The 70,459-nt window shown below is 52.8% G+C and overlaps 2 protein-coding genes across 2 annotated transcripts; both read right to left on the minus strand.

The window, feature by feature from the left end:
- Positions 1–7,281: 7,281 nt before the first annotated feature.
- Positions 7,282–12,752, minus strand: LOC135326353 (olfactory receptor 14A16-like; the record flags this gene model as incomplete). The annotated part of the gene is made up of 2 exons (XM_064504236.1): positions 7,282–7,425; positions 12,291–12,752. Coding segments are annotated over 2 exons (606 nt in total), but the record flags the coding sequence as incomplete, so codon positions are not given.
- Positions 12,753–25,522: 12,770 nt separating this feature from the next.
- LOC135326354 (olfactory receptor 6B2-like) lies at positions 25,523–42,746 on the minus strand. Its single transcript, XM_064504237.1, has 5 exons — positions 42,734–42,746; positions 37,292–38,207; positions 35,450–35,468; positions 25,738–25,817; positions 25,523–25,577 (listed from the first exon to the last, which is right to left on the minus strand). The coding sequence occupies exons 1-5, from the start codon at positions 42,744–42,746 to the stop codon at positions 25,523–25,525; spliced, it is 1,083 nt and encodes a 360-aa protein (XP_064360307.1).
- Positions 42,747–70,459: the final 27,713 nt, after the last annotated feature.

The following is a 70,459-nucleotide window of genomic DNA, read 5'->3' on the forward strand; positions in this document are numbered from 1 at the left end:
GGCTGTGAAGGTTTCTTCCACAGTGAGCTCTCCTCTGTCCTCCCACTCCACACTGCCTTGCACTTCTCTCTGCCTTCTCTCAGCTCATGTCAGCAGCAGCAGGCAGTGCTGAAGCCCTGCTGCTCTTGGCAGAGGAGCTGCTCCTGCACACAGCTGTGTCTGGGCAGTGCTGCCAGGCTGCCATGAGCTCCTCCTGTTTCATTAGCCTGGCCCCACTTGGGAACAGTAGCCCAGCTGAAGGTGTGATTTTGTTTGTCCTTTGTACTCCTCCTCCTGGGAAATGCTCACTAAAGTAGACTAAAATAATCACTGACGGTCCCTCTCTAAACACTGAAGAGACACTGATTCCAGGACTGTACTTTGTCTCATCAGAGGAGGGTTATCTACAAGAGGTTTAAATGTCCCCCTCTGGAAGGCCCTGTTCCAGTCTCTTAACTAGGCAGGACACGTAGACAGGGACAAGAAGGGAGGTCATTTACCCAGGGTTCAGGTATTGATTCAAATGAGTCAATCTGGGCATTTCATGCCAGGTGAAAAACCCCTGGTCTGGAGTGGGATTCAGCAAACTCCCATGAACTCCACAAACACACACGAGGTGGGACTCCCCTTGCCCAAGCTGAAGTGCGCACAACACAGATGTCTGCACACAAGATCCTACAATTATAATCACTGGAGATGGAGGGTGGCAGGCAGTTGCTCACACGCGAACCCTTGGTGACATTTGAAGAGACAGAGGTGGTCCAGGGCACGTGCCAGTGTCTGCTTGCTCTGGAGGAGGAACCTGCATCCTTCTAGAGCATCAGGTGGGGGCTAGGGGAGGAATTTCCTTGGCCATCTCCAATGACACTAGAGGCCTACTACTACAACTAAAGCGCCACTCACTCTGATGCTGAGACACAAGCAGATCCGTACAGTGCAAACAGCTAATGTAATTCAGTGCAGACACTGGATTCAGTGACATAAAGATAGGCTATACGTAGGGCCATGTCCGATGCCTGGGGTGTCCATCACAACCACATGTCTCTAGCAGATACAGCAGGGGACCTACAGGAAAACCATGCTCTTTTGGAGTGGTAAGGGCTCCAGGGCATCTTGGGTTCCCTACCTGTGCTCAAACATCTGAATCCCACAGCTGCCTTGAGGCAAAGTCTATCCCATCTACATCCAAGCATGATGCATGAATGAGAGGCACATCACACTAAGGTCTCCACTCTAGTCTCTGCACTCTCAAACCCTTCTAGCTTTCCTCCTCCTGAACTTCTTCTCACCCCCAGATGATATGAGCAGGGACTGTGCTAATGAGGTGGCTGGATCCACGGTGACTGGATCACAGGCTGTCCAGGCCCAGGAACACCTTCCCTGGCACCTTGTCCTTCCTGGAGATCATTTCAACCCCGCCACAGGGCCCAAGGTGCTGCAAAGTCAGTTCAGGCAGCAAATCCCTCTCCTGCCATTTCTGCACGGCCCAGCTGTTTCTGCCTGGCCTTGGGCATTGCAGGGTTTGCTCTCTTAGTGGGAACCTCCTTTCACCATTGCATTGCCACTTGCTATTTGCTCTGTATGACCAGGAGCACAACCAGGAGGTTGAGGGGCATGATGATCCCCTCTTGAGTCAGTATTCATTAGACCATGTATACTGCATCTATCTTTGGGTCCCCAGAAACAGAAAGGGGTTGATAACTGGGAACGAGTTTGATGGAGGATCCTCCAGATAATCAGGGAGCTGGAGCACTTCCTCTGTGAGGAAATGGGGCTTGTTGAACCTGGAGAAGAGATGGCTTTGGAGAGACCTCATAACAGCCTTCCAGTGGCTACAAGGAGGTCATCAAGATGATGGAGCCAGGGTCTTCAGCAGGGTGCATGGCGGCAGGACAAGAGGCAATGGGCATAAGTTGAAAGAAGAGATGTTCAAGCAGTGGACAAGGAAAAGCTTCTCCACTAAGAGGACGGTCAAGCATTGGAGAGCATTGCTCAGAGAGGCTGTGCAGTCTCCTCCCTTGGAGGTTTCCAAGGCCAGGCTGAATCAAGGCCAGAGCAACCTCATCTGACCCCAGAGCTGACCTTGCTGTGAGCAAGGAGATTGGGCTAGAGACCTCCTGAGGTCCCTTCCACCCTGAAGGAGTTCTGTGATTTTTCCCCCTCTAGGTCTTCGCTCTTTGATGTCGAGGAAAACACAAAGGTTTCCTGTGACAGTGGAAGTAGATCAGCTTTATTGTCCTCCTCCAGTCAGATGTGTTCCGATACAAGGCTTTTTGGCAGGAATCCCCAAATAGCCCTCATCAAGCCTTTGTTTCACTTTTAATTTCCTTCCCACCCCCTCCAAGTTTGTGTCTTTTACCATCCTGATCTCCTGCTATACAACCAGCCCACCCCTGCTTAACCTTTCCCCAGTGGCACTGTTTTGTTTTGTTTCATTTTGTTTGGTTCTGTTTTTGACAGAGAGGAGCTTCAGTCCAGAAGGGTCTTGAGAAACTTGGGGGATTCAGACAACAGACACCTCATGGAGGTTTGCATGGAGGCATCAAGTCCTGCGCCTAGAGGGGAATAACCGCATCCGTAAGGATAGGTTGAGGGCCTTAGGCTTCTTCATCCTGCTGGAGTGGAGGTGAAGGGCAGTAGAGTAGGAGCCTGTGCCTGCTTGAAGGGTGGTTTCAGAGATGATGGAGCTTTTCTTGGTAGTGGGAAACAGCACGATAAGGGGAAAGAGCCACAAACTGCAGCTTGTAGGGTTCAGATGTAACATTAGGAAAAGGAAATTGTCACTTGAAGAGTAGTGCTGCGGTGCTACAGGTGCCACAGAGAGGGTCGGTGATCAGCCCCTGGCTTTGTGTTTTGAGAAGAAGCGAGAGAGAGCAGAGAGACACCAGTAAAGGTGGGTAGATCGCAAGGTGAGAGCGAGGTGAGGAAGCAGGTTATGTGTCTACAGGCTGTTGGGAAAGAGATGCAGGTACAGCACAGCACAAGACAGTCTAACTAGGGAAAATGTGGGCCCACTGCTGAATGGGGTGGGTGCCCTGGTGACGCAGGATACAGAGAGCTCAGTCCAGTCTTGTTCAACTTCTTCATCGGTGACCTGGATGAAGGGACAGAGTGCACTCTCAGCATGTTTGCTGATGAGACAAACCTGGAAGGAATGGCTGATACACCAGAAGGCTGTGCTGCCATTCAGAGGGTCCTTGACAGGCTGGAGAGATGGGCAGAGAGGAACCTCATGAACTTCAGCAAAGGGAAGTGCAGGGTCCTGCACCTGCGGAGGAATAACCCCACACACCAGGACAGGTTGGGGGCTGACCTGCTGGAAAGCCGCTCTGTGCAGAAGGACCTGGGAGTCCTGGTGGACAAGTTAACCCTGAGCCAGCAAGGTGCCCTTGTGGCCAAGAAGGCCAATGGTATCCTGGGCTGCATTAGGCAGAGTGTTGCCAGCAGGGTGAGGGAGGTGATCCTCCCCCTCTCCTCAGCCTTGGTGAGGCCACAGCTGGAGTACTGTGCCCAGTTCTGGGCTGCCCAGTACAGAGAGACATGGAACTACCGGAGCGAGTCCAGCGTAGGGCTACAAAGATGATTAGGGGACTGGAGCATCTCTCCTATGAGGAAAGGCTGAAAGAGCTGGGCCTCTTTAGCCTGGAGGGGAGAATACTCAGAAGACTGAGAGGGGATCTTATCAATGTCTACAAATATCTGAAGGGAGGGTGGCAAGAGGGTGGGGCCAGACTCTTCTCAGTGGTGCCCAGTGAAAGGACAAGAGGTAACGGGCACAAACTGAAACACAGGAAGTTCCATCTGAATATGAGGAAAACTTTCTTTGCTGTGAGGGTGACTCAGCACTGCAACAGGCTGCCCAGAGAGACTGTGGAGTCCCCTCACCAACAGGCAGAGGAGCAGGGGCATATCAGAGAGTTTTGTGTAACGAGATGGGAAGAGCGTCCTTCCTCCTTGTCTGGAGAGGTGAGCCAAGGGCAAGGGGACAAGCAAGATGGAGGACTGATGGACCACCATCAGCCCAGACCACAGTTCCTTGCTCCCAGCGCTCCTGCAGCACTCCACTGAGGGTAAGGGCTTTGGGAGCTCCTTCCTGAGGGGTCACACAGAGACTGTTAACTGCGAAAAGAGCTGTGGATCCCAGGCTGTGGGGGTGGCTGCACAGACAGCCCTGCTGTAGGGTCCCGATGGGACTGAAGGAGTGAGAGGATGCTGCCCTGCCCTGCCCAGGGACAGCAGGATGCTGCCCCCAGGCTCCGTTGCCCCAGCCATGCCCAGGGCCCCCGCACGGGTGCCAGGGCCGGCACCAGCAGCAGCCCTGGGGCTGCTCCCCCGTCCCCAGCACGGTCCCAGGGCGCAGGACAGCCAGGAGCCCCACGGGGCCCCTGCAGCAGAGCCCAGCCCCTGCGGGGCAGCAGCCGGGCCCTGGGGCCTTGCACTGCTGAGGCACATGGCGCCAGGCTGCCCCCAGGACCCGCTGCGCCCCGCCACGCCCCACGCTGCTGCCCACAACATGGCGCCCAACCGCGAGGGGGAGGGGGGAAGGGAGGGGAGGGGCAGAGCTGGTGACCAGGGCAGCAGACTGCAACGTTTCCCTAGCAACACCCCAGTGCTGCCTCCTATTGGCTGGTGTGAGGAGGAGGGAGGGCTGAACTTGACTGATGTTTCTGTCAGCCAGTCAGAGTGGAGCATGCAGAAAAGCCCAGCCCTGGAAGCAGGGTGGGAGCAAAGTGGGAGTGAGGCGGGGGATGACAGCGGGTGTGAGTGGGGCTGCTGGGGCTGCGGAGGAGTCCTGATGGCAGCGGGTGCCCTCCCGCCGGGGCGGGGGCAGCGGTGCTGCCCCGGGGCTGCTTTCCTCCCGGAGCTGCAGCAGGGGCTGGTGGGGCCGGGAGTGCGGGACAAAGCGCCCTGGCCCCGGGGCAGCTGCCCTGCGAGCCAGACGTGCTGGCTGCCCCCGAGCAGCTGGGCCAGGGTGGCTGGAGGGGGTTGGGGGCAGGAAACTTTGCCCCTGCCCTGGGTCGCAGACCCCTTGTCCAGCCTTTCCCGGAGCTGCTGCTTTGGGGGCAGTAACTGCTTCATAGCGGGTGTTTCGCTGCCCAGTGAGCATTGTGAGGTCCTGGGGTGAGTCCGGGCAGCTGCTCAGGAGCTGGCTGAGCCTTGGGGGAGGCAGGGGCAGCTGCAGGCAGCAATAGCCGCGTGGCCGGGCTGTGGGCAGGGAGGTCACGGCTGTCTGCGAGAGCTGGGCCAGGAGATCCCCAGTGTCAGATCAGCCTCATCAGAGGTGAATTGTGTCTTGGAAATTCCTAAGCCACTAGGAGGACCCTGGCTGTGAAGATGACAGTGATGTCACTTCCATCTCTGAAGATGATGGTCCGGCAGCAGGCAGCGGGGTGTGGAAGTGCCCGTGAGGTCACCTCTGTCTGTGCAGCTTAGAGGCCAGCAGCAAGTGTCCAACTTGGATGTTCATTGTGCGGTCACTTATAATGGAGCAGCTGATAGGCCAGTACCAAGTACATGGCAGTGGAGGTGACTGGTGACTGTGAGGTCACTGCAGTGTCAGCTCTTGATAGGCCAGCAGGAGGCACATGGCTTGGATGTTGATTGTGAAGTCACCTCTGCCGTAGTACCTGACTGGACAGCAGCAGGCAAATAGCTGGGTCATGTCCATCAGGGAAGCAGAAGGGCCTGCAGCAGGCACCTGGGCTGGACAGATGATTGTGAGGTGACTTCTTTCTGAGCAGCTGACAGTTCAGCCTTTGGCTCATGCTGAAGGTAATTGTTTGTGAGGTCACTTGTGCTGGAGAATGTGATAGGCAAGCAGCAGGCTCACAGCAGGAGGTTGTGCTTCTGAGGTCACTTGTGCCTGAGGACCTGATTAGACAGCAGTCACAGAGCCTGCTGACGCAGAGCCTGCAGGCACAGAGCCCTCACCCTGCTGGCAACACTCCTCCCAGTGCAGCCCAGGAAACCATTGGCTTTTTTTTGACATGAGGACATGTTGCTGCCTCATGCTGCTTCATGTTGTCTACCAGCACCCCCAGGTCCTTCTCTGCAAAGCTGCTTTCCAGGCAGTCAGCACCCAGCATGTCCTGGTTCATAGGTTAATCTTTCTCATATGCAAGACGTTGCATTTCCCTTTGTGGAGCTTCATGAGGTTCCTCTGTGCCCATTTCTCCAGCCTGCCAAGGTCCCTCTGCATGGCAGGGCAAACAGCTGTTGTATCATGGCTGTATTGTGGGAGAAGATTGTGTCTCAGAAGCTTGTAGGCCCTTAGGAGGCACATGACCATGCAGGTGACTGTGAGGTGACTTCTGTGTCTGCAGGTGATGGGCCAGGAGCAAGCACAGGAGTTGGAAACTGTCTGTGAGGTCACTTGTGCCTGAGTGCCTGATAGGCCAGCAGCAGGCACATGGGTTGCATTGTGATTGTGAGGTCATTTCTGCACAAAGCCTGCTGGCCAGCACATCTGCTGAGGGCCAATCAGGCTGCTGCAGTGGAGATGACCTCACAATCAACACTGCAACCACGTCCCCTTTGCCTGCCTCTCCCCATCCTCTGCAGATGCAGAAGAAAGGACAGAGAGGCAGAAGGAGAGGTAGGAAATACATCTATTTGAATACAGTTCCTCAGAACAAAGTTTCTCCATGCAGAGTGCTGGGAGGAAATGTATCGGGAATGAATGAATTTATATAAATATAAAATAAATGTATACTATAAATATATACAATACAAAAAGAAAAAAAAATCCATTCCAATTGATAAAAAAATTTGAAATTGTGGAAATGAGGATTTTTTTCAGCTCTTGCATAGAGTTATCTTTCAAATAGAGAAATGGCCAGAAGTTGGTGTTCAGGCTTTTATTCATTTGCCCACATATAGAGGCTGTTGCTGCCTGAGATGCCCTGGGGTGGCTGTGTTACCATATGGAGCTGGGAAATGTGACCCAGGACCTATGGGAACCTTTCTGCAGCATTAGGTGGTCACCAGGAGAAGTCTCGCAAGACCTCTCAGTGAGACAACTTATTTCTCTCCCTTGACTAGAAAGGGAAGTCCAGACACTTGCGTTAGACATAGACATGTGCACTAAAGTGGCCTGGCATGGGTTGAGATCAGCCTCCTCCCTGTTATCACCTCAATGGAGTAGCACTTCATTTACTGTGCAGGGAAGGAAACGGGAGTGTGGCTAGATGGTTAGGGACTCCTTTCAGACATGACTCTAACACAGCTGTGTTGAGGTTTGTGCAGATTTGGCCATCCAAAGATACAGCATTTCACTGAAGCTGGTCACCCTGCTTGCCTCTATCAGTTGAGAGAGCCTGACACCTCAGAGTGTGACTTGCTCTGCGCAAAGAGTGAGGAGTGGCCTGGACAGTCGTGGGCTGGGGGTGGTTTTGGTGCACTGGACTCTGTGCGAGACACAAATATATCTGTGTTAATGGTGCAGGCCTGATTATAACAGAAGAGTCTAGAAAAAGTCAATACAAAATGAAATGCAGAAGAAATGAAGGAAATGACCCAAAGCAATGGAATGTTTGGTTACAGTTTCCAGGTTTTAAGCTTCTTTCTGTTTCTATGCTCCTTCTTTGCTTTGTTTTCTTTTCTTTAATATAGTGGTCTTTTATGGGGATTTTGTGGTTTTTCTCTGTTTTGTTTTTTTGGTTTTCAGAAGGAAAGTCATATTCAGAGCTGGGCTGGGATGCAATCACAGCATCACAGACATCTGGCGCCGTTGTAGGTGCCCTGGTCCCCTCTGCCCAGCCTCCCTCCGTAGTTCTGAGGGGCTCTGGTCTCGTGCGGGTCCTTTGTGAGAGCTGCCAGGCCCAGGCAGGTGCCTCAGACACACCAGGGCCTCTCCAAGTGCCACTGGGTGCTTGTGGTTGGACACCTGAGCTCTGCCTGGAAAGGTGGAGAACTGTTTTCAAGATTTAAAAAATATGAACACACTTTCAACAGCTAAAATGACTGACTAATCTGAAGGTCAATGTTTTCCCATGATGACATAGTGGAAATTTTGAGGAAGGGTGTTAAACTCAGGAGAAAAGAATTGATCTGTCCCTGACAACTTGCGTTACTGCTCTATCATGCTGTGGATGGCATCTCAGGAATCTTTCACTTATTCCCCCACGTCCTGATTAAAGGGATCATTTCTAAAGTCCCCTTTGCATCAGACTATCTGGACATATGCACTTTCCATAGTTCTTCAGCCTTCCTCCTCCCCTTATTCTTTATTCATTCAGATACTCAGCTCTCTAGCTCTGCTCTGGGCTTCAGGGGGTCTGAAGCTTGCCTCCTATTTCAGGAGTCTCACTGTCTCTTTACCCAGCTCTTTAGCTGTATTTCCATCTAGCTCTATTTCTCCTACCTAAAACATTTCAAGGAAGGTTGTTGCTTGTGGGAAAGTGGACTTCAGTGGAGGCAGCTTGGACTTAACATACACTATAGGAGTATATTTTACTTTTTAGTAAACCTGATCATATTTTATTTTTCTTTGTTTGCATTTAAGAAAAATCCTCCTGTGTCTGCAGCTAGCTCTCTAAGGCAAGCAAGTGGGAATTGGTGCACAGGAGCTGTAATGTTCAGCCAGAGCCCTGAGTGGAGAAAGGTTAGATGTTAACAAGAGTGATGCAAGTCCCCAGTGGCTGAAGAGAGAAATGACAGGGTTGGGGAGGTGGGAGAAACGTTGTCCATGCAGGTCTCCTATCAAAACTACTGCATTTCCTCCATGTCCAGACCTCATTAGGACACACTCTGGATCAATATCAATTGGAGAATGTGGAGATCACTTATTCTGCAATGTGAAGAATAAAGAAAGCTTAAAAAGCAGACATCTTTGTCTTGCACGTGCACACTGAAAACTTGCTCTTGTAAATGCACTCCTGAAATATCTCCAATTATCCACACATGAATTGAAGAACTGAAGAAAATTATGGGCAATTATGGAAAATTATGGAAAGAGGCATGGCTCCCCAGGGGCTAGATGCATTTTAATGACTGCTCTGGTGTATCTGGGTCAAAGCCCATGCACTTCAGATGTTGAGAGAAGGCTGAACAAGCCTCTCAAGAAGTTAAAGTCAGATGAAAATCCCCAAGATTCTTGGAGCATTAATGGGTCCCACTGAGGGCCATTACCAGAGAAGGCTCTTGGGGGCTGATTAGAGCAGAAAGCTGGAGGCCCTGATTGCAGGCAGGCAAAGGCAATGTGCAGGTGGCTGTGATGCCAAGTCAGGCTTGATGTGTGTTATCAAGCAGAGCAGCCAGGCACTGACAGGCAGCCCCAAGGAAGGGTGATCCTTTCCCTCAGGCGTTGCTCAGGGCTCTTCCTGGGAGCAGGGTGAGGGTTGGGGTGTGCAACGCCGAGTGCAGGAGAATGATGCGAAACCTCCTGGGCTCCCTGGGGATGAGGAAGCAGCAAGGCCACAGTGCTTTCAGGAAATGGTGTCTTCTCAGACACCTTGCTAGCGTCAGACCTCAGTTCTGTTGGGAGCTTTTAGCCCTGGCAGTGGCCTGGGCCACCTCCATCACAGCCTGTCCTACACTGTTCCACGCCTGTGCCTGTTTCCTTGCAGATGGTAGATACCCAACCTGCTTCCCCACCTTGCTTTCACCCCAGGATGTCTCCACCTCTACTGATGTCCCTTTGTCCTCTCTTGCTTTTTGTTGAAACACAAAGCCAGGGGCTGATCACAGACTCCCTCCGGGTGACCTGTGGCACCACAACACTACCCTAGGAGTGACATTTCATTTTCCTAATGTCACAGCTGAACTCCACAAGCTGCAGCTTGTGGCTCTTTCCCCTTCTCATGCTGTTTCCCACTACCAAGAAAAGCTCCATCATCTCTGAAACCACCCTTCAAGCAGTCACAGGCTCCTACTCTACTGCCCTCAGCCTTCCCTTCACCAGGCTAAAGAAGCCCAGGTCCTTCAGCCTCTCCATAAAGGCCTTGTCCTTTAGACTCCAACCTTATCTTCGCAGACCTCCTCTGGACCCTCTCCAGTTCCTCCCCATTCCTCCAGCACAGGGCATCCCACACTGGGACACCCTGTTCTAGATGTGGCCTCACCAGTGCTGAGATGAGGGGGACAATAATTCACCTTGTCCGGGTGGCCACTAACATCCTAATGCCGTGCCGTATCAGCCGGCCTGATTTATGGTGAGCACGCAGCACTGGCTCATGTGGCATCCTTTGCAACATCCAGGTCCTTCTCCTCAAGGTCACTCCTCTACCGGTCAAGTCCCAGCCTGCCCTGATGCACAGGCTCTTCTGCCCCCTGATACAGCACCTGCCATTTCTCCTTGTACAATGTCATGAAGTTTCTGTCAGCCAAATCCCCAAGTCTTTCAAGACCCCTCGCACTTTGTACCACTGTTCTCCACCCTTTGAGCCAGGCGGCCTCCAGCTCATTTCCCACACCCTCCATTGCTTACGCCTCCATCCCACCTCTCCCCAGTTTGGCTACAAAGACGTTATGGAAGACCGTGTCAAAGGCCTTCCTACATTCAAGGAGTGCATGCACTGCACTCCCCTTGTCCACGCAGCCAGTCGTCCCATCACAGAAGGCAGTCAGATTGACCAGGCACAATTTGCCCTCGATGACGTTGTGCTGGCTGTTCCTGACCCCTTCATGTGGCTGGAACTAGCTCCAGGAAGATTTGTTCCCCAGGGACTGAGGTGACACTGACCAGCCCATCACTCCCCAGAGCCTCTTTCCTGTCCTTCTTGAAGATGGATGTGATGTTTGGCAGGCAGGAGGGGAGGGCCAGGGGCCGGGCAGCGGCTGTGGGGCTGTGCCAGCTCCTGCTGCATCACTGGTCCCTGCAGTGTGGAGAAGAGGGACAGAGGACGAGGCAGCACGGGGGTGGTGGCAGGTTGGCAGGGGCAGGTCGGCAGGGGCAGGGGCCAGTGGGGGCTGCAGCGAGGGGTTGTGCCCGTGCCACCCTCCCAGCAGGACGGGGACATACAAGGAGCGTGCTCTGCCTGTTGTGGTGCTCAGGGCAGCTCCCCAAGGAGCACAGCTTTGCCTGAGGGACCTCTTGGTCCTTGGCCTTGGCTCCAGCACAGCTGGAGCAAGAACAAGAGCTCGTGGGCCAGGCCAATGTCCCCCTGGCACAGTCCCTGTGACAGCCTTTGGTGCCCCGTCCCGCCACAGCCCTCCTGCTTTGGCAGCCCCCACAGTTTCTGCACCTTGCCCAGCCCTGGCCATGCCCCAAACAGTGGTGAGCACGAGCTGGCCGCACAACAACACTCGCCCATAAACCTGGGCTGTACAGCCAGGGCTGCAAATGGCCTCCACTCTCCTGCGCCCGGCATGTCTTGCTTCCCCTCCACGAGACCTGGCTCTGCCCCACAAACCCACCGGTGTGTGTCCTCACCCAGGGAGGGCATCAGTGCTGGCCTGCCTGGCCACTCCTGGAGCCTCTCCTGTGCTCCCCGCAGGGCCCCGAGCTGGCGGTGCTGCTCTGCAGAGCTAGCGGGTTGTTGTGCCCCAGGGCCAGGGGGTGACTCTGCACTGGTCGTGGTGGTTGGGGTGAGAAACAGAGCCAGCTGGACGGGCATCATTGCACCTGACAACCCCCTACCAAGGGCTCTGTGGTGTGGATGATGCTCTGAGCAATCACAGGACACTTCAAATGGCTCAGGCTGTGTTCAGGTGTATCCCGAGATGCAGCCCAGGGTTTTCCATTGAAGGTGACATGAATCACTCTCCAGGCTCCCTTCCCTCTGCCTGCAGGGTCCCCACTGTGGGCATCTGTCACCAGCCCTGTCATAGGGCAGACAGTCCCAGGCAGATACTGCTTGACCACTCAGCACCTCCAGGAGCACTGGGCACCCACAAGTGAGAGCTGAATGCAGCCCTCATTCCCTAACACAGCACCCATGAGCTCATTGCCTTGAGTCAGGGAAACCTTGGAAAAGCAACAGGCCCTTTCAGACTGAAAGTCCTTGAGCAGACTCTTGGCCCTGGTTTTGGAAGAAGAAATCAACTTTCAAGCACAGCACTGAGGAAACAGCCTTTTATTAGAGACCAGCCAGCTCTGACACAGTGATAGACACATTTACAGAAGGCCTCTGGGTCAGACAGGTTGTGTTTGTCCCTCAGGAGAAGTGGGATGAATTCAAACACTTCTGTACAAACATGATTATCACAGAGAGAATGCCCAAACTACATGGGTTCTCTGAGATAAATCATAAAAACACTTGTGAAGAGGGACAGGCAGCTTAGTGCTACTGGACAGGTACCAGTTGAATCAGTTTCTTCAGTGCCTCCTTGAGCTCCTTGTTCCTCATGCTGTAGATGAGGGGGTTCACTGCTGGAGGCACCACTGAGTACAGAACAGCCACCACCAGATCCAGTGACGGGGAGGAGATGGAGGGGGGCTTCAGGTAGGCAAACATTGCAGTGCTGACATACAGGGAGACCACGGCCAGGTGAGGGAGGCACATGGAAAAGGCTTTGTGGCGGCCCTGCTCAGAGGGGATCCTCAGCACAGCTGTGAAGATCTGCACATAGGACACCACAATGAAAATGAAACACCCAAAGAATAAACATGCACTAACCACAAGAAGTCCAACTTCCCTGAGGTAGGATTCCACACAGGAGATCTTGAGGATCTGGGGGATTTCACAGAAGAACTGGTCCACTGTGTTGCCTTGGCAGAGTGGTATTGAAAATGTGTTAGCAGTGTGCAGGAGAGCATTGAGAAAGCCACTGGCCCAGGCAGCTGCTGCCATTTTGACACAAGATCTGCTGCCCATGAGGGTCCCGTAGTGCAGGGGTCTGCAGATGGCAATGTAGCGGTCATAGGCCATGACTGTGAGGAGACAATACTCTGCCAATATGAAAAAGACAAAGAAAAAGACTTGAGCAGCACATCCTGTGTTGGAAATGGCCCTGGTGTTCTTCAGGGAATTGGCCATGGATTTGGGGACAGTGGTGGAGATGGTGCCAAGGTCGAGGATGGAGAGGTTGAGGAGGAAGAAGTACATGGGGGTGTGGAGGTGGTGGTCGCAGGCTACGGCTGTGATGATGAGGCTGTTGCCCAGGAGGGCAGCCAGGTAGATGCCCAGGAAGAGTGAGAAGTGCAAGAGCCGCACATTCCATGTGTTGGCAAATGCCAGGAGGAGGAACTCATTCAGGGAACTGCTGTTGGACATTTGCTCTTTTGGGGCACAGGGGGACTGTCTGCGGCAGAAGAGATGTTGACAAGTTAGGACAGACTTCTCTGAGCAAAACTTTCTCATAACCTCCCCCAAAGACACACTCATTACCTCTCCCCATCTCAGCAGCACCGTCACTGAGCTCCATCACTTGAGCTCTGGTTTGTGCTGGCTGAGTTTGCCATGATCTGCCCATGGGCTCCAGAGGAGTCAGCCCTGACCTAAAGCACTGTGTGCATGGGAACAGGGCTGACTAAAATGTTATTCCCGGTTCCAGTCAGATTTAATCATTCATAATGCTGAAGGGATTTTCAGCTTCTTCACTCTCGCTTCTAAATAATGTGGGTTCATTAACAGATTTAAGGCTTGTTTTGTCTTCTTTAGCTGACTCTGTCACATCTGAGGAGGATTCTTGGAGGTAGAACTCCTCAGCATTGCTGCTGCACTCAGAGGGACCAGCTGTGATTCCAGAGAGGCAAAAGGATTCCCTCCAGCTTTAATGCAGAGGCAGGAGAGCTGGCCTGTCCATCCAGCCTGTTCCCAGCTGCCCTGTGCTCGCACCTCGGAGGTGGAGAACAGTTGCACAGCTGGGGGGCACTCAGCAGTGTCTCCTCTCCTGCATGTCCAGCTGCCCAGGAAACGACTCCTGCCTTGGACCCCACAGCCTTGAGAGCAGAGGGCTGTGCTGGCTGGCAGAGGAGAGGAGGTGCTGGAGCTGAGAGTTTCCTCTCACACTCTGACCATGACTCTGCTGCCTGGAGCCGTCCCTGCGGGCAGCTGTTTCTCTGTCCCCACGTCTCTCCCCTGCCAGTGCTCACAGACCCCATCCCACCCGCTGGGTGCTCAGCTCTGCCCTGCAGAAACCTCCCGGGGGCAGGACACTGCCCAGGGCACCTCCATGTTTGCAGGTGCTTCGGAGCAGGGGAGACAAACCTTGCTGAGGCTGGGAAGGTGCTGCTGGCTCTGTGTGTAGGCTTCAGGGTGGATGGAGGCATTTGCTGAGTGCCTCCCATACCTGCTCCTCTCTCAGTGTTACTATGTCAGTTCTCTCTCTAAACCTGACAAATTCAATGCTATTTCACCCTGCCCAAACAGAAAATAACTGAAAGCACAGACTCATGACAGCTCCTTCCCTTTCATGTATCCCCTGCTTTGACCTTCCTTTTGGAAAGTCTCCTCCAGGAATGTCCTGGGAGTGAGCTGGAGCTTGGAGCAGTCCTGACCCACACAGCTCCCTCTTGACAGGACCTGCCCTGCTGGGTTCTCTCCTCCCACCCACAGCTTCTCCCCACAGCGCTGTGGGGAGCTCCCTGGGCAGGCTGAGTGCTGACCCTTGCAGGTGGCAGAGTCACTGCTCCAGGCACACAGCACCCTGGGGAGCAGAGAAACTGCTGTGAATTACAGCCCATGCAGAGCTGTGTGCACACCCCAGCTTCACAGCCCTGCAGCATCCCTGCGAGAAGATAACAGGATGCCCTGTCCCTGTGACAGTGTGGCAGGGAATCCCTGCTCTAAAGGATGTCCCCCTCCCCTGCAATGGAGAAACTGGCAGAGTGATCCTTAAAAATCCAGTTGTGTGACTGGACAGGTTTCAAGACCTTGCCAGGAACCTCAGTACCATTGCCCTGCAGACAGAGACTTACTGTGTCAAGGGCTGTGAAGATTTCTCCCAGAACGAGCTCTCCTCTGTCCTCCCACTCCACACTGCCTTCCACTTCTCTCTGCCTTCTCTCAGCTCATGTCAGCAGCAGCAGGCAGTGCCCGCAGCCCTGCTGCTCTTGGCAGAGGAGCTGCTCCTGCACACAGCTGTGTCTGGGCAGTGCTGCCAGGTTGCCATGAGCTCCCTCCATCCCAGGAGCCTGGCCCCACTCAGGAGCAGAGGCCCAGCTGAAGGCCTGAATGTCTCTGTCCCTCGTGCTCCCTCCTCCTGGGAAATGTTCCCTGAGGTAGACTAAAATAATCACTGATGCTCCCTCTCTAAACAGTGTAGAGAAAGTGATTCCAGCATTGCAATTTGTTTCATCAGGGGATGGTTATCTGCAAGAGGTGGAAATGTTCCTCTCTTGAAGCACCTATTCCTATCCCTTCACTAGACAGGTACATAGGCAGGGACAAAAAGGGAGTTCCTTTACCCATGGTTCAGGTGTTAATTCAGATGAGTCAGTTTGGGCTTCTCAGGGTGGTTTAGAAGGCCCTGGGCTGGCATAGGATTTAGATCACTCCTGTGAGCTCCACAAAAAAACACACAGGAATTGGGATTCCCTTTGCCAAAACTGAAGTGAGCATAACATAGGTGTCTGCACAGGAGCTCCTTGTCTAAGCTACCATTGTAATCACTGGAGATGGAGGGTGGGAGTCAGCTGGACACACACAAACACCTGGTGACAGCTGAAGAGACAGAGGTGGCCCAAAGCATGTGCCAGCGTGTGCTTGTTCTGACGGTGCAACTCGGACACCCGCATCCTTCTAGAGCATGAGGTGGCGGCCAGGTGGGGAATTGCCTTGGCCATCCGAAATGACCCTAGATGCCTACTGCAACTAGAGCTCCACTCACTAGGAAGCTGAGGCACAAGCAGATCTGTACAATGGAAGCAGCTAATGCAATTCAGTGCAGACAGTAGATTCAGTGACACAAAGATAGGCCATAGGCAGGGCCATGTCCCATGCCTGGGGTGTCCAGCACAACCACAGGTCTCTAGCAAATTCCGCATGGGACCTACAGGAAAGCCATGTCCTTCTGGAATGGCTGCTGGGAAAGCACTCCCAGGGCCTCCCAGGTTTCCTACCAGTGCCCAAACAACCGAATCCCACCATTGCCTTTAGGCAAAGTCCATCATGTGCACATCCAACAATGTGGCATAGATGGGAGGCACATCACACCAAGGTCTCCACTGCAGTCCCTGCCCTCTCAAACACTTCTAGCTTTTCTCTCCACAAACAACTTCTCACTCCCTCAGATGATATGAACAGGGACTGGGCTAGTGATGTCCACAGGTTGGTTGGATCACAGGAAATCTAGGTCCAGGGAATTCTTCAGTGACACCTTGTCCTTCCTGGAGGTTGGTTCACCCCTGTCCGTAAGGGGCTCAGGAGCTTCTCCGCCTCCATGTTAGTGGCAAAGTTGGTGTCTCAGCTTGTTCCTTCTGGAGAGCTGAGGAAACCCTTTTATGCGTGAGACTTGTACTACACTGTCAACTCTCTACTGTCTTCTCCTGCTCGATCTTGCCAGGATCTGCAGCCAGATATCCCACACAAACTGTGAAATACATAGAAATATGCAGCTTAGAGTATTTGGAGTACAAGAGGTCATCTTTCTGAAAGGCTTTCTTGTTGGAGATTCTTGAAGTTAACACTTCTGGGATCTGGCCAACCACAAATGTTTTTAGGCTAGAGGCACAGCAGTTGCCTCTCTCTCTGGAGCAAAGGCTCCGTGGGGATACTGCCCGTATACCTAACTGGTGCAGACACTCTTTTCTTCTCATGTGGCAGGACTGTAGAAACTCTTTGTTTATAATGCAGTAGTATCCCCCAATTAGCCCTTACTTAACAATCTGATTAATCCCCCTACAATCCATTGAAATATATCTGGGAGAGAGGGTCTTGAGGTCTTCCTGGTGAAGGCCTTACTACTTCAGGGCTCTCTGCTGCTCCCTGCACCCTGCACACTGCCCTGGGCTCTGACATGGGACATCCAGGGCTGACATCTAGCAGGAGGCCGCAGAGAGCAGTTTAGATCATGTGGGACTTTTTTCACCCACACAATTAACAGGAAATGGTCTTGCCACAGTGAAGCGCTCAGAGGCACTCTTTCCAGCATTAGTGCCACAGTCATTAGATTTTAAAATGGCCAAAATAAGGGAAACTTCCAAACACAAAGTATTTCTTCAGAAAATAATTGGCTGTTGAAAACATTTTTTCCAAATGTGCCTGCTATAGTTAGTAGTGATTTTCAAGCACTTGCCTGCAAGCCTGCAGGACTTCAGGGGTCATAGCTGAGACTGAGCTTGCAAAGCTGAAGTTGTTTTGTGCAGATAACTTGCAAGCCCCCTCAGAATTAGGTTCCTCACCTTTCCACATGCTCCTCTCTGCTCTAAGGGAGTCATTTGTGACCTGACAGTTCAGGTGTCCAATTCAGCTGAGCACGTTTTGCAGTGTGTCAGTGAGCTGGTTGAGGCCTGCAGGTTCTGACACTCCTGCCTGATCAGCTCAGGCACAGCCTGGGTCTTAGCTCATTCGTGGACTCTTCTTTGCAAGTGAACCCCCTGTGAGATGACACCCCAAGTGTGGATCTGAGGCTAATTTGGACAAAGGTGCCCTCTTGGCAGTGAGGTGTGGATAAGTGCAAGTGAGGGTCAGTTCCTTCTGGAGTGGTGCAGGGCTGTCCCAGGAGGCCTTGCACAGTTCAGCTCACCCACCCATCATCAATCTGTACATTGGAGCCTGCAGGATGACTCCTTCTTGGTAGCACACTATAAAAAACCCCTCTGGCTGGTAATAATCCATCATGTGCTGCTTTGGGAAGGTTGAGCTGCCAAAGGAAGCCTCCAGACAATGTCCATGGTGTCTCTGGGCCACAGGGGCAGCACATTGCCTTTGAGGAGACCTAGGCAAGGAGCTGTGCACTGCTTGGTGGCAGGTCCGCTGCAGAGGGCTAGTCCTGAGCAGGGTGGCCGTGAGCCGTGCCTGCCTGCCTGCCGGCCGCGGGCTGGTGGGGTGGCTGCAGCAGAGGTGTCCTCACAATCAGCACCCAGACTGGTCCCTGTCACCTGCATCACCCCCTCCCCTCCCCAGGGCTGTCACTGCTGCTGGGTGGGCTCTCTGAGGCACTGGGTGACATCACAAAGCCTGCTGGCCAGCACATCTGCTGAGGGCCAATCAGGCAGCTGCAGTGGAAGTGACCTCACAATCACCACTGCAGTCATGTCCCTTTTGCCTGCCTCTCCCCATCCTCCTGCCTGTATATCATCTCTGGTGGTATGACAGGTGGTGTGATTCTCTTCTTGTCCTCAGAATGGCTCCTACCAGAACCCAGCCCACGAGGTTCCTCTACAAGAGTGACCTCATCACCAATACTGCAGATGTGTCACTTCTATGTTTTTTTCCCCTGCCCCTCTTCTGAGTTGTCCTCTCTTCCGGGCCCCACATGCAACATCCCAGCCATGTCCCTTTACTGGCACCTCCCTCTCCCCTGTCTCCGTGGAATTACACACACGTGGTGGGACAGCTCACATGACAGGATGAAACTGGGTTGCTGAGGAAGGCAGGCTGGGGTGGCGAGGAGGTGCAGGTGTGCTCTGTGCAAAGGGGTGGCTGGAGTGCACAGGGCTTTGCCTTGGAGCAGGTGATGAGCCAGTGGAGACTTTGTAGGAAGGATAAGAGGACACAGCAGTCTGAGTGACATTCGGGTAGATGATTCAGCAAATTCAGGATCTGCTTGGCAGGATCCCCCAGGGGACTTCCCTGGAGGGCAGAGGGGCCATGAGGCCTCTGTAAAGACAGACGAGGCAGAGGAAGAGAGGACAGAGAGGCAGAAGGAGAGAGAGGAGACTTGTCAATTTGAATACAGTAGTTTCTCGGAACAAGGTTTTTCCATTCAGAGTGTTGGTAGGAAATTTATCACATTGAATAACTGTACGTTTATATAAATGTATACACTCACACGGAGTAATTACTGTAGTGTATGCATATGGTGCTGCCAATCAGAAGGAAAGAAATTATTCATTAGAATTGCTAAAGAATGTTTGAAGTTCTGAAAACAAAGATTTGTTTCAGTTCTTGCATCGAGCTATTTCTGGCATAGGTTTCACCCAATGACGGGAACTTTACATTCAGGCCCTTCTAGACACTTACAGAGGTCACTGCTGCCTTAGGTGCCCTGTGTAGCTGTGTTCCCATGTGGTGCTAGGATATGTGACCCAGGAACTATGGGAACCTTTCTGGAGCATTAGCTGGTCACCAGGAGAAGCATCTCCAGACTTCTCAGTGGGACAACTTATTTCTTTCCATTGACTAGAAAGGGAAGTCCAGACAACTGGGTTAGCCAGAGACATCTGCACTGCAGGCATCCGACATCAGATCAGATAATTCCCATCCCTGTTGTCACCTGAAATGGAGTCACACTTTATGACCATACAGGGAATGAAAAGAGAGAGTGGCTAGATGTGTAGGGACCCCTTTAAGATGCCACTGTAACACAGGTACATTGAGATTGGTGCAAATTAGGCCATCGATAATGAGGGCATTTTCACTGAAGCTGATCAGCCTGCTTTCCTCTATCAGTTGTGAGAGCTCCACACCTCATGGTGCGACTCGCTGTGTGCAAAGAGCAAGGAGCAGCAAGGACGATCCTGGGCAGGGAGTGATTTGAGGGCACTGGACTTGTGCGAGACACAAAGATATCATTTTTAATAATGTAGGCCTTATTATGAAAGAAATCTTTAGAAACGGTCAGTAGAAATGAAAGAAGAAAGAAATTAAATAAATCATCTAAAGCAAAAAAAAAAAAAAAAGTTTTGTTACACCTTTCAGCTTTTGAAACTTCTTTGTGTTCTTATTGAACTGGGAAAGTGATGTTTCAGAGCTGGGGTGGGATGCAGTCACAGGGTCATAGATGACTGGTGCCACTGCAGGTGCCCTGGTCCCCTCTGCCCAGACTCCCTCTGCAGCTCCCAGGGGCTCCGGTCTCCCACAGGTCCCCTGTGAGAGCTGCCAGGCCCAGGCAGGTGCCTCAGAGACACCAGGGCCTCTCCAAGTGCCACTGGGTGCTTGTGGTTGGACACCTGAGCTCTGCCTGGAAAGGGGAAGAACTGTTTTCAACATTAGAAAAAATATGAGCACACCTTCATCAGCTCAGATGATTGGCTAATTTTAATGTCAGTGTTTTCCCATGATAACATAATGGAAATTTTGAGGAAGAGTCTGCATATTGGGAGAAGAAATATTGATCTGCCCTTGACCTTGTCTTTCCACTGCTCTGTTTATTAGGCTGTGGATGTAAACTCAGTGATCTCTCACAAATTTCCACATGACCTGATTAAATTGAAATGACCATACAATTGAGGAGTAGCTTTTTTGCTAAACTGTTTCAATTATTATTTTGTTTGATCGCAATTAAGACAAATCCTTCTGTGCCTGTTTGCAGCTACTTCTCTAAGGAAAGCAGGTGGGAATTGGTGCACATGAGCTGTAACCTTCAGCTACAGACTTGAGAGGAAAAAGCTTAGATTTTAACCAGAGTGCTCTAAGTCCCCAGTGGCTGATGAGGGAACTGGCAGGGCTGGGGAGCTGGGGAGGAAGGTTGTCCATACGTGTCTCCTATCAAAAATACTGCTTTTCCTACATGCCCAGACTTCATTAGGAGACACTCTGGATCAGTATCAGTTGGAGAATGTGGGTATCATTTATTCCGAAAACTGAAGAATAAAAAAAGCTTAAAAAGCAGACATCTTTCATTTTCAGGTGCTCATTGAAATCTGCCTAATTTCAATACTCTCCTGAAGGCTTCCCAATTAGCCACACAAGACTTGAAGAACTGAAGAAAATTATGGAAAGAGGCATGGCTCCTTAGGCGTTTTTGCATTTTAATGCCCCTTTGGCTGTATCTGGTGCTGAGCCAATGAACCACAGATGGCGAGAAGAGACTGAAGAAACCTCTGAAGGAGTTGAAGTCAGAAGCAAATCCCAAGGTTCTTGGAGCGTTAACAGGTCCCACTGAGGGCAATTACCAACAAAGTCTCCCCAGGGGCTGATTAGAGCAGAAAGTTGGAGGCCCTGATTGCAGGCAGGCAAAGGCAACGTGCAGGTGGCTCTGATGCCAAGTCAACCTGGATGTGTGTTATCAGGCAGAGCAGCCAGGCACTGACAGCCAGCCCCTGGGTAGGGTGATCCTTTCCATCCTGCATTGCTCAGGGCTCTTCCTGGGGGCAGTGTGCAGGTGGGGGTGTGCAATGCCGAGTGCAGGATCATGATATGGCACCTCCTGGACTCCCAAGGGACAAGGAGGCAGCAAGGCCACAGTGCTTTAAGGAATGGTGCCTTCTCATGGGCCTTGGTGGCAGAAACTCCAGCCATAGCAAAGAGGACAAAGACCTCGCTGTGTTGGGAGCTTTCAGATTTGTCAGTGCCCTCAGCCACCTCCACCACAGGCTGCCCTATGCCTTCCCCAACCTGTGCCTGTTTCCCTGTGTACTGTAGACACCCAACCTGCTTCCCCACCTCGCTCTCACCCCAGGATCTCCCGACCTCTCCTGATGTCTTCTTGTCCTCACTTGCTTTTCCTTGAAACGCAAAGCCAGGGGCTGAACTCAGACTCCCTCTGGGTGACCTGTTGTGCCACAGCACTACCCTACGAGTGACATTTCCTTTTCCTAATGTCACATCTAAACCCCGCAAGCTGCTGTTCCTGGCTTTTTCTCCTTCTTATGCTGTTTCCCACTACCAAGAAAAGCTCCATCATCTCTGAAACCACTCTTCAAGCAGTCACAGGCTCCTATTCTACTGCCCTTTGCCTCCACTTCAGCAGGCTGAAGAAGGCCAAGTCCCTGAACCTCTCGTCATGGACAGGGTCTTTCCCGCCTAGGCCCAGGACTTGACACTTCTCTTGTAAATCTCCATAAGGTATCTGTTATCCAAATCACCTCAGTTTCTCAAGAACCTTCGGGACTGAAGCTCCTCTGTGTCAAAAAACAAAACTAAACTAAAAAAAACCCCACAATCCAAAACAGCCCCAATGGGTTAAGGGTAAGCAGGAATGGACTGACTGTAGGGCAAGGGATCAGGATGGTAAAAGAGACATACTTGGCGGGGGGGCGGGGGAGAAAAAAAAAACATGGATATTAAAAGTGAAGTAAAGGATTGATCAGGCTGGTCTTGGGGATTCCTGACAAGAAGCCCTGCATTTGAATAATTCTGCCTGGAGGAGGACAAGAAAGCTGGGCTACTTCCACTGTCACAGGGCACCTGAGTGCTTCACAATTTCCAAAACCTGTTCCTCCAGAATATTGTGGAAGACAGTTTCACACACCTTGCAAAAGTCTAGTTGAAAGACACTTTCTACTCTCCAACCACAAATAGAGTTATTTAATCATAGAAGGCAATCAGGTTGGTGAGGCACAGTTTACCCTGGGTAAATCCATGCTGACTCTTTGCTGTCACCTTCTTCTCTCTCCCTCATGTGCCCAAAAATGGGTGGACTCACTCCATGACACACTCCTCAACCAATTGTGGCTGAAAGGCCTGTCTTTCCCCAGCCTGCCCTCTGGGCCTTTTTTGAAGATGGATGTAACGTTTGCCTTCCTGCAGCTATTGGGACCTCACCCCATCTCCACCATCTTTCAAAGGTGATAGAGGGCAGCCTTGCTGTGACAGCTGTCAGCTCTCTCAATGTCCTTGGATGCAGTCATTCCAATGCCACTGACTTGTAGGGGTTGAGTTCTTGCAGGTCCCTCACCCAGCCCTCATGCACTGTTGGTTGCTTTTCTCATCTGGAGACCAGACTCTAGGCACAACAGCGCGGGAGACCTTGTTGGTGAAGACTGAAGCCAAAAAGGCACTGAGCTCCTCAGACCTCCCTACATCTGCTGTTACGAGATTCTCTGCCGCCTTCAGCAAAGAGCCAACATTTTCCTTTTTATTCTTTACCCTTACTGAAGCAGTAGCAGCTCTTCTTCAGGCCTTTGATGTCCCTTGCAAGTGTCTACCCTCTGAGAGCTTTGGCTTCCCTAACACCATCCCTACTTTGGTGGACAATGTTTTTGACTTCCTCCTTTTCAGCCTCTCCTTCCTTCCAATTCTTGTATGCTGCCTTATTGCCCTGGAGCTGAGTTGTGAGTTCCTGTTTTAGCCTGGTTTCCCCTTCTCGTGCCTTTTACACTACTGCCCTTTGCCTCCATTTCACCAGGCTGAAGAAGCCGATGTCCCTCAGCCTCTCCATACAAGCCATGTGCTTCAGGACAATAACTCCTCTGGACCCTCTCTGCTTCCTTCCCATTCCTCCAGCACTGGGCAGCCCACCCTGGGACACACTATTCCAGATGCAGCCACACCAGCGCTGAGTCGAGGAGTATAATAATTCCACTTGTCTGGGTGTTCACACTCCTCCTGAAGCAGCCTCGTATGGAGCTGGCCTCATTTGCAGTGAGCATGCACCCCTGGCTCATACAGCATCCCTCATAACGTCCAAGCCCTTCTCCGCAGGGTCACTCCTCTGACGGTCATATCCCAGCCTGTCCTGATCCATAGGCTGTTCTGCCACTCTGTGCAGGACCTGCCACTGCTCCTTGTACAACATCATGAGGCTTCTGTTGGCCAAATCCCCAAGTTTCTCCAGGCCCCTCTGGACTGAAGCTCCTTTGTGTCAGCTGTTAAGGAGTGTATGCAGATGCCTCATCCTGTCTTGCGGTACTTCTGACAGCATAACAGCAGGAGGAACTGCAGGACACTACACATGATAAAAGGAGGTAGTCATTTAAAGGGACTGCTGGCAGTGGTAGGAATCCCCATGGCAACCATCTCAGAAAAGCCAAGTGAATGTACAAAGAAAGCAAATCCAGGGTCAATGGGGAAAGGGCAAACAGGGGTCAGCTGCCTGCATGGGAGGGTATCAGGATGTTAAAGCAGAAGAACTTGGAAAGTGGAAAAGAGGGGAAAATGCAATACAAGGTGAAGCAAAAGAAAAATCAGGGCTATTTGTGGGTGCCTGCCAAGCAGTCCTGCACCTGAATGACTCTGAGTGGAGCAGGACAAGGAATATGCAGTTGATCTTGTCATACTTTTGGGAGACCTACTTCTGTGGTTACGAGAAAGCTGAAGGCTCTCCCTAAGGTGAAAAAGAGAAGACGCAGTGTGGAAGTAAATGCAGAATCTTTCAGACTAGAAGGGACCTCAGGATATCCCGAACCCTATCTCCTTCCCACAGCAGGGTCATCTATCAGCTCCAGACTTCTCAGGGCCTTACTCATTTAGGACTTGAAAACCTCTGAGAATGGAGATGGCACAGCCTCTCTGGGCAACCTGCCCCAGTGCTTGGCTGTCTTGATGGGTCTAATGTTTTTCCTGACCCCCAGCCTGACATCTCCTGTTTCAGCTAATGCCCATTGGGCCTCATCCTACCATCATGCACAACAGTGAAGAGCCTGGCTCCATCTTCTTGATGACGTCCTGGTGGGTATGGGGAAGCTGTTATTAGGTCTCCCCAAAGCCGTCCCTTCTCCAGGTTGAACAAACCCAGCTGCCTCAGCCTCCCATAGTGCTGAAGGTTTAAGGCTCTTCCAATCCTTCTGGACTTTTTTGCACTCTCTAAAGACCTTAGGCACATTAGAGTGCCATCACCCTCATGCCATGACTTTTTGTTTGCGTCATACTTATTTGGCATCATGTTGTAATATGTTGCAGGCTGAGAGGACAGCCCATTCTGGACAAGCAGTCACTCCTAATTGACCCTTGAACTGAAAACCTTTCAGACCCAAGAGGCAACCACACACCACTAGGAGGGTCTGGCTCTGGGGAGGCCATGTCAAGTGCTAACCCACATGCAGCAAAGGAATTCCTGCCTGCAAGAACTGCAGTAGCTATCACCAGAGATGATGCAATCACAGGACCATTCAGGTCGAAAGGGACCTTGGGAGGACTCTGGTCCAACCTCCTGCTCACATGGAGATCAACACTGAATTCACACCAAGTTCCTCAGGGCTTTGTCCAGCTCTATCCTGAAAGCCTCCAAGAACAGAGAGTCCATAACCTCTCTGGAAACCATTTCAAATGCTTCAGGAGCCTCATTGCTTTTTCTCCCTTATATACAATTTTAACTGCACTTGTGTCAGCTTTTAAATGTTTCCTCTCATTCTCCTTCCATGAATTCCTGTAAAAACCTCATTCCTTATCAGTGGCAACCTTGAGTTCAGAAGCTGCTATAAGTCCCCCCAGAAACCTTCCCTTCTCTGCACTGGACAAACCCATTCTCTCAGCCTCTCCTCACAGGGCAAGTGCTCCAGCCCCCAACCACCTTGGGGGCCTGCTGCTGAACTCACTCCATGTGATCAGCAGCATTCTTCTATAGGGAACCCCAGCTGGATGCAGTATTTAGATGTGCTCTGACAAGTGTTGAGTAGAGGGAGATAATCACTTCCCTTGATCTCCTGGCTGTGCTCCTGGTCACACAGCCCAGGACACTGCAGCCTCCTTTGCTGCTAGGGCACACTGCTGGCTGATGTTCAGCTCCCTGCCACAAAGACTCCCTAGCTTGTACCACTGCAAGGTGTTGGCCTACCCCAGGTGCAGGACCTGCATTTGTCCTTGTTGAATTCCACAAAGTTCCTGACAGCCCATTCCTCCCTGCTGCTGAGGTCCCTCTGAATGGCAGCCCTCAGACATGTGACTGTTCCTCCTGATTAAGTGTCATCTACACACGTGATGAGAGTTGCATCCTCCAGGTCTCTGATGAACCTGTCAGACAAGACAGGTCCCAGTACAGACCCCTGCATACTCCACCTTTATCTGGCTTCCTGGTAAAACAAGTCCCATTGAGAAAAACCCCTCTGAATTCGATCATCCAACCAGCTTTTTACCCACCCAGTTTTCTACCCATCTTATCGTGAAGCCTTACTTGTATTCAAGAATACTCGTGGAGACAGTGTCCAACACCTTGCTAGAATCATGGTAAATGACATCCAGTACTTTCTGCTCCTACACAATCGCAGGCCTTGAATCACAGAAGGCAATCAGCTTGTGCAGGAATGATTTACCTTCAGTACGTCCATGCTGACTGCTCTTGGGCACATTCTTCATGTGCCCAGAAATAAGATCTGAGAGGATTTGCTGCATGACACACTCCTCACCAAAGTGAGGCTGAAGGGCCTGCAGCTCCCTGGGTTGTTCTCGTGGCCTTTTTTGCAGATAGGCACAACATATTCCTTTTTTTGCTCATTGGGGCCTCCCCTGATCTCCACAGCCTTTCAGAGGGGATAGACAGTGGCCTTCTGGAGACAGCAGCCATCTCTCTCAAAATCCTCAGATGCAAGCCATCTAAACCCAAAGACCTGTATGGGTTTAGCTCTTGCAAGCAATCCCTCGCTCAACGCTCATCCACTGCTGGCTGTTTTTCTCTTCTGGAGCCCTGACTCAAAGCACAACAGGCCAGGAGGCCTTGTTGGTGAAGACTGAAGCCAAGAAAGCACTGAGCTCCTCAGACCTATCTGCACCTGCTACTACTAAAGCCCCTGCCTCATTCAGCAGTGAGCCCAGGTGTTCCTTGCTTATTCTTTCTCTGTTAGCAGAGTAGTAGAAGCTCTTCTTCATGCCTTTGATGTCCCCTGCAAGCGTCTATCCTCTGAAAGCTTTGGTTTCCCCAACACCATCCCTACTTTGGTGGACAAGAGCATCCTGTTTAGCCAGGCCAATCCCCCAAGATGTCTGCTAGCTTCACTGAGTATTTGTGTGGACCATTGCTGTGCTTGGTGGCTGCTGTCCTTGAAGACCTGCTGCCTTTCCTGAGCTCCCTTGCCCTTCAGAGCTGCCTCCAATGGGATCCCCTGGAGAGGCCTCAGACTGCTCCTCTGAAGGCCGGAATCTGTACACTGCTCTTGTCCTTCCTCACTGCCCTCATGATCTGAGACTCCACTATTCCATAGTCACTGCAGCCAAGGATTCCACCCATTATTGCAGCCCTGATCAGTTCTTCCTTGTGTGTGAGTACCAGGTCCAGGGGAGCATCACCCTTCTTGGCCCATCAGGGAGCTGTGCTTAGAAGATGTCCCTGACACCCTCCAGAAACCTCCTGTACTGCTTGCACCCTGCTGTTTGCCCTTCCAATGAATATCAGCGAGATTAAAGTCTCCCCCATAAGAACCAGGCCCTGTGACCCACTGACTTCCTCAGGTTGCTTAAAGGAGACTGCATCCACCACCTCACCCTCATCAGGGGGTCTGTAACTCCCATCACAACGTCACCTTTACTCTGATGCTCACCCACAAGCTCTCACCCAAACCCTTGTCCATCCCATGCAAGAGGTCCATACATGTGAGCTGTCCCTTCACACCAAGGGCATCCCCCCTGCTCATCTTCCCTGACCGTCTTGCCTGCAGAGCTTGTACCCTGCCTTCACAGCCCTCCAGTCATGCGAGCTGTCCCACCACATCTCAGTTATTCCAACCATGTTTCAGTCCTGTGACAGCTTGTGCATCTCCATTTGCTCCTCTGTGCTCCTGGCTGCATGCACTTGTGTTTATCTGAGTTGCAGAGCCTCAGCTGTAGCACAGAGAAGAGATTTGTAATGGTGAAACCTGTTACCATGAGCCAAGGGTACTGTGTGTGCAATGGCCCCACTTCAGAGCACAGACATGATGGCATAGAGAGCCGGTGGCAATGTAATGGTGAAAGGAGGTTCCCACTAAGAGGGCAAACCCTGCAGTGCCCAAGGCAGGGGAATAAACAGAGCTGGGCTGTGCAGGAATGGCAGGAGAGGGGTTTGCTGCCTGAGCTGATTGATAGCACCCTGGGTCCTGTGACAGACGTGAACTGATCTGCAGGAAGGAAAAAGGAGCCACTGAAGAGGTCCCTGGGCCAGGGCAGCCTGTAATTTGGCACCCTGAGGTCATCATTAGCCCATTCCCTGTTCATATCATCTGGGGGTGTGAAGAGGTTCAAGGGGAAGAAAGCTAGAAGGTTTGAAGGGGCAGAGACTACAGCACAGACCTTGGTGTGATGTGCCTTTACCATTAGGAAGCATGCTTGAATGCAGACAGGATGGAGTTGGCCTAAAGGCAGTGGTGGGATCCAGTTGTTTGAGCACTGATAGGAAACCTGAGATGCCCTGGGGCACTTGCCCAGCAACCACTCCAAAGGGGCATGGTTTTCCTATAGGTCCCATGCTGTATCTGCTAGAGACCTGTGGTTGTGCTGGACACCCCAGGCATCCGACATGGCCCTGCAGGCCTATTTCTCTGTCACTGAAACAAGTGCCTGCACTGGATGGCATCAGCTGTTTGCAATGTCGGGATCTGTCTGTGTCTCAGCTTCCTAGTGAGTGGAGCTCTGCTAGCAGTGGGCATCGAGTATCATTTCAGGTGGTCAGATCCCTACCTGGCCCCCCAGCTCATACTCTAGAAGGATGTAGGTGTCACAGTCACTCCAAGAAAGCAAGCAGACACTGGCACATGCCTTGCACCACCTCTGTCCCTTCCAATGTCACCAGGTGTTTGTGTGTGAGCAGCTGACTCCCACCCTCCATCTCCAGGGATTATAATGGGAGCATAGACCAAGATCTCACATGCAGACATCCATGCTGTGTTCACTTCTGCCTTGGCAACGGGAATCCCACCTCCAGTGTGTTTTTTGTGGAGCTGACAGGAAGGATTTGAATCCTATGCCAGCCCAGGGCCTTCTAAAGCAGCCTGAGAAGTCCAAACTGACTCCTCCGAATGAATACCTGAGCAATGGGAAAACAAACTCTATCCTTGTCCCCATTTAGGTGTACTAAATGGGAATAGGGGCTACCAGAATGAGACGTTTCCATCTTTCATAGATAACCATGCTCTGATGAAACAAATTGCAATGCTGCAATCAGTCTTCCTTCAGTGTTTAGAGAGGGACCATCAGTGATTATTTTAGTATATGTCAGTGAACATTTCCCAGAAGGAAGGAGCACAAGGGACAGAGAAAGTCATGCCACCAGCTGGGCCTCTGCTCCTGAGTGGGGCCAGGCTCCTGGGATGGAGGGAGCTCATGGCAACCTGGCAGCACTGCCCAGACACAGCTGTGTGCAGGAGCAGCTCCTCTGCCAAGAGCAGCAGGGCTGCGGGCACTGCCTGCTGCTGCTGACATGAGATGAGAGAAGGCAGAGAGAAGTGGAAGGCAGTGTGGAGTGGGAGGACAGAGGAGAGCTGCTTGTGGGAGAAATCTTCACAGCCCTTTGCACGGTAAGTCTCTGGCTGCAGGGCAATGCTACTGAGGTTCCTGGCAAGGTCTTGAAACCTGTCCAGTCACACAACTGGATTTTTAAGGATCACTCTCCCAGTTTCTCCATTGCAGGGGAGGGGGACATCCTTTAGAGCAGAGATTCCCTGCCACACCGTCACAGGGACAGGGCATCCTGCCACTTTCTCGCAGGGATGGCTGCAGGGGTGTGAAACCTGGGTGTGCACCTAGGTCTGCCCAGGGCTGTAATTCAGAGCAGTGTCCCTGCACCCCAGGGTGCTGTGTGCCTGCAGCAGTGACTCTGCCACCTGCCAGGGTCAGCACTCAGCCTGCCTGGGGAGCTCCCCACAGCACTGGGGGAGAAGCACTGGCTGGGGGCAGTGAACCCCGGCAGGGCAGATTCATTCTCCCTTTGAGAGGCTGCTGTGTGGGTCAGGGCGGGGGGACATATCCAGAGGTGAGTTTTGAACAGGAATGCCAGGGCAGGGGATACCTGAAAGAGAGGGATTTTTCATGACTCTGTGCTTTTAGTTATTTTCTGTTTGAGTGGGGTGAAATAGCACTGGATTTGTCAGGTTTAGAGAGAGAACTGAGACAGTGACACTGAGAGAGGAGCAGCTCTGGGAGGGACTCAGCAAATGCCTTCATCCACCCTGAAGCCTACACACAGAGCCAGCAGCACCTTTCCAGCCTCACCAAGGTTTGTCTCCCCTGCTCCGGAGCACCTGCAACCACGGAGGTGCCCTGGGCAGTGTCCTGCCCTCGGGAGGTTTCTGCAGGGCAGAGCTGAGCACCCAGCGGGTGGGATGGGGTCTGTGAGCACTGGCAGGGGAGAGACGTGGGGACAGAGAAACAGCTGCCCGCAGGGACGGCTCCAGGCAGCAGAGTCATGGTCAGAGTGTGAGAGGAAACTCTCAGCTCCAGCACCTCCTCTCCTCTGCCAGCCAGCACAGCCCTCTGCTCTCAAGGCTGTGGGGTCCAGGGCAGGAGTCGCTTCCTTGGCAGCTGGACATGCAGGAGAGGAGACACTGCTGAGTGCCCCTCTGTGCCTGCCTGTCCCTGCCTCCCTGGGCACAAATGTCATGGTATTGCTCCGTGTTTCCCACCTGCCCCTGCTGCCCTTGTCCTTCCCCTTGGACTCTCTGGGCAGGGGGGTTTCTGATGCAGTTCAGACAACACTGACCCTGCAGGTCCTGCCATGCAGACGTGTCCTTGACAGTGAGGTGCCCAAGTGCCCCTCTAGCCTGTGGGGCTCTGGGCAATGCAGTGTGGGGGGCTGGGAATGAGCCAACTCTCTCGTCAGGACACCCCATCCTTAGGACATTCCGCCATTTCCCTCGGGTGTCTGGCTGGGCTGCAGCTGCCCTCCAGAAGGGCCCAGCTCTCCCATTGCAGCTGGGTGTTATCTAGGTGCCCCAGGGAGAAGCCACCTCGATACTGAGGCCATGGACATGCTGCTGGGAGGTGGATGTGGGCAGCTGGAAGGAGCCCGAGGTGTTGCTGGCTAGAAGGGGAGGGCTGAGACCTGCCTCACACATGCTCACAAAGAGTGCTGATGGGCACTTTGGAAGTGTATTCCTCTGCTCTCCGCAGTGTTGTTTCTTTTTCGGGTAACTTGAGTGCAACTGTCCTCCACCTTCCAGGTGGGAGCACAGGGCAGCTGGGAACAAGGCAGATGGACAGGCCAGCTCTCCTGCCTCTGCACTAAAGCCAGAGTGAATCCTTTTGCCTCCCAGGAATCACAGCTGGTCCCTCTGAGTGCAGCAGCAATGCTGAGGAGCTCTAACTCCAAGAATGCTACTTAGATGTGACAGGGTCAGCTAAAGAAAACAAAATAAACCTTAAAACTATTAATGAACTCACATTATTTAGAAGTGAGAGTGAAGATGCTGAAAATCCCTCCAACATTTTGAGTTGGATTAAATCTGACTGGAACTGGGAATATAAATCTTGGTCAACCCTGTTCCCATTTATGCAGTGCTGTAGGTCAGGGCTGACTCCTCTGGAGCCCATGGGCAGAGGCTCCTGCTCCTCATGGCAAACTCAGCCAGCCCAAGCCAGAGCTCAAGCGATGGAGCTCAGTGATGGTGCTGCTGAGATGGGGAGAGGTAATGAGTGTGTGATTGGGAGATTTTTATGAGAGAGTTTTGCTTGGAGAAGTCGGTCCTAATTTGTCTCTATCTGTTCTTCAGTGGACAGTCCAGAAAGCACATGGGGAGCAATATGTTCAACAGCAGCTCCCTCAATGAGTTCCTCCTCCGAGCATTCGCGGACACACAAGAGTTACAGCTCTTGCACTTCTCGCTCTTCCTGGGCATCTACCTGGCTGCCCTCCTGGGCAACGGCCTCATCATCACAGCTGTAGCCTGTGACCACCACCTCCACACCCCCATGTACTTCTTCCTCCTCAACCTCTCCATCCTCGACCTCAGCTCCATCTCCACCACTGTCCCCAAATCCATGGCCAATTCCCTGTGGAACACCAGGGCCATTTCCTACTCAGGATGTGCTGCCCAGGTCTTTTTTGTTGTCTTTTTCATCTTGGGGAGTATTCTCTCCTCATAGTCATGGCCTATGACCGCTACATTGCCATCTGCAGACCCCTGCACTACGGGACCATCATGGGCAGCAGATCTTGTGTCCAAATGGCAGCAGCTGCCTGGGGCAGTTGTTTTCTCCATGCTCTCCTGCACACTGCTAACACATTTTTAATATCACGCTGCAAAGGCAACACCGTGGACCAGTTCTTCTGTGAAGTTCCCCAGATCCTCAAGATCTCCTGCTCAGATGCCTACCTCAGGGAACTTCGGCTTATCGTGATTACTGACTGTTTGTTTTTTGCATGTTTCATTTTCATTGTGTTGTCCTACGTGCAGATCTTCACTGCTGTGCTGAGGATCCCCTCTGAGCAGGGCCGGCACAAAGCCTTTTCCATGTGCCTCCCGCACCTGGCCGTGGTCTCCCTGTATGTCAGCACTGCAATGTTTGCCTACCTGAAGCCCCCCTCCCTCTCCTCCCCATCTCTGGATCTGGTGGTGGCTGTTCTGTACTCGGTGGTGCCTCCAGCAGTGAACCCCCTCATCTACAGCATGAGGAACAAGGAGCTCAAGGATGCCCTGAAGAAATTGATCCAATAGGCCCAGTCTCAGCACTGATAACTGTCCATTTTGCATCAATTCCTCAGGGTACCTTCCATCAAATCTGTGTGTTTTGCATTTCTTTCTTTCTTATTTTTCTATTTTTGCTTTAAAAAAAAAAATCAGGTTCATGTTATGTCTACTCAAGAATCTCTCATTTGAATCTGACCCAGAGACTGTGTTGAAGCAGGAAGCCAGGTTTCCCCATTCATCATCAACGACTGGGGAACCTCAGAGCCCCCTAGTCTGAGCTCCCTTCGATGCCCCCAGTGCAATGAGGAGAGTTTCCTTTTGCAGTGTCTCTTCTGGCATTAACACCAAGGGAGCTCAGGGGCACAGAGTCAGGCTCAGACGAGTGCAGGCGGGGTGAGACCACAGGTCCCATGTCCCCTGGGTCACAGTCAGGGTGTGATCTCACACCCCTCTCCTGCAAGAGTGGCAGCCAAGTGTCACCGTGGGCTGGTCCCTTCCCTCTACAGTGCTCCAACACCACAAGTGGAGGGGGAGGGGAGGGGAGGGGAGTCAGGCAGCAGCTTGTGGGGACAGACCCCGTGCTTGGCAGTATCATCCCCCCACTGCTGCAGCAGGCATTTCCTCACTGCAGCCTTCCTGTGGGGGCTGCAGCTTTCCTGGAGACATCTCCTCGCACAGCAGCAGGACTTTCTCTTTTTAGAGCTGTTCTCTTCATTTCCATGCTGGCCTTCTGTGCTCTGTGCTGTGGATATGGTGGATATGACCCAGGAGTTCTCATAACCTGGTGGTGGTAGGGTTGTGTTTCCATGTGCATGTGTCCTGGAAGTACAGGCAGCCCCAGGCACTGGGCACCCTTATGCCAGACCTGGCCTGCAAAACAACATTTCCATAATAAAAGGGGATCTCCCCTGTGATGTGCCCGAAGTCTGTCCTTTCTTTAGAAGATGGAGTCAAAAATACGCCCCAGGGGTTGCACCACAAAAGGGCCTGTTCTTCTGCTTGTGAAATCCATGGATTCTAGGGGACGAGCTCAGAGTCCCTGGGTGATCTGTTTGGGACTGAGGGCTGCACTCAGAGCTCATTTCTCAGTGACCAGTGCCAGTGGGGAGGGGGAATGGTCTCTGAAATGTCTGCCTGGGGCTGTCCCACAGGTGACAGTGCTGATGAGAGATGCCCATCCTTCTGGAGGGGAATCTGAACCCCACGAGAGCCCAGGGGATCTCCAGGGACAGCGTGTGCCTGGGGGTGGGCAGTGAGTGGAGCCTCACAAAGTGAGGGATGGTCCACGGTGGAGTAAGCAGAAGGTAAAGCACTAAATCCAGGTATACATGGAGAAACGAGGGCTCTGCAATCCCTAGAGAGGCGGTGGGGACCCAGGAGTCCCAGGGAAGGGGCCCTGGAGAGTGATTCCTGCACCCTCAGTGAAACACCACAGGCTGGAGCTGGTGCCCACCCAAACACATCTCCTGCCATTGCAAATGTCCTGGGGTCCCTCTGAGCACTGTCCATGAGCACAGACCTGTGCCAGCAGTATCAGTGGTGGTGATCCCTGTCCAGCTGGGTCTGCTTCCTGCCCCAACCAGCATGGCCTGTGGCCCCACAGCAGGGCTGCTCTGTATGGGAAGTGGAGCCAGGAGCCAAGGGTGCTGGTGAGGCAGACAGGGCAGGGACCCACTGATGAGAGGTGTCATCTTGCAGAGCCTGGACGAGGAGCAGAGCAGGACTGGGGAGGGTACCCGGGGTCAGCCACAGTCCAGTGCTGGCCAGATGGGACTGCAGGGCTCCAACCAGCCCTGCTTTGCGTGGGAGGTTGGACTGGAGACCTCCGGAGGTCCCTTCCCACCAAAACGCCTCTGTGATTCTGTGAATTCTCAGCCTCCGCTCCGGCATGGTGGCATGGTGGACAAGAGCACCTGGGGCAGAGCAGAATGAGCCTGGCTGGAAGAGCCTTGGGGGAAGATCCAAAGGTCCCTGGCTCAGCCCTGGGCTTTGGAAAACTCCCTCACACACCCCAAGAGGCTCCATCTGCCTCTTCCACCCTCCCTGTGCTCCCCTTCAGTCGGCCAAAGTGGAGTCCAGCATCACCTGGGGACGCTTCCACAAGGAGGAGAGGGAGGGCCTTCACCAGCCCCAACCTTTGCTATTGTTTGTGCCTAGGTTTGCCCACTTACCCTCACCATGGTCATGGCTGCACTGAAGCCCATGAGTATCCCAGTGCTCCTAACCTCGAGCAGGCATCCACCCTGAAAATGGAGCCTGGCCGGCCACAAAGGCACCACCCATCCAGTGCCCCGGCCGTGCAGCTGAGGGCAGGGGTCTTCGCCCCAATTTCCCTGCTCCTCCCCTGCTCCCGGCACCGCTGCTGCTGTGCCCATGTCAAACCCTTCTGCTGCCAGACTGCTGCAGGCCCAAGGCAGCCTCAGCTCCCTCCAGGGCTGCACTGGAGCCTTTCAGGAGCAGGCTGAGGTGGGGCTGGCACTGCCAGGGTGGGTCAGGAGAGGGCAGCTCCCCTCTGCCACACTGGGGCTGGGGCTGAGGCTGGGGCTGGGCACAGCTTTTCCCTGGGGATCTCCCTGAGGAGCTGCTCTGGGGGATCCTCCACCTCTGCCCTGGCAGCAGCACCAGTGCTCAGGGTGCCGGGATGGATGTGCACAGAGGGTGGAAGGGTGAAGGGCTGCCCGGGGGGAGCATCAAGACCGTGTCTGTGCACACAGGGATGGAGTGAGGAAAGCCAGAGCTCAGCTGGAGCTGGAACCAAAGACCTCAGACATGGAAACTGCTGGGGTATTATTAAATGACTCCTAAATGATCCTCCAGAGTGTGGGAGGTCTGAGCACCCAGCCCCTGCCCAGTCCCGGCTGAGCCCCACATGGGGGCCAGCAGACAGCCATGCTCCAGGATCTGCCAGGCTCTGGTGCAGAAGAGAGGCCATGCAGGGCTGGCCTCTTCCCCTCCATCGGGGGACATCTCCATGTAACAGGTTCAATCTCAGGTCAGGTGGGGTTTCCCCCAAATACCCCTTGCAGGCGGGGAAGCCCCAAAGGGCAAGGCTGACTCAAAAGGTGGGGGATGGCAGACAGCTGAGACTGTTGGAGCCTGACCATCTCCTCCATGGTCACCAGTAACTGTGACATCAGATACTGTGACATCACAATTGGGCAACCAGGTGAGCACATGAGGTGGGGCAGCACAGGCACACCTGCCCTGGAGGCCAATGGGCACCAACGTGCTTTTCTTTGCTCTAGCAGGGGTGATGACCTGAGGGACTGCTTCAAAGCAGTTTCCTAATAGAACAAGGAAACCTGCTTTTCTGTCTCACCCAAGGCTGGAGCTGGTCATTTCTGCTGAATTTCATGACCTCTGGCCACCAGCAGATCATCTCTCAGATCATCTGGGGCTGGAGAAGGCTCCTCTGGCTTCTCTCTCAAGGAGAAGGATGGACTGCATTTTGTGTCTTTTCTGCTGGTGGAGGCAGTGGGATCCTAGGATGTGTCCTGGCTCCCAGAGCTCTCCCCTGGACACACTGGCCAGCATGCTCATTGCTGTGGCTTTACTGACTGTTGGTCATCCTCTCCCTCTGGTCGTTCCCAGTGGAACCATCTCCTTACCAATTTGCCAGGCTGTCAGCAAAGATGCTTCTGCCCTGCTTGTTCAGGCTGACCCTATCTCTTCTGAGCAAAGAGGGCCCCATGGTCATAAAAACCAAAGTCCTGTTGCTGACACCAGCTGTGCAACAGTTGTTGGCCCACAGGATCTGTCCCCACCTCCTCAAGCCCTTTGCCCTCACCAGCAGGATCGAAGAGAAAACCACCTGGGCCCCCCAGGTCCCCTGATCATCACCCCCAGAGCCAGGTAGTCCTTCTTGATGCTTTGCAAGTCTCCCTGGGCAGTGCCTTTGCTGTCTACGTGGACGAGCAGCAGGAGATGATAGTGTGAGGGGCAGACAAGCCTCGGCCATCTTCACCTTCTTCTGCCTTGGCCCTCCCACAACCTCTCTGCCCTCCTGGGCTGCCCCTCGCCCTTCACTTGAGCACCTCACCATGGCTGCCTGATGCTCCTCACCAATCAGCATCCTGCAGCACAAGTGACCTCACTACGTACAGCCCAGCCCTGACACCTTCCCCTGCAGCTCCCTCTTGCCTGCCTCTCCTCTCCCCTCCCCTCTCAGAATCACAGAATTACAGAATGGTTGAGATTGGAAGGGACCTCTGGAGATCATCTAGTCCAAGCCCCCTGCTCAAGCAGGGTCACCTAGAGCACATTGCCCAGGACCCTGTCCAGATGGCTTTTGAATATCTTTCTCTCTCTCTCTCTCTCTCTCTCACACACACACATACATATATATAAAAATCAGTATCAATCAATTTTGAATTGCACTCAGGAAGGGCTGAATCACAGACAGGCTGGCACTGGAGTCCCTGCCTGCAGGCACGAGTGCTCTTGCCAATGCATGGTATTGAGGACCCTTTCAGATGCCCTGAGGTGTGCCTACAGCATCCATTTACAGCACCAGTCCCAACAAGTCCCTTCACTATTTCCCCGCACTGTCTGCCAGGAACCTCAGATATCTGGGAGACTCAAGGCCATCACAAGTGACAGGAGACACCAGCATGTGCTTGGGCAACTCTAGCAGTATCTGCATTTCCACTGGACAGAAGAGTAACAAGGGCTGTGGGCTGAGGCAATGACCTCTACCCTGGAAATGTTCACAGCAGCGGGAGATGGCTCCCACCTGAGGAACCCCCAGTCAGGAAAGTACTGCCACTCCCGCTCTCCCTCCCTGTTCTCTCAGATTCCACCCCAGATGAATCCCCTGTCACCACAGGAAAAGAAAATGACACCATTGCAACATTTCCCACATACGGCAACACGACTTTATTGTCTGGAAAGGAAGCACCAAGAAAGGGACATTATTTCCACTCCCTTCTAACCCATGCCTTTAATTGCTGAAGGAAATCTGTACTCTCTTCCCTTCTGCTTTCTGAAAACAATTCTCAGTGCCATGTTCTTCTGAAGGGATAGCTACTATGCAGCATACTATTACCTGTGCTGATTTGACTACCTTACAGAACCAGCAGTGTTTTGCATGCAATAGCGCACAATGGCTATGAGCTCTAGGTGCAAGCCAGAGCTTTCCTGAGTGCATTTCTCAGGGCCTCCCTGACCTCCCTGTTCCGCAGGCTGTAGATGAGGGGATTGACCAGGGGTGTGAGGACGGTGTAGGAAAAGGAGAACACTTTGTTGAGCTGCCTCAGCTGGGGGGTTCTGGGCAGCATGTAGACAATGATGAGGGTGCCATAGAAAACATTGACAACAGTGAGGTGGGAGGAGCAGGTGGAGAAGGCCTTCTGCCTGCCCACGCTGGACGGGATCCTCAGGATGGCAGCTATGATGCACATGTAGGAGGCCACTGTGAACAGGAAAGGGAAGACTAAATCCAGGAAAGATAGGAAGAAAGTTACTATTGTAACCACCCGGGTGTCACTGCAGGCAAGCTCCAGCAATGGTTTAAAATCACAGAAGAAGTGATTAATTGCATTGGGGCCACAGAACTTCAACTCAGATATGAAAGAAATGACTACTGTGGAGATTAGCAATCCCACTAGCCAAGACGCTGCTGCCAGCTGTAGAGAGACCTTCCAGGTCATGATGCTTGCATAGAGCAGGGGCTGGCATATGGCCAAGTACCGATCGTAGGACATAACTGCCAGCAGATAAGACTCGGTAACCACAAAAGAGGCAAAAAAATAGAATTGTACAATACAGCCCTGAGCAGAGATGGTCCTGGCCCCAGTCAGGAAGCTGGCCAGCAGCTGGGGCAGGATCGTGGAGCTGTAGCAGATCTCCAACGAGGAGAGATTGCTGAGGAAAAAGTACATGGGGGTGTGCAGGTGCCAGTCTGCCACCACCAACGCAACAATGAGGATGTTCCCAACCATCGTTACCAAGTAGGTCATAAACAAGAGGACGAAGAGTGGTGTCTGGAGCGAGGGCAAATTCCCCATTCCCAGCAGGACAAACTCCATTGACGATGTGCAATTCTCCCATTCCCCTTTCTCCCTGTAGCACCTCAGCTTCCTCACTCCTCTTTGCCAGCAAGGACACCTATGAGAAAGAGCCTTTGTTTATTTATTTGTTTCTTGTATAGAATAATCATGAAGACAGTTTCTGTCAGAGACAACATGACTCTGACACTTCTCTGACTGCATTTGTATTCTCTTACTGACCTCCATGACTAGTGAAAGGAGGGAACTAGAGAGTTAAACCATGCATCTACAGAGAAGGGCCTCCTAGGAGAACCACAGAGGTAAGCTGCCCCACAGAGGTGCTCATTTCCCTCTTGGGGTGGAGGTATAGGAGAGAAAGCATTCACTCAGACCATGACAGTGTCTCTCCTACACCCAAAGTTATTCCAAATAGCAAGCCCAATCCCAACCAGGCAAGAAAATCCCTTTATGCGAGTACATCATGCCAGATGCCTCATGGCACAGTCCAGCAGCTGGACCTCAGCACTGCCAGCTGTGCTCATGGGGCTCCCTGAACAGCCTTGCTAGGAGAAGGGGTGGGTGCTTCCATGGTGAGCGGTGGGTGAGATTGGGAAGGAGCATCGTTACCCTCCTGTTTGTGGAGAATGCCCAGGACATGGCTGTGTGCACAGCCAGGGAAGGTCCCTGCCTGAGAAGCACAGTCCTCTACCCGGATCCTACCTCCCAAGTGAGGTGGGGGTGCCCCTTGTCAGGACTCTGGGCAGGCTCAGGGCCAGCAAAGGCACAACTCTAACTCCACACCCACCAGCAAGCTCCCCAGGACTCTGCTCAGCTAACACGGGCATCAGAAGAAATGTGTGGAGGGAAGAGGGAGCTGGAGTAGAAGACACCCGGGAAGGGATATGCCCGTCACCTTTCTCACTCATAGATACCACCATGCAAAGCCTCATCAGCTAAGAAGGAACAGCCCTGATTCAGAAGGCACAACACAAACCTGCAGTCCTCAGGATGAGGTGATGACCTCAGCGCTGATGGTGCCAGGAAGTGATGATCAAGGTGAGGGATCTGATCTTCTGCCTCTTCTCCAACGTGTCCTTGTCTTCCCTGAGCTCTCTGCAAACCCTGATCTGAGGATCAGGCACTGCTCTGCGCTTTCTGTCCTCCTTCAGCAGCTCCTATAGAGAGTCTCCAGCAGGAGCTGAATGCCCCAGCCCTCCAGATTGTCCTGGGGTTTATAGCACTAATGAGTCTCTGAAGGTTCCTGCTGCAGATCATCTCTCCCCAGTGACTACAGGGAGCAAGCAAGGCATAACTGGCCCTCAAAGGAGACTGAAACCTCTGAACTGCTGGAAACTTTGCAAACACTTCTGACATACAGCTTTCCCCATAATTCTGGTCACTCAAACTCTGGGACATGCTCCTTTGAAAAGGAAACTGAGGCAGCACAATCATCAGGCCTCCTCCTAAGTCATGACACAGAGCCAGGAGAGATCCCATGAATGGGATTCCCCTCACCTCCCTGCAGGCAACTGTCTGTTCACTGACTCACTCAGGTTTAGAGAGCCCTGATGGCCTGAGCTGGTCCCTCCAGCCTCCCACAATGGTGTGTGGGGAGGAAAAGGCCGAGCCCCTGGTATTTCTCCCAGCCATGGAGACTTCCCTAGGGGAATGGGTGAATCCTCCTTGGGTGCCAGGCTCCTTCCCCTGAAGGGAGAGGGCCCTCAAACCTCTCCCTGAGACACAGGGGCCTGGTGTGTGAGGGACTGAAGGGAGCAGAGCTACTGATATTTCCTCCTGGTTTCTGTCCCTCTCTCTTACCTCAGAGGTTCTCAGAGATCTCCTTTGCTCCTGTTGTCGCACCGATGGGTGCCACAGGGCAGGATTCCACTCAGTCCTGTTGGAGCCTCCTTGGCCTCTACCCTGCCTGGAAGGCAGGAGTGGCTGGCTTCATAGACACAGAAGTTTGTGCGGCAGCTTCCTGAGCATCCTGATGGCCTTGTACTGAATTGGCCCCAGTATGTTGTTGTCTTTATTTGGGACCCAACACTGGACGTGGCACTCTAGATGTGGTCTAAGGAGCACTGGGGGGTGCTCGATCTCCTTGATCTGCTGGCCATGCTCCTGTGCACACAGCCCAGGAGGCTGTTGGCCTTTCTCACTGCCAGGGCACATTGCTGGCTCACATTCACTTGGCTGTGCAGCAGGATCCCCAGGCCCTTTTCCACAGAGCTGCTCCTGGCCAGGCTGTTGTCAGGGCTTTGGGGCCAATAACAGGCCTTCACAGGCCCCCTAACAGACTCACCAGGGGCTTCCACATGCACCACCTCTCAAAGGCCCAGGAACCCATTTAAGCTCGGTTCTGAGTCTTCAGTCCCATCTTGAGCTACATTGCAGGTATGCCTCTCTGCAGCTGTGTTATAGGTATGCCTGTTCCTGGCCATGGGCCCTGTTGATCCAGACTCTGACTCCTGGCCTGACTTCCCAGCTTGACCTTGGACATGCCTAATCTCTATGGACCTGTCCCACAATTATGGGGCTTTGTCTGACTCAGGTTACTCTCATTGGACCTGATTTTGATTGGGTGACTTGTGTTCCCAGCTTGACCTCAGAGCTGCCTTGTCACCGAGAACTTGCCTGATGATCTGGAGTCTTGGCTGAACCTGGCTACCATTTCCAGGTCTTCCCTGCTCACTTTGTTTGGGTTTGGTGGGACTGGGCCCAGGCTGGTGGAGCCCCTGCCCTTTCAACCATGTAATCACACTTGGCTCCCAGCATGCCATGCCATTGGGAGCAGCCAGCCATTGCTGCTCCCTGTAATCTGTCCCCAGCCTTTGTTGTTGCAACAGGTTTTTTTAGTTCCCAGAGGCAGGATTTGGCATCTATTGAATTTCATGCATTTTCATGCTACCTGTTTGTCAAGACTTTTGAGGTCCCTCTTGATGGTTGCCCTGTCTTTGAGCATATTGGCTGCCTCTCACCCAGTTTGTTCGCCATGAGCCAGCAGCGTTCCTGGGCCACAAAGAAGGCCAGAAGCATCGTGGGCTGTCTGAGCAGGAGCACAGCCAGGAGGTCAAGAGAAATGATGATCGCCTTCTAGTCAGTATTCATTAGACCACATCTAGAACATTGCATCCAGTGTTGAGTTCCCACAAAAAAGAAAGAGGCTGATAACTGGGAGCAAGTTTGGCCAAGGGCCCTCACAGTAGTTGGGGAGCTGGAGCACCTGCTCTGTGAGGAAATGGGGCTTGTTCAACTTGCAGAAGAGATGGCTTTGGAGGGATCTCACAGCAGCCTTCCAATGGCTACGAGGAGGTCATCAACAACATGGAGCCAGGCTCTTCACCAGGGTGCATGGTGGGAGGACAAGAGGCAATGGGCAATGGCTGAAAGAAGAGACATTCATGCAGGAGATAAGGAAAAGCTTTTCCACTATGAGGATGGTCAAGCATTGGAAGTGGTTGCCCAGAGAGGCTGTGCAGTCTCCTGCCTTGGAGGTTTCCAAAACCAGGCTGGATGAAGGCCAGAGCAACCCAGTCTGACCCCAGAGCTGACCCTGCTGTGAGCAAGGAGACTGGGCTAGAGACCTCCTGAGGTCCCCTCCTCCACCCTGAAGGAGTCTGTGATTCTTCCCACTCTCGATCTTCTCTTCCTGATGTCAGGCAAAGCACACAGGCTCCCTGTGACAGTGGAAGCAGGCCAGCTTTCTTGTCCTCCTCCAGGCAGAATGACTCAGATGCAGGGCTTCTTGGCAGGAATACCCCAAATAGGCCTGATTCATCCTTTGCTCCACTTTTATTTCCTTTTTCTTTTCTATTTTCTATCCTTCTTAATTTGTATCTTTTACCACTCTGATTGTTCCCATACAGCCCACCCCACCCCTGCTTACCCTTAACTCATTGGTGCTCTTTTGGCTTAGTTTGGGGGCGTTTTTTTGCTTTGTTTTTTTCATTTTGACACAGATGAACTTTAGTCCAGAAGGCTCTTGAGAAACTCAGGTGATTCTGACAACAGAAACCTCATGAAGATTTACAAGAGAAGTGTCAAGTCCTGTGGCTAGATGGGAGTAATCCCATCTGTGAGGAGGGGTTGAGGGACCTGGGCTTCTTTATCCTGCTGAAGTGCAGGCAAAAGGCAGCAGAGCAGGAGGCTGTGACTGCTTGAAGGGTGGTTTCAGAGATGATGGAGATCTTCTTGGTGGTGGGAAGCAGCATGAGAAGGAGAAAAAGCCACGAACAGCAGCTTGCGGGGTTTAGATGTGACATTAGGAAAAGGAAATGTCACTTGTAGGGCAGTGTTGTGGTGCTACAGGATACCGAGAGGGAATACGTGTTCAGTCCCTGGCTTTGTGTTTCAAGGGAAAGCAAGTAAGGAGAGCAAGACATCAGGAGATGTAGGGAGATCCCTGGGCAAGAGCAAGGTGGGGAAGCAGGCTGGGTGTCTACAGTATGCAAGGAAACAGGCACAGGCGTGGGAAAGCATAAGGCAGGCTGTGGTGGAGGTGGCCGAGGGCACTGCCAAGGCTGAAACCTCCCAACACAGCAAGGTCTTTGTCCTCTTGGCTATGGCTGGTGTCTCTGCCACCAAAGCCCACGAGAAGACACCATTCCTTCAAGCGCTGTGGCCTTGCTGCCTCCTTGTCCCTTGGGAGCCCAGCAGGTGCCGTATCATGGTCCTGCAGTTGGCATTGCACACCCCCACCCACACACTGCCCCCAGGAAGAGCCCTGAGCAATGCAGGATGGAAAGCATCACCCTACCGAGGTGCTGGGTGTCAGTGCCTGGCTGCTCTGCTTGATAACACACATCAAGGTTGACTCAGCATCTGAGCAACCTGCACATTGCCTTTGCCTGCCTGCAATCAGGGCCTCCAACTTTGTGCTCTAATCAGCCCCCAGGGAGACTTTGTTGGTAACTGCCCTCAGTGGGACCTGTTAACCCTCCAAGAAACTTGGGATTTGCTTCTGACTTTAACTTCTTGAGAGATTTCTTCAGTCTCTTCTCAGCATCTGTGTTTCATGGGCTCAGCACCAGATACACCCAAGGGGGCATTAAAATGCAAAAACGCCTAAGGAGCCATGCCTCTTTCCATAATTTTCTTCAGTTCTTCCAGTCTTATGTGGCTAATTAGAAAGTTTTCAGGTGTGTATTGAAATTAGGCAGATTTCAATGAGCACCTGAAAAGGAAAGATGTTTGCTTCTTAAGCTTTCTTTATTCTTCAGTTATTGGAATAAGCGATACCCACATTCTCCAATTCATACTGACCCACTGGGTCTCCGAATGAAGACTGGACATGTAGGACAAGCAGTGTTTTTGATAGGAGACATGTATGGACAACCTTCCTCCCCAGCTCTCCAGCCCTGACAGTTCCCTCATCAGCCACTGGGGACTTAGAGCACTCTTGGTAAAATCTAAGCTTTTTCCTCTCAAGTCTGTAGCTGAATGTTACAGCTCATGTGCACCAATTCCCACCTGCTTTCCTTAGAGAACTAGCTGCAAACAGACACAGAGGTGTTCTTCTTAATAAAAAAAAAAAAAATTGAAACAGTTTAATAAAAGAGACTGTCCTCAAGTGTTAAGTCCAAGCTGCCTCCAGTGCCCACAAGACATAACCTTCCTTGAAATATTTTCGACAGACAGATAGGAAAGAGCAGACAAGAAACAGAACAAAGGAGCTGGCTAAAGAGACAATGAGACTGCTGAAAGACGAGGCAAGCTTCAGACTCCCAGAAGCTCAGAGCAGCAACTGGAGAGTTGAGAGGTATCTGAATGGATATAGAGCAAGGGGAGGAGGACAACTGGAAAACTATGGAAAGTGCAGAAGTCCAGAGAGTCTGATGCAAAGATGCCTTTAGAAATGACCAATTTAATCAGGACATGTGGAAATATGTGAGAGATCACTGAGGTTACATCCATAGCCTAATAGACAGAGCAGTGGAAACACAAGGTCAAGGGCAGATCAGTATTTTTTCTCCCACTTCTTCTTCCCTGTTGTTCCACTATTTCATCACAGGAAAACATTCATATTAATGAATGTTAATCCTCCTGGATGGTTTGTACCCTGCTGCATTGCCCTCCCAGGGAATGTCAGGAAGATTAAAGTCTCCCCATAGGAACCGGGGTCTTTGATCCACAGACTGCCTCAGGTTGCCTAAGGTTGCTTTTGTAGTTCTGCAACAGCTTGTGCATCTCCCCTTCCTCTTGTTTTGTGGCCCAGGCTTTGTGCATTTGTGTATATTTGGGCTGCAGAACCTCAGCTGTGGCACCAGGGCTGAGTGCAGCATTGCTGCTGTGAAACCTGTTCCCCAGAGCCAAGGACACCAGGTATGCAAAGGCCAAAGTTCAGCACAGAGACCTGCTGGCGTAGATAGCAGACAGCAATGTAATGATGATATGAGGCACCCACTAAGGGAGCAAACCCTGCAGTATCCAAGGCCAGAGAGAAACAGAGCTGGGCCATGCAGCCATGTCAGGAGAGGTGTTTGGTGCCTGAGCTGAGTCTGTAGCACCTTGGGACCTGTGACGGAGGTGACTGGATGTCCAGGAAGGACAAGGTGCTGCTGAGAAAGTCCATGGGCCTGACCAGCCTGTGATCCAGCCACGCTGCAGCTGAATCATTAGCACAGTCTCTGCTTATATCATTGGGAATGAGAAAAGGTTTAGGGAGAGGAAAACGAGCAGGGTTTGAGAGTCTAGGCATATGCGCGCAGACCTCAGTGTGATGTGCCTTCCTGCTGGACACCCCATGCATTTGACAGCCCTGCAGGCCTCTTGTCATTGCATTAATTCAAGTGTCTGCCCTGAATTACATGCGCTATTTGCAATGTTTGGAATCTGCATATATTTCAGCTTCAGAGTGAGGGGAGCTCTTGCAGTAGTAGACATCAAGTGTCATTTCAGATAGCCAAGACAATTCTCCACCCAGCCCTTAGCTGATGCTCCACAAGGATGGGGGTCTCCTAGTTGCTCCATCAGAGCAAGGGACACTGGCACACGTGTTGGACCACCTCCAGCACCTCAAATGTCTAAGAGTGTGGGTGTGTAAACAACTGATGCCCACCCTTCATCTCCATTGATCACAGTGGGAGCTTGGAAAAAGAGATTGCCTGCAGACACCCATTCTATGCACCCCAAACCTTGGGCAAGGGGAATCCCACCTCCTGTGAGTTTGTGGAGTGCACAGGAGGCTGAATGCCAGTCCATCCCAAGGGGCTTCTCAATGGCCATTGGATATATTGATTTCTTCCTCTAAATCAGTCCCTGAAGCACAAGTCAGTGAACTGGCTTCTTGTCTTTTGCAGGTGTCCTGTCTTCTTCTGAGACGGGAGCAGGGCCTTCCAGAGTGAGACATTTCCACCTCTCTCAGATAACTAGCCTCTGGTGAGAGCAACTGCAATCCTGAAATCAGTCTCTCTCCACTGTTTAGGGAGAGACCATTGGTGATTATTTTAGTGTCCTTCAGTGGACATTTCCCTTGGGTGACCCTGCTGCCTTTCAGGAGCTGTCAGCCCTGGAGCCCTGGGAACACCTCGAGGATGCAGAGGACACAGGGAAAGTCACGTCTTCAGCTGGGCCTCTGCTCCTGAGCTGGGCCTGGCTCCTGGGACTGCAGGAGGCCATGGCAACCTGGCAGGTGCTGCAGACAGCTCTGTCCTGGTGCAGCTGCTCTTAAAGGAGCAGCAAGACTCAAGGTGCTGCCTGCAGGGGCCAGGATGAGATGAGCGACTCAGAAGTTAAAGACGGTCAGCAAGAGGAGGACAGCTGAGAGCTCACTGTGAGGAGAAATCTTCGCCGCCCTTGACACAGTAAGTCTCTGGCTGCAGGCAGTGCTGCTGTGGTTCCTGGCAGTTTCTTCTGCAGCTGGCACCTTCCTCAGCTGATAGGGTCTGTCAGGGTGGCTCTGCCAGCTTCTCCTGTTTGGAGCAGGTGGTGCTTTAGACCGAGATTCCCACTCCATCAGATTGACAGGGCATCACAGCTACATTCTTGAGGGGATGGTGCAGAGGTGTGAAGCCAGGGAGGGCACCCACATCTGCCCAATGCTGCACTTCAGAGCAGTGTCCCTGCACCCCAGGGTGCTGTGTGCCTGGGAACAGCAACTCTGCTGCCTGCGAGGATCAGCACTCAGCCTGCCCAGGGAACTCCTCATGGTGGTGCTGCAGGGAGAAGCTCTGCATGGAAGGAGCAATCTGCATCAGGGCAGGTTCCTTCTCCTGTTGAGAGGGTGCTGCATGGCTCAGGGCTGCTCTCAGCTCCAGATCACCCCCAGGACATTTTCTGAAGGGGACTTTTCCAGAGGAAAGTATATGCTGGTCATACCTGCAAAGGGCAGAGCTTTCCTGCCTGAGTCTGTGCTTAATCTCCCCATCTCTTGACAGGGCTGGAATGGAAACAGAGTTGTTTAGTTAGGCAAAAAATTGTGACTCCTAAACCATTACACTGAGAGATCAAAACGCCTTCAAGGAACCTCAGCAAATCCCTTCAGCCACACCTCTGCCTACACGCAGCACCACCATAATGTTTATTAGCCTCCTCAGGGTTGGTCTTAGCTGCCCCTTAGCACCTGCAAACCTGAAGGTATCTGCCCCTGGGACAGTGCCAGGTAGCAGCGGGATGATGCATGAAAGAGAAGAAACTTCTCACAGGAAAGGCTGTGGGAGGGTGGATGTGGGCAGTTCCCTGACAGCTTCTGCAATGCAGAGGCCTTGCCCTGAGCCAGCCCCTGTGTCTCCTCTGCCACCCAGCAGAGCCTCTGCCCTCAAGGCCACAGCATCCAGGGCAGGAGACACCTCCTTTGCAGTCCAGCCTCCAGGAGAGCAGATGTGCGTCTCTCCTGTATGTGCCCATTTTACCACTGCCTGACAGAGTGGCTGAGAGCAAAACCTCCTCTGCAGGGGGATGTGCACAGCTGAGTAAGATGAGGGCTTTCCTGTGTGCCCATCTGGAGGTGTTTGCATGGGAGTGAGGGGTCCGAGACCCCTCCTAGCCTGTGGGTCTTTGGGCCATCCAGTCTGTAGGGCTGGGGAATGCACCAAGTCTCCCTAAGGAGACATCCTCTTTTGGGCAATGCACTACCCCAAACACTTTTGCCCCTCAGGATTCTCTCGTAATGGAAAAAGCCAAGGATTTCTATCCCTTCAATAGATGTGCCCCGTGTGTGGTGAAAAACTGCCCCCCCCCCACACCCCCAAATACATGTTGCTGTTTGCTATCACCATGTACCCAGTGTGGCAGAGCATCTGGTGAGAGCTAAGGGACTGAAGTTACAGATGAGTTTCAAATATGAAGAGTCAGTTTTGTTCTGGAGTCATACTTGTGGTTGGGCTGGATATCAGGGCTACACTTGAGTGCACATCCAGAGCACTTAGGTTGTTAGTTCCTTGCCTGGTCCAAGAATTTCCTGGCCAGTCATCTGCACAGATGAGAGAACAGGTTGTCATGAGACAATGGACCACCCTGAATCTAGGTGATTGACTGGACCTAGGCAATTAAGTATTTGCCTGAGAGTTATGGCAGCCCTGCAGGTGGGAATTGCTGAAGGTTCTAGAAATTCCCCTGGTGGCAAATCCTGCTGTGTCTAGTCCATTTTGTATGCCAAAATGTGTTGATAAACATCCTGGGTGGGGTGTCCTGAAGTGTCCTTGCTGCAACAGTGGTCAGCTTGTGCATAGCTAAGATATTTGTAAATAGTCCATACAAAGTGTTCCTGCAGTAATTGTCACATACTCTGCAGTTAAGGTGTATCAATAGCAAAGAATTATGCCTGTGCTGGGTGGTCACGTGGGTCCCCAGACAACGGGATTAGAGCTGAGCCAAACAGGGGTTCAGGAGTCTCACCTAATCCCGCTGACAGCACTGCAAGGACACTTTGTCACTGCACAATGACTGACCATCCTGTTCTGAGTGTGTGTGTAACAAGCAGGGCTGACTCCTCTGGAGCCTGTGGACAGAGGACCTTGCTCCCCGTGGTAGACTCAGAAAGCACAGACTAGAGCACAAGTAGAGGAGGTGAAGGAAGATCTTCCTGGTAAGGAGAAAGGAAATATGGGGAGTTGCTGTGAGAAATGCTGTGGGTTATGTTCAGTCAGACCTAACTTGTCAATATCTTTTCCTTATGGACAGTCCTCCAAAGCCCAGTGGGACCAAATGGCCAATGGCAGCTTCCTCACTGAGTTTCTCCTCCTGGGGTTTGCGGACACACGGAAGCTGCAGCTCTTGCACTTCTCGCTCTTCCTGGGCATCTACCTGGCTGCCCTCCTGGGCAACGGCCTCATCATCACAGCCGTAGCCTGCGACCACCACCTCCACACCCCCATGTACTTCTTCCTCCTCAACCTCTCCATCCTCGACTTTGGCACCATCTCCACCACTGTCCCCAAATCCATGGCCAATTCCCTGTGGGACACCAGGGCCATTTCCTACTCAGGATGTGCTGCCCAGGTCTTTTTCTTTGTCTTCTTAATTTCAGCAGAATATTTCCTTCTTACCATCATGGCCTATGACCGCTTCATTGCCATCTGCAGACCCCTGCACTATGGGACTATCATGCACAGCAGAGCTTGTGTCCAAATGGCAGCAGCTGCCTGGGGCAGTGGTTTTCTCTATTCTGTGCTGCACACTGCTAACACGTTTTCAATACCACTCTGTCAAGGCAACACAGTGGACCAGTTCTTCTGTGAAATCCCCCAGATCCTCAAGCTCTCCTGCTCAGACTCCTACCTCAGGGAACTTGGCCTTCTTGTGGTTAGTCTTTTTTTCTTCTTCGGATGTTTCGTTTTCATTGTGCTGTCCTACGTGCAGATCTTCACAGTCGTGCTGAGGATCCCCTCTGAGCAAGGACGACACAAAACCTTTTCCATGTGCCTCCCTCACCTGGCCGTGGTCTCCCTGTTCGTCAGCACTGTATTGGTTGCCTACCTGAAGCCCCCCTCCATCTCCTCCCCAGCTCTGGATCTGGTGGTGTCCGTTCTGTATGCAGTGGTGCCTCCAGCAGTGAACCCCCTCATCTACAGCATGAGGAACAAGGAGCTCAAGGAGGCACTGAAGAAACTGATTCAACTGGTACCAGCTCAACAGCTATAAGTTGTCCATCCCTCTTTGTAAGTGACTTGAATTCATCTCAGGCAACTCTTGTGCTTTGGGCATTGTATCTGTGATATTCAGGCTTGTAGAATTTTTTTAAATTCATCCCACTTCTCCAAATGTGCAAACCCTGACTGTCTGACCCAGAGGCCTTCTGTAAATGTGTCTGTCACTGTGTCAGAGCTGGCCTGTCTCTAATAAAAGGATGTTTCCTCAGTGCTGTGCTTGAAAGCTGGTTTCTTCTTCCAAAGCGGGAGCCAATAATTCACTCCAGGACTTTCACCCTGAAAAGACTGTTGCTTTTCCAGGGCTCTCCATGGGCTCAAGGTGATGAGCTCATGGGGTGCTGTGTTAGGGAATGAGGGCTGCATTCAGCTCTCACTTGTGCGTGCCCAGTGCTCCTGGAGGTGCTGAGTGGTCAAGCGGTATTTGCCTGGGACTGTCTGCCCTATGACAGGGCTGGTGACAGATGCCCACAGTGGGGACCCTGCAGGCAGAGGGAAGGGAGCCTGGAGAGTGGTTCATGTCACCTTCAACGACCAACCCTGGGCTGGATCTCAGGACACACCTGAACACAGCCTGAGCCATTTGAAATGTCCTGTGATTGCTCAGAGCATCATCCACAGCCACAGACCCCTTGGTAGGGGGTTGTGAGGTGCAATGATGCCCGTCCAGCTGCGTCTGCTTCTCACCCCAACCACCACGGCCAGTGCAGAGTCACCCCGTGGCCCTGGGGCACCACAGCCCGCTCGCTCTGCAGAGCAGCACCGCCAGCTCGGGGCCCTGTGGGGAGCACAGGGGAGGCTCCAGGAATGGCCAGGCAGGCCAGCACTGATGCACTCCCTGGGGTGAGGACACACACCGGTGGGATTGTGGGGCAGAGCCAGGTCTCGTGGAGGGGAAGCAAGACATGTAAGGCACAGGAGAGTGGAGGCCATTTGCAGCCCTGGCTGCACAGCCCAGGTTTATGGGCCCGTTCTGCTGTGCGGCCATCTCGTTCCTGCTGGGCTCAGTGCCTGTATGGAGGGGAAGAGCCAGGCCTAGGCAGCCTCTCTGCTGGCCCAGACCCCAGCAGGCCCTGGGGACGGCTGTGTGCTGACCCCTGCGTGGGACATGGCCAGGGCTGGGCAAGGTGCAGGAACTGTGGAGGCTGCCAAAGCAGGAGGGCTGTGGGGGACGGGGCACCGAAGGTTGTCGCAGGGCCTGTGCCAGGGGGATGCTGGCCTGGCCCACGAGCTCTTGTTCTTGCTCCAGCTGTGCTGGAGCCAAGGCCAAGGACCAAGAGGCCCCTCAGGCAAAGCTGTGCTCCTTGGGGAGCTGCCCTGAGCACCACAACAGGCAGAGCACGCTCCTTGTGTGTCCCCGTCCTGCTGGGAGGGTGGCACGGGCACAACCCCTCCCTGCAGCCCCCACTGGCCCCTGCCCCTGCCGACCTGCCCCTGCCAACCTGCCACCACCCCCGTGCTGCCTCGTCCTCTGTCCCTCTTCTAAGGGTGGTGAACATTGGTGCAAAGCCGAGGGGTCTTGAAAGACTTGGGGATTTGGCCAACAGAAACTTCATGACATTGTACAAGGAGAAATGGCAGGTGCTGTGTAAGAGGGGGCAGAAGAGCCTGTGCATCAGGACAGGCTGGGACTTGACTGGTAGAGGAGTGACCCTGAGGAGAAGGACCTGGACGTTGCAAGAGATGCCACATGAGCCAGTGCTGCGTGCTCACCATAAATCAGGCCAGCTGCATACGGGGCTGCATTAGGAAGTGAGTGGCCACCCAGACAAGGTGAATTATTATCCCCCTCCTCTCAGCACTGGTGAGGCCACATCTAGAACAGGATGTCCCAGTGTGGGCTGCCCTGTGCTGGAGGAATGGGGAGCAACTGGAGAAGGTCCAGAGGAGGTCTGCGAAGGTGAGGTTAGAGGTCTAAAGGACAAGGCCTTTATGGAGAGGCTGCAGGACCTGGGTTGCTTTAGCCTGGTGAAGGGAAGGCTGAGGGCAGTAGAGTAGGAGCCTGTGACTGCTTGAAGGGTGGTTTCAGAGATGATGGAGCTTTTCTTGGTAGTGGGAAAGAGCAAGAGAAAGAGAAAAAGCCACAAGCTGCAGCTTGTGGGGTTCAGCTGTGACATGAGGAAAAGGAAATGTCACTTGAAGGGTAGTGCTGTGATGCCACAGGTCACCCAGAGGGGGCCTGTGATCAGCCCCTGGCCTTGTGTTTCAAGGAAAAGCAAGTGAGGACAGGAAGACATCAGGAGAGGTTGGGAGATCCCAGACTGGGTGCAGGGTGGGGAATCAGGTTGGGTGTCTACAGTCTACAAGGAAACACGCACAGGTGTGGGAAAGCATAGGACAGCCTGTGGTGGAGATGGCTGGGGCACTGCCAAAGCTGAAATCCTCCAACAGAACTGAGGTCTCTGTTCTCTTGGCTATGTCTGGTGTCTCTGTCATTGAGGCCCATGAGAAGACACTATGCCTTAAAGCATGGTGGCCTTTCTGCCTCCTTGTCTCTTGTGAGCCCAGGAGGTGCCATATCATTGTCCTGCACTCGGCATTGCATACCTCCAGCCACCACTGTCCCCTGAGCAAAGCATGATGGAAAGGATCACCCTACCCAGGGGCTGGCTGTCAGTGCCTGGCTGCTCTGCCTGAAAACACACATCAAGGTTGACTCAGCATCTGAGCCACCTGCACATTGCCTTTGCCTACCTGCAATCAGGGCCTCCAAGTTTCTGCTCTAATCAGCCCCCAAGGAGACTTTGTTGGTAATGGCCCTCAGTGGGACCTGTTAACGCTCCAAGAAACTTGGAATTTGCTTCTGACTGTAACTTGTTGAGAGATTTCTTCAGTCTCCTCTCTGCATCTGCGGTTCAAAGCTTAGCACGAAATACACCCAAAGGGTCATGAAAATGCACAAACCCCAAAGGAGCCATGCCTCCTTCCATAATTCCCTTCAGTTCTTCGAGTCTTATGTGGCTAATTAGAAAGTTTTCAGGAGTGTACTGAGATTAGGCCGATTTCAATGAGCACCTGAAAACAAAAGATGTCTGCTTCTGAAGCTTTCTTTATTCTTGACTTTTTGGAATAAGCAATACCCACATTCTCCAATTCATACTGACCCACTGGGTCTCCGAATGAAGTCTGGACATGTACGACAAGCAGTATTTTTGATAGGAGACAGGTATGGACAACCTCCCTCCCCAGCTCCCCAGCCCTGCCACTTCCCAAATCAGCCACTGGGGACTTAGAGCACTCTGGTTAAAATCTAACCTCTTTCCACTCAAGTCTGTAGCTGAAGGTTACAGCTCATGTGCACCAATTCCCGCCTGCTTTCCTTAGAGAACTAGCTGCAAACAGGCACAGAAGCATGTCGCAATTGCGATGAAACCAAAATAAAATTTGAAACACTCTAATAAAAGATAAAAGACACTCCTCATCTCTATGTCAAGTCCAAGCTGCCTCCAGTGAGCTCCACTTCCCACAAGACATAACCTTCCTTGAAATGTATTAGACAGATAGATAGGAAAGGATAGACAAGAAACAGAACAAAGGAGTTGGCTAAAGAAACAATGAGACTGCTGAAAGACGAGGCAAGCTTCAGACTCCCAGAAGCTCAGAGCAGCAACTATAGAGTTGAGAGGTATCTGAATGATAAAGAGCAAGGGGAGGAGGAAGACTGGAAAACTATGGAAAGTGCCTATGTCCAGAGAGTCTGATGCGAATATGCCTGTAGAAATGACCAGTTTCATGAGGACATGTAGAAATATGTGAGAGATCACTGAGATTACATCCACAGCCTAATAGAGCAGTGGAAACACAAGGTCAAGGGCAAATCAATATTGCTTCTCCCCAGATTAATACCCTTCCTGAAGATTTCCACTGTTTCACCACAGGAAAACATTGACATTAACATTAGTCAATCATTTGAGCTGATGAAAGTGGGCTCATATCTTTGAAATGTTGAAAACAGCTCTTCCCCTTTCCAGGCAGAGCTCAGGTGTCCAACCGCAAGTACCCAGTGGCACTTGGAGAGGCCCTGGTGTCTCTGAGGCACCTGCCTGGGCCTGGCAGCTCTCGCAGGGGACCTGCGGGAGACCGGAGCCCCTTGGAGCTGCAGAGGGAGGCTGGGCAGCAGGGACCAGGGCACCTGCAGTGGCACCACATGTGCATGATGCTGTGACTGCATCCCAGCCCAGTTCTGAAAATTTCTTAAAGAAAAAAAACCTCCCTAAAGACAACTATATCAAAAAAAGAAAAATCAAGAAAGACAGTAAGAACACCAAAAATTTAAAAGCTGGAAAGTATAACAAAACACTTCTTTGCTTTTAATCTCTTTCTTAATTTCTTTCTTGCTTAAAAAAAATGACATTACAAATGACACATTTCTGTTATAATCAGACCTGCACTATTCAAAGAGATATTTTTGTGTCTCATACAGTGCCCCAAATCCACCCCCTTGCCCATGGCTGTCCATGTCACTCCTCACTCTGCGCAGAGCGAGGCACACTCTGAGATGTTGAGCTCTCTCAACTGATACAGGAAAACAGGGTGAGCAGGCTTCAATAAAACACTATATTTTTGGATGACGACATCTGCACATACCTCAACATACATGTTCTAGTGATGTCTTACAGGTGTCCCAATGAATCTAGCTACCCTCCCTTTTCATTCCCTGCACGGTCAATGAAGTGTGATATCCCTTCTCTTGACATCCCTTCCCTCCCCTGAGAGACTGAGGCAGAAGTGACCTCTTATTAGCTCAAAGCCATGCCCATACTTCTGACCTGTCAGGTACTGAGGCAGGGCTGATGTCACAGTCATCTCTGAGGCCATGTGCTGCTGCTGGCCAATCAGCTACTGAAGCACAAGTGACCTGAGAAGCACAAAGAGCAGCCGTGTCCCTGCTGCTGGCCTGTAAGTTCCTCAGGAAGAAATGTCCTCTCACTATGCACCAAAGCCATTTTCCTGCTGTCGGCCTATGACATCCTGAGGCTGATGTGAGCTAAGGAGAACCAGCAGCAGCAAATTGCCTTGTGCTGGCCAATCAGCTACTGAGGCCAAGGGACCTCACCAGCTGCATCCAAGCCCTGGCCTGATCCTTGCTTATGAAGTCCAGAGGCAGAAAGGACACACACGAACACACAGCAGCCATGTGCCTGCTCTTGACCTATCGCGGATTGAGAAACAATTGACCTCACCATCATCACCAAAGCAGTGTACATGCTGCAGCCTTTAGGTTCTCAGGCACAACTTGACCTCACCAAGAGAACCAGCAAAAATGTACTTGCTGCTGGCCTATCAGGTAGTGCTTCAAAAAGGACCTCCAATCCATGTCTGCAGCTGCCCTATCCGATAATGAATCACAAATGACCTCACGCATGCAAACAGCAGCAATGTACCTGTTGCTGGCCTATCCCGTACAGAGGAACAAGTGACCTCAAAGTCAGCCTAGAAACCATGGAATGGAGCGGAATGGAGCAGAACCTGTGCATGTTAGGTCACATGTTAGGTGACTGTGAAACTGATTGGCCAGCAGAAGACACGTGCCTTGCATGCTGCTTGTGAGGTTCTTTCTTTCTCTGGAGCTGACAGGCCATCAGCAGGCTCTAGGTTGGGGGAGGTTCTGGTGATGTCAGCTCTGTGTATTCTCCTAATGGACCCTAATGGGTGGGGTATGTGCTTGTGAGGTCACTTTATCCTCAGGACCTGACAGGCAGGTTGCAGGCACAGGGCTCGGATGCTGACTGTGAGCTCCCTTCTGCCTCAGCACCTCCAAGGCCAGCGGCAGGCCTCAGTCCTTGACAGGCCACCCATCAGGCACTTTCAACATCCAAGCCATGTTCCTCTGGGCTGCTTACATGGCCTGCTGCCTTCTGATGGCCTATGGGGTACTCAGGGAAACTGGACACGCTGCACTGGGCAGATGTGACCATGTGTCATGCTTATAACTGTGGCTCCTGGCTGGCCTGTCTCTCACCACTTGTCCCTTTGGGGAAGATGAGCAGCTCAGTGGTGGCTCCCTTGGGAGCCAAGTGAGGCTTTCCCCCACCTGCAGCCCTGTCACCCTTGCTTCCTCTCCCTCCCTTTGGAGGGAACAGGAGGGCAGGAGCAGAGCAGCTCCCACAAGCTGCCAGCAACAAACTGTGTCCTGACACAAGAGCCATTGGGACAGGTCTCCACAGCAGGAGAGGGACCAGCAGCTTCCCAGGGTTTGTCCTCAAGGCAGGACAAATAAACAGTAACTTAAAGACCACTGGTCAACAGTTCGACACAGCTGTGAGTCTGCCTGCCTGCTCTTTGGATCACCACACCAAATCCATAGGAAGAACAAATCCCCACAGCCTTTCCCTTCAGGAAAGATTTGCTGGAGGAGAAATCCTCAGTGGGCCTGCCTGTCCCAGCTCCATCACCAGATGGGAACACACATGTTGCTGGGAAACACACAGAGGAGCTCTCTGCAGAGCCAGAAGCCCAAGAGCCATGAAACTTCCTCACTTCAAGCTAAGCAGGCTTTGAGGCACACAGACAAAGGCACACAGGCGATGCCAGCATTTATTATAAGGGTCCTTCACTCGTCCTGCATGGCACCACAACCATCTCGGAAAAGGAGGGGGCACTACAGCATTTGCTGCGCGGGCCGGCACGAACAGCATTTGTGGGACATGGAATTTGCAGCAGAGCAGAGGTACCAGGAGGTGAACCCGCACCCCAGGTCACCCAAGAAAGCCAGGCACATTTATGGAAGCCTTTGCATCCATATGTAGCCTCACCTCATTCACTAGCAGCTGCTTTCACACAGGGCTCACAATGCTGGCAATGGGGTTGACAGCTACAGGGACACAACCTGGCACCCTGCCTCCATCCTCGGGGGCTCCAGCACTGCACTGGCAGCCTACGTGACCATGACTGGGGCAACCTAGGAAGAAAGAATCAGGGTGTTACTGTCAGTTCTGCTGGCCTTACATACTCACAACAGCCAGGGGCCAATGTCTCCCCTCTGTGCTGAGCTGTATTTGCGAGAGTGCAGCCAGCAGGGCTACCGGAGGCATTCGGTCCCTCTTTTTGGCACAGCTGAGGCCACATCTGGATACCAGGTCCCATTCAGGCTCTCCAGTTCCGGAAAGGCGCTAACACACAGGAGGGAGCCCAGCACAAGGCCACTAAGATGGTCAGAGGCTGGAGCATGGGGCATATAAGGAGAGGCTGGGAGACCTGGGTTTGTTCAGCCTCAAGAAGAAAAGACCAAGGGGGATCCTCCTGCCTCCACAGTTGACCAAAGACAGGCATCTCAGAGCCACCCATCGCCCCAAGAGGCCGGCTTTTGTGAGGTGCCATCTCCACTGTTTGCCAGGATCTGGACAGGCAAAAGGTGAAGTGGCTCTGACTGCTTTGATTTACTACTCCCTGTCTCTCTGATGGATTGGAATGGATGAGGGTCTGGGATGGGAAGATGCAATGAGAGGGTCCAGATGCAACAGAAAGCCATTAAGGAGTGAGAAGATGACTTTCCCCAGCAGAGTCAGTACAATCCCAAAGACTCAGAGAAGCATCAAGACCTTCAGAAACTGCAAGCCTAAACCTCAGCTGACAGAAAGAAGCCAGCAAACTGCGAGCATCCCTGGCTGGCACCAGGATGCTCCAAGGAGGGAACATGGTCACCAACGGTCCCCACTCCAGGTCTGCCAGAAGGACATCGTGATGGCAGGCTGGGCCCTGGGAGCACAGCACTGCTCTCTCCAGACACCTCCTCCTGTGACGAGCAGCACAACACTGGGGCCATCCCTTGTCCCCACCACATGGCACCCCCCCCACTGTGACACCCTGCACCCCCACCCCTCGCCTCACAGAGGGTGGTCAGCCAACACATGCCTCTGCAGCAGGGACACACAGGGCACAGCACCACACATGGCAGCAGCCAGGGCACCCCCAAGGGTCCCAAAACACACACACACCAACTCTCCAGCCCTTCCATTCCCTTCGTGTCCTCCAAGGCCTTGCAACAGGCCCTTCCTCTCAACAGCCAGGCACAGCCCTGTGTCTGCTCACTTCCCACCTCCAGGAATCCGAGGACAGAGATGTCCTTCAGGTCTTGGAGAAAAATTGCACAAGCACCCTGGTATTTTGATGGGGCAGAATTTTCTGCAGCACACAGACATATAAAATCAGAAATTGCTACTGTCGCTGCTCACACCAGCACTTCATTCCTTTAGCAGTGGAAACATTCTAGCTGGACTCTCTTGCCCACAGGTAGCAGACTGTAAGCCAGTACTTAGCAAGAAGTACATAGTCAAGGTCCACATCTGTTTACCGGAGAACATCATCCACATTTTAAATGTAGCACTACTAAGTCATGATGACGGAGTGGAATAAAATTGGTGTCAGATGGTGTGGAACATTATTGCCTACTTCTGCTTCTTTTACTAGTTGCATTTCTATATTGCTGTAGATGCACCTCACAGACACCTTCACAGCCAGGTGCGCTAGAGGCTGCTGGGACAGAAGGGACCTCAGAGTCAGTTCCCAGCCAGGTGCCAGCTGCTGGCCTGCCAGCTGCTCTGTCTGCAGTGAGCTCACAAGGGACTTCCCAGGCAGGGGCCTGCTGCTGGCCTATCAGGGACTCAGAAGGAGATGGCCTCACACCCTCAAAGTCATGTGTCTGTCACTGTCCTACAAACCTCTGAGACAGCAGCTACCTCACGATAACTTCCCCAGCCATGAGCCAAATCCTGCTTACCAGCTGCTCAGGCAGAAGTGAGCTCCAAAGCACATGTCCCAGCCATGGACCTGCTGCTGCCCCACCAACTGCTCAGCTGGAGATGACCTCACAAGCACTTTTCCAGCCACAGCCCTGCTGCTGTCCAATCAGTTCATTAGTCAGAAATGACCTCATGATCAGCAGCCAAGCCTTGCTCCTGCTGCTGGCCTATCAGCTACTCCAGCAGAAGTGACCTCACCATCAACAGCCAAGCCACGGGCCTCCTGCTGGCCTGGCAGCTCCTGACCAAGAGCTGATGTGACACTGGGGATCTCCTGGCCCAGCTCTCGCACACAGCCGTGACCTCCCTGCCCACAGCCCGGCCACGCGGCTATTGCTGCCTGCAGCTGCCCCTGCCTCCCCCAAGGCTCAGCCAGCTCCTGAGCGGCCGCCTGGACTCACCCTGGGGCCTTGCAACGCTCATGGGGCAGCAAAACACCCACTATGGACCAGTTACTGCCCCCAAAGCAGCTGCTCTGGGAAAGGCTGGACAAGGGGTCTGCGATCCAGGGCAGGGGCAAAGCTTCCTGCCCCCAAACCCCCCCAGCCACCCCGGCCCAGCTGCTCGGGGGCAGCCGGCACATCTGGCTCGCAGGGCAGCTGCCCCGGGGCCAGGGCGCTTTGTCCCGTGCTCCCGGCTCCACCAGCCCCTGCTGCAGCTCCGGGAGGAAAGCAGCCCCGGGGCAGCACCGCTGCCCCTGCCCCGGCGGGAGGGCACCCGCCACCATCGGGATGCACCCGCAGCCCTGCCAGCCCCGCTCATACCCGCTCTCGTCCCCCCCTCACTCCTGCTTTGCTCCCGCCCCAGTTCCAAGGCTGGGTTTCTCCCCAGGCTGCACTCCCATTGGCTGACAGAGCCATCAGTCCAATGCAGCCTGCCCTCCTCCCCTTGCCGGCCAATAGGAGGGCAGCACTTGGGGGTGATGCCACGGCAACACTGCGGCCCTGTGTGACCCAGCGGACATCCACTCCACTCCCCACGGTGGGGCGCCATGTTGTGGGCAGCAGCCCCGGGGCTTGGCAGCCCTCACGCTGCACCCAGCAGGGCTGGGCCATGGCCAGGCAGGGGCTGCTCTCTGTGGGGCTGGGCTGGGCCCCGGCGTGTTGCTCCGCAGGGCTGAAGAGCCCCGGGGCCCCAGGGCAGCCAGGGCCAGAGCAGCTCTGGGGCTGCCGGTGCTGGGCAGTGGAGGTGTGGGGCTGGGAGGGGGTGGGGGAGATGGCCCTGCTGGGCTGCCCCCAGCACTGCCCCCCACGGCTCAGAGAAACAGGCTTGGGGTCAGCAGGGACTTGTGGGGTGGCCATGGCACCCCCACCTGTTCCCAAGCTGCTCCCCCAAACAGGCTGTCTTTTGGGTGCAGAGTTCTGACCCCAGTTTGCAGGAGGACAGGGGCTGTGGGCATCTGAGGACAACATCTCTGAGCCCAAAACATGCTCTGCCAAGTTGTAAGGGTAAAAGGATGCAGGGGGGAAGGAAGAGAGGTTCTCCCAAACTGGTAGATGTCTTGGGGTTATTACAAGCTGAAGGTTTCTTTTCCTATGTGGGCATTTCCAGCAGGCTCCTGAGAGTCCCACGGGAGCTGCAGGACACCCCCAGCCTCCAGGACACAGGACCCCTTTCCTGCCAGAGCCAGGTCCCAAAGGGGGACCCATTCCCAGGGAAGCCCGGCCATGGATTGCCCCCTACCCTCCACAGGGGGATGGAGCCAACCCCACAGAAGCCTTGGGGCTCAAGGCAGCCCCAGCCCCAGGCCTCAGGAGTCCTGGCTGCCACATGGTCCCCGGAGCCAGACAGGAACCTCAGGCAGGGCTCTTGTGGCAGCCCCAAGCACTTTCCAGCCACTCCCAGAGCCCAGGATCCACACTCATTTTTGCAGTTAACGGTCTCTGCACCACACCTAAGCAAGGAGTTTCTGAAGCCCTTACCCTTGGTGAAGAGCCACAGGAGTGCTGGGAAGAAGGAACTGCGGTGCAGGCTGATGGTCTTGGTCCAGCAGCCCTCCATCTCGCTGGCCCCCCTTGCCCGCTTGCCCTCAGATTGCCTCTCCAGCTGGGGAGGAGGGACAGTCTTCCCATCTTGTCACCCAAACTCCTCTCCAATGTGCCCCTTCTCCTCTGCCTGTTGACAAGGGGCCCCAATGTGGTCCTGCTGCCTCCTGTCCCCTCTCCTTGCCATGGAACAGCTTTGAAGAGCAGCCGTGGGGAGCACGTGAGCAGTGCCCAGCAGCTCCTGGGCCTCCCAGGGAAGTGAGGACACTGCTGCGGCACCGGGGAGACCTCCCTGTGATGTGGCACATCCCACTGTGACCTCAGCTTGTGTCATCTCTGGGCTCAGTAGGTCACCGCCATGGAGGTGGCAGAGCCAGGGAGAGAGCAGACAGATTTCCCCTCCCCTCACCTTCCTTCACCTCAGGTATTTTCCAAAACCTTGCTGCTAAATTCTTCAGGAACATCTCCAGAGAGTGCCACACGCTGTAATATATCTAAAAGGGACCCTGGAGAGGTCACTTGTGCACCCCTGCACTGCCAGGTCTCTGCACTGGGCAGACCTGTGTGGGAAGTGGGGTTTGGGGGTTGGTTTGGGGGTTGGCATTTTTTCAAGATGAGATCAAAGGCCTGTGGAGTGAAATAGCACAAAGCATAGTGTGGCCACAGGCTGAGATGCTTTGGTGAGCCTCAAAACTGATTTCTACTGTGGGTTGCGCTTTTTGTAGAAGCAGGACCTTATGGGGAGAGGACACAGCCTTCTTCCTTAAGGCACCAAAGCAGCCTCTTTGTTCTTGAAAGTCCTCAGCAAGGTTTCTCAGTGTGCAGTGCTTAGATGATACACCAGAAAAGAGCAAATATGCCCTGAACACACATCATCCTGAGAGCTTTATCTGGCACCCTCGTCCCTGCCATGCTTCATAGCCATGGTTACTGGAGTGCATGAACATGATGCTGCCCATTAAGAGGAAAGAAAAAAAATATATAGAAATAGTAAAAATGTGTGAAGCTTTTGAAAAGAGGATTTTTTTTGTCAATGATCACATTGAGTTATTTTTTGAGATGATTTCAGCTTATGACTGGAATCTCCTTTTGGGGCTTGATTCATCTGACCACACCGAGAGGCTGTTGCTGCCTGAGATGCCCTGGGATAGCTGTTGTGTTCCCACGTGGTGCTGGAGATTTTGGAGGCGGCTTCTACGGGACCTTAGCTCGTCATTAGGAAAAGTATCTCCAGACACCTCAGTTGAGAAATCTATTGCCCTCCATTGACTAGAGAGGGAAGTCCCAACAGCTGGGTTAGACAGAGACATCTGCACTGATGGGGTCTGGCCTGGGGTGAGATCAGCCTCCTCCCTGTTGTCCCCTAAAATGAAGTAGCACTTCACTGACTTCCTGCAGGGAATGTCAAGGGTGTGTGGCTAGATGTTTTAGGGACTCCTTTCAAACATCACTTTAAGACTGGTATGCTGAGATTTGTGCAAATTTGGCCATCAAAAAATAGACCAAGCGGGTCCCCCTGCTTTCCTCATCAGTTGAGAGAGCCGGATGCCTCCGAGTGCGACATGCTCTGTGCAAAGAGTGAGGAGTGGCATGGGCAGCCGTGGGCAGGGGGTGGTTTTCTGAGTACCAGGCTCTGTGTGAGACCAAAAAAACCATCATGTGCATGAACATGGTGCTGCCAATTATTAAGAAAGAAAAAATACTTGGCAATGTTAAAAAATGTGTGAAGTTTTGAAGAGGTTTTTTTTTTGTCAGTTATCACATTGAGTTATTTTTGGAGAAGATTTCAGCTTATGTCCTTTCAGGGCTTTATTGATTCGACCACATAGAGAGGCTGCTGCTGCCTAAGATGCCCTGGGATAGCTTTGTTCCAATGTGGTGCTGGAGATTTTGGAGGTGGCTCCTACAGGACCTTAGCTTGTCATTTGGAAATGTATCTCAAAACACCTCAGCTGAGAAACCTATTGCCCTCCATTGACTAGAAAGGGAAGTGCAGACAACTGGTTTAGACAGAGACATCTGCACTGACAGGGTCTGGCAGGGGGTGAGATCAGCCTCCTCCCTGTGGTCCCCTAAAATGAAGTAGCACTTCCTTGACCGTGCAGAGAATGTCAAGGGCGTGTGGCTAGATGTTTTAGGGACTCCTTTCAAAAGGTCACGGTAACACAGCTCTGTTGAGATTTGGGCAAATTTGGCCATCCAAAAATAGATGAAACTGGTCCCCCTGCTTTCCTCATCAGTCAAGAGAGCCCGACACCTCAGAGTGCGATGTGCTCTGTGCAAAGCGTGAGGAGTGGCATGGACGGCTGTGGGCAGTGGGTGGTTTTCTGAGCACTGGGCTCTGTGTGAGACACAAAAATATCTTGTTTAACAGTGCAGGCCTGATTATAGCAGAACTGTTTAGAAAATGACATTAAAAATGAAACAAGAAAGAAACTGAAAAAAAGAGATTTAAAGCAAAGAAATGCATGGTTATACTGTCCAGCTTTTCATTTCTTTGTTCTTATTGTCTTTCTTGATTTGTTCTGTTTCAGTATACTTGTCTTCTGGGGTGATTATGCATTATCTTTTTGTCTGAAAAGGAAAGTGATTTTGGAACTCGGCTGGGATGCAGTCACAGGGTCATGGATTTTAGGTACCCTGGTGCCCTCTGCCCAGCCTCCATCTGCAGCTCCCAGGGGCTCCGGTCTCCTGCAAGTCTCCTGTGACAGCTGCTTTTCCTGCTCATTGGGACCTCCCCTGATCTCCACAACCTTTCCAAGATGACAGAGAGCAGCCTTGCTGTCATAGCAGCCAGCTCTCTCAGTGTCCATGGATGCCAGCCATCCAATTCCATAGACTTGTAGGTGTTGAGTTCTAGAAACTTAGGCACTATGGGTTGGTTTTCTCCTCAGGACTCCTGACTCAAGGCATAACAGCTCAGGAGATGTTGTTGGTTAAGACAGAAGCCAGGAAGGACTTGACTTTCCCAGACCTATCTACATATACCTTTACTAAAATCCCTGCCCCATTCAGCAGTGAGCCCACATCTCCTTGTTTATTCTCTTACTGTCACTGAAGCAGTAGCAGTTCTTCTTCCTGTCCTTCACATCCCCTGCAAGTGTCCCTGCCTCAGGGGAGCTTTGGCTTCCTTAACACCATGCCTACTTTGCTGCACAGTATTTCTAAACTCCCCTTTTGCAGCTCTGCCTTCTTCCTTTTTCCATAGGCTGCCTTATTGCCCTGGAGCTCCCGTGGGAGCTCCCTATTTAGCCATGTTGGGGTCCAGGGATGTCTACTAATTTTACAAACTGTTTGTATGGAGCATTCTTGTGCCTGATGGGTGCTTGATGACCTGCCAGCTTTCCAGAGCTCCTCAGCTCTTCACAGCTGCCTCCCTTGGTCCATCCCATGCAAGAGCTCCATACATCCAAACTGCCCCTCCTGATCTTCCCTGGTGGTCTTTCGTGAAGGACTTGCACCCTGCCATTGAAGAACTCCAGTCATGCAAGTGATCCCACCACATCTCAGCTATTCCAACCATGTGGCACTCCTGTGACAGCTTGTGCATCTCCATTTGCTGCTGCCTGCACCCCAGGCTGCATGTGTTTGCATATATGTTTTCTTCAGCACCTCAGCTGTGTTGCCGATGGAAGATTTATTGCAGGAAAACATGTTACTGAGGACCTTACTTATGAAAAGGCTTTGATTAGAAGTGGTGACCTGCTGGCATGGCTAGCAGGTGGCAATGTAATGGTGAAAGGAGGTTCCCAGCAAACCCTGCAGTGCCCAAGGCCAGGCAGAAACAGAGCTGGGCTGTGCAGGAATGCCAGGAGAGGGGTTGGCTGCCCAAGGTGACTTTATGGCACCATTGGACCAGTGACAGACTTCCTGAACCAATCTCCAGGAAGGACAAGGTGCCACTGAAGAAGTCCCTCAGCCTGGACATCCTATGATCCAGTGACCCTGAGGCCATCATTAACCCAGTCCCTGCTCATATCATCTGGCAGGGTGAGAAGAGGTTCAGGGGCGGACAGCTAGAAGGGTTTGAGAGTGCAGAGGCTAGAGTGGAGACCTTGGTGTGATGTGCCTCTTCCATTTATGAAATACACTTGGATGCAGACAGTAGAGACTGTGCCTGAAGACAGTGCTGGAGATTCATTTGTTTGGGGACAGATAAGAAACCCAAGATGCCCTGGGGCACTTGCCCAGCAGCAACTCCAAAGGGACATGGTTTTCCTGAATGTGCCATGCTGTATGTGATAGAGACGTGGTTGTGCTGGACTCCTCGGGCATCTGACATGGCCCTACTGGCCTATTTCTATGTCATTAAAATAAGCGTCTGCACTGAATTACGTTACCTGCTTGTAACATTGGAATCTGCTTGTGTCTCAGCTTCCTAGTGAGTGGGGTTCTAGTTGTAGTAGGCATCTGGGGTCATTTCAGATGGCCAGGGAAATTCCCCACCTGGCCCCCACCTGATGCTCCAGAAGGATGCGGGTCTCCCATTTGTTCTATCAGAGCAAGCAGACACTGCACATGCCTCGGACCACCTCTGTCGTTTCAAATGTCACCAGGTGTCACCAGCTAACTGACTCCCAGCCTCCCCCTCTTGTGATTGCAATGGGAGTGTAGACAAGCAGCTCACGTGCAGACCCTTCTGTTGTGCACACTTCAACTTGGGAAGGAGAATCTCAGCACCTGTGTGTTTGTGGAGTTCATGGGAGCGATCTGAATCCCACTGCAGCCCAGGGGCTTCTAAACAAGCCTGAATGCCCAGATTGATTCATATGAATGAAAACCTGAACCATGTGTCCACAAGCTCCCTCCTTGTTCCTGTCTAGGTGTCCTGCCTAGTGAAGAGATGGGAATAGGGGCTTCCAGAATGGGACATTTCCACCTATCATAGATAGTCAGCCTCTGATGAAATAAGTTGCAATGTTGGAATCAGTTTCTCTCCACTCTTTAGAAAAGGACAATAGGTGATTATTTTAGTTTATTCCAATGAACATTTCCCAGGAGGAGGGAGCACAAGGGACAAAGAAATTCAGGCCTTCAGCTGGACCGCTGTTCCTGAGTGGGGCCAGGCTTCTGGGATGGAGGGTGCTCATGGCAGCCTGGCAGCACTGCCCAGACACAGCTGTGTGCAGGAGCAGCTCCTCTGCCAAGAGCAGCAGGGCTGCGGGCACTGCCTGCTGCTGCTGACATGAGATGAGAGAAGGCAGGGACAAGTGCAAGGCAGTGTGGAGTGGGAGGACAGAGGAGAGCTCGTTCTGGGAGAAATCTTCACAGCCCTTGACACGGTAAGTCTCTGGCTGTAGAGCAACACTACTGAGGTTCATGGAGGGGTCTTCTAAACCCAGCCCATCCCCTGCATTGCTCTCCAGGTTCCTCTAGTGCACAGGAGGAGGGGGAGATGCTTCAGAACAGGGATTCCCTGCCACACAGTTACTGGAACAGGGTGCCTTGCCACCTCCTCCCAGGGATGGCTGCAGGGGTGTGAAGCCTGGGTGTGCACACATGTCTGACCAGGGCTTTGATTCAGGGCAGTGTGCCTGCGCCCCAGCTTGCTGTGTGCCCAGGGCAGTGACTCTGCTGCCTGCGAGGGTCAGCACTCAGCCTTCCCAGAGAGCTCCCCATGGCACTGCGGGGAGAACCTCTGTGTGGAAGGAGCAACCCCTGGCAGGGCAGGTTCCTTCTCCTGCTGAGAGGGTGCTGCATGGGTCAGGGTTGCTCACAGCTCTAGCTCACTCTAAGCACATTCCTGAGGGGACTTTTCAAGAGGGGGCTCTGGGCAAGGGCTCCTTGAAAGGGAAGCAGCTTCCCTTTCAGGGTGCATGTTTTCAGTTCCCTCATTTTGGCAGGGAGACAAAAGGAAAGAGTTTTCTAGTTTGACAAAGAACTGGGACCCCTAAACCTTCACTCTCAGAGATCAGTAGGTCTATGAAAAACTGGGAAAAGCCCCTTCATCCTCACCCAGCCTACAGACAGCATCGTCATCACCTTTATGGCATTATCAGGGTTTATGTGACATGCTCCTTTGGACTTTTGAGCACAGCAATGCCCCTGGCCAGTGCCCTGTCCTGGGAGGTTTCTGTAGAGCAGAACTGAGCACACAGAGGGTGGAACAGGGTCTGGGAGCACTGCCTGGGAAAAGATGATAGGACAGAGAAAGCTGCCAGGAGGAACAGCTCCAGGCAGCAGAGATGGGCAGGCTGTGAGAGGGAACTGCTAGCAGAATCATGATGGGAGGATGGATTTGGGCAAGTCATGGTGTGTCCCTCTGCTGCAGGTACCTTCCTCAGAGCAAGCTCCCTCTGTCTTCTCTTTTACCCAGCAGAGCCTCTGCCCTGACAGTCATGGGGTCCAGGGCATGAGCCCCCTCCTCTGCAGCCAGACCTCTGGCAGAGGAGAGGAGCCTCTCTCCTGCCACAGGCCCATGTTGTCCTGCCCAACAAATGTGGCCATCTGCAAGGGGGCATGTCCAGCGGGGCAAGGTTAAAGCTTTCCCAAGTGCCTGTCTGTCTCTCTCTCCTTGCCTCCCTTGGCAGCAGCATCATGGTGTTGCTCTTTGTTTCCCCTCCTGTCCATGCTGCTCCCATTTCTCTCTTGGGCCCTCTGGGGTTGTGGGGGTTTCGGCTGCAGTTCAGACACCAACGCTGCAAGTTGGGGAACAGCAGGGTCTGCATGGGAGTGAGCTGTCCCCAGCCTCCTTGAAACCTGTGAGACTACAGAAAAGGGACCCTGTGGGGCTGGGGAATGAGCTGACCTTACCATGCTCTTCATCACTGTCTCCATGTCTGGCCGGAGAGAGAAGAAATTGGAACTCTTCTCTTAAAACCTGAAGCCCTCCCCTCTCAGCTCAGTCCAGTTGCTTTCTGAGAGGAACGTCTGAGTGTGATTGTCCTTTGGTTGAGAGAGGTGCAAGCACAGGTGAGTGAGGGGCAAGACTCCTTGACAGACCACATCCCGGGACTCTGTACAAAGTCATAGCAAGCCCTTTTTTCCCCCTTGCGATGCACAAGGGCTCATGCTGAGAGCAATCAAATTGCCAAAGATTTCTGCCCGCTCAAAGAATGCTTCCATGGTGAGAGGGAGGCATCTAAAAACTAAATCCATCTATGACTAGATCTCTGCTGCAGGTCATTTCTTGTAAAAAAAGAGGTGTCTAAAAGTGGAACAGCTCTTCCACATAAGAGGTGGACATAATCAGCTGCAGGATGTGTGCATCAGAGCTAGTCACTTCCCATTCCCACTACAGTGCCTGGAGCACAGATGGTAAATAGACCTGAGGAGAGGATCTATCTCATTGGGACAGAGGCATCTAGAAAGGGTCAGGTCAGCCCCCCCTTCACTCACCTCTTTCTCTCCATTGCTTGAGCAGGATTTGGTGTGACTCATTCAGATATAGACACCTCTGTTCATGAGGGCAAGGTTGGGAGAGATGAATCCCTCTCAAGGGTCTTCTCTTTCAGAGAGAGCTGGCATGAGAACTGTATTCATCTCTCATTCTGTTAAATAGAGAATATTCCCACTGTGTCCCTGGACCAAGTCCCCTTTCTGTATGTCATGGCAATCATTTTGTGGTATCCCACCAAATATGTGGGGCTGACTGACACCTCCATTTCCATCCTCTAGCAGAGCAAAACTGACTCCTCTGGAGACCATGGGCAGAGGGCCCTGCATTGCATGTCACGTTCAGTCAGCATGAACCACAGCTCCAGACAGAACGCTGAATGAATCTAAGGTACAGAGAAAATGTGGGGATTTCTGTTACAAATGGAATGGATTTGGCTTGGAGAAGACTGCTGTAACTTGTCTCTGTCTTTTCCCCCAGAGCCAAGTGGGAGCAAATGCCCAACAGCAGCTCCTTCAATGAGTTCCTCCTCCTGGGGTTTGCAGACACATGGGAGCTGCAGCTCTTGCACTTCTCACTCTTCCTGGGCATCTACCTGGCTGCTTTCATGGGCAACGGCCTCATCATCACAGCCGTAGCCTGCAACCACCGCCTCCACACCCCCATGTACTTCTTCCTCCTCAACCTCTCCCTCCTCGACCTTGGCTCTATCTCCGCCACTGTCCCCAAATCCATGGCCAATTCCCTGTGGAACATCAGGGCCATTTCCTACTCAGGATGTGCTGCCCAGGTCTTCCTGGTTCTATTCTTGCTTGGAGCAGAGTATTCTCTTCTCATAGTCATGGCCTATGACCGCTTTGTTGCCATCTGCAAACCCCTGCACTATGGGACCCTCATGGGCAGCAGAGCTTGTGTCAAAATGGCAGCAGCTGCCTGGGCCAGTGGGTTTATCAATGCTCTCCTGCACACTGCTAACACATTTTCAATACCACTCTGCCAAGGCAACACAGTGGACCAGTTCTTCTGCGAAGTTCCCCAGATCCTCAAGCTCTCCTGCTCAGACTCCTACCTCAGGGAAGTGGGCCTTCTTGTAGTTAGTGGCTGTTTAGTCTTTGTGTGTTTCGTTTTCATTGTGGTGTCCTACGTGCAGATCTTCACTGCTGTGCTGAGGATCCCCTCTGAGCAGGGCCGGCACAAAGCCTTTTCCATGTGCCTCCCGCACCTGGCCGTGGTCTCCCTGTTTGTCAGCACTGCCCTGTTTGCGTACCTGAAGCCCCCTCCTTCTCCTCCCCAGCTCTGGATCTGGTGGTGGCTGTTCTGTACGGGGTGGTGCCTCCAGCAGTGAACCCCCTCCTCTACAGCATGAGGAACAAGGAGCTCAAGGAGGCACTGAGGAAAATGATTCAACTGGTACTATTTCAGCAGCAATAAGCTGCCCACCTCTCTTCACAAGTCATTTCCAGTTTATCTCAGGCAGCTCTTTTGTTTTGCACATTCTATCTGTGATACTCATGTTTGTGCACAAATGTTTGAATGCATCCCACTTCTCCAGAGTCGCAAAACCCCATCTGTCTGACTGAGAGGCCTTCTGTAAATCTGCCCCTCACTGTGTCAGAGCTGACCACTCACGCAGCTTCTCTGTAATAAAAGGGGATTTTCTCAGTACTCTGCCTGAAGGCTGGGCTCTTCTTCCCATCTGGAGCCAAGAATGCGCTCAGGGAATTGCACCTGAAAAGGCCCTGTTGCTGTGCCTGGGTTTTGCATGGGCTAAGGGGCATCAGCTCGTAGATTGATGTGTTAGGGAAGGAGGGCTGGATTGAGCTGTCCCTTGCGGGTGCCCAGTGTCCCTGGAGAGGGTGAGTGGTCAAGAGGTCTCTGCCGGGGACTGTCCCACATATTACAGGGCTGGTGACAGATGCCATTCCTGCTGGAAGGGGATATGAAGCCACCCAGGGAGCACAGAGGATCTCCAGGGCCAGCATGTGCCTGGAGTGGGCAGGCTGCTCAATCCCTGGGGCCACAGGAGGTGCCGGAGGGGCTGCAGGCAGCCAGGGTTAAGGATCTCTGGTCATGAGAGCAGTGGAGACCTGGAGTGCCTGGCCTCCATTTCCTTGGGCCATTGCTGGTCCCCAGGTGTGGGGCTGATGGGGAGGCTGACACCTGTCTCTGCCCCCCAGCAGCTGCTGTGCCCTGCAGAGGAGCTGGGGCTGTGGGGTGACTGCCCAGAGCTCTGCAGCCCCCTGCCACAGGCTCTGCTGTGGGGCCACCCCAGCCTGGTCTGCTCTGCTGGGTGGGCTGGGGGGAGGGCAGGAGAGGTGTGGAGAGCTGGGGAGGGTCTGGTCTGGTCTGGAAAGGGCCTGGGAGAGGAAAAAGCCAGCAGGCAGCTCCTGCGTGTGAATGGCAGTGTGGGAGCACAGAGCCCTGTGCTTGCAGGCAAATGCAGGTCTGCTGGGAAAGGCAGCAGGACATGGTGGGTGCAGGAGAGGAGAGCCCAGGTTGCTCCCTGTGTTGCACGGACACACTGGGGAAGCTGCCCCCAGGGCCATGGTCCCAGAGCAGCCCCTCACATCAGCCCTTTCCAGCACTGGCTGCTCACCCAGCTGTGGGGTGGTCCATGGCCAGCTCCATCCTCCTGCACGTCTCCATATCCCACTGGAGGGGAAAAGGCCAGCCTTGCAGGGCCTCTCTTCTGCACCAGGCCGTGACAGATCCCAGAGCATGGCTGTCTGCTGGCCCCCGTGTGGGGCACAGGCTGGGCTGGGCAGAGGCCAGGTGCTCAGGTCCCCCAGGCTCTGGGGGATCATTTAATAGTCATTTAATAATAACCCAGCCCTTTTCATGTCAGAGATCTCTGGTGCCAGCCCCACCTCAGCCCATTCCTGAAAGGCTCCAGAGAAGCCCTGGAGGGAGCTGGAGCTGCCTCAGGCCCAGGGAAGTCTGCCGGCTGGAGGGTTTGACATGGACACAGCAACAGCAGTGCCAGGAGCAGGGGAGGAGCAGGGAAATTAGAGGAAAGACCCCTGCCCTTGGCTGCACGGCCGGGGCACTGGATGGGTGATGCCTCTATAGCCAGCCAGGCTCCAGGTTCAGGGTGGATGCCCATTCAAGGATAGGAGCACTGGGATTTTCATGGGCTTCAGTGCAGCCATGACTCTGGTGAAGGCAAGTGGG

This window comes from Dromaius novaehollandiae, unplaced genomic scaffold (genome assembly GCF_036370855.1).
Source record: "Dromaius novaehollandiae isolate bDroNov1 unplaced genomic scaffold, bDroNov1.hap1 HAP1_SCAFFOLD_27, whole genome shotgun sequence".
Lineage (NCBI taxonomy): Eukaryota > Metazoa > Chordata > Aves > Casuariiformes > Dromaiidae > Dromaius > Dromaius novaehollandiae.

Bases quoted from the DNA above. Each gene is read 5' to 3' on its own strand.
- LOC135326354 (XM_064504237.1), bottom strand. The intron at 25,578-25,737 runs GTAAGGCTTCAC...CTTGTCTGACAG, and splicing joins ACGAGTATTCTTGAATACAA to GTTCATCAGAGACCTGGAGG.